General features: G+C 53.4%; 6 protein-coding genes, 1 long non-coding RNA gene and 1 other non-coding gene across 10 annotated transcripts; 2 read left to right on the top strand and 6 right to left on the bottom strand.

Annotated features, from left to right (window-relative positions):
* Positions 1 to 9,363: 9,363 nt before the first annotated feature.
* Positions 9,364 to 11,162, top strand: MISP3 (MISP family member 3). The gene is made up of 3 exons (XM_055543108.1): positions 9,364 to 9,946; positions 10,480 to 10,553; positions 10,793 to 11,162. The coding sequence occupies exons 1-3, from the start codon at positions 9,379 to 9,381 to the stop codon at positions 10,802 to 10,804; spliced, it is 654 nt and encodes a 217-aa protein (XP_055399083.1). The 5' UTR covers positions 9,364 to 9,378; the 3' UTR covers positions 10,805 to 11,162.
* Positions 11,163 to 14,187: 3,025 nt separating this feature from the next.
* On the bottom strand, positions 14,188 to 18,622 carry C1H19orf67 (chromosome 1 C19orf67 homolog). Of its 3 annotated transcripts, none has more exons than XM_055543089.1 (6): positions 18,285 to 18,419; positions 17,473 to 17,617; positions 17,253 to 17,353; positions 16,981 to 17,166; positions 16,492 to 16,626; positions 14,188 to 14,474 (listed from the first exon to the last, which is right to left on the bottom strand). In XM_055543089.1, the coding sequence occupies exons 1-6, from the start codon at positions 18,359 to 18,361 to the stop codon at positions 14,204 to 14,206; spliced, it is 915 nt and encodes a 304-aa protein (XP_055399064.1). In that variant the 5' UTR covers positions 18,362 to 18,419; the 3' UTR covers positions 14,188 to 14,203. The 3 variants fall into 3 exon arrangements, with proteins under 3 accessions (XP_055399064.1, XP_055399075.1, XP_055399057.1); XM_055543100.1 differs by having other exon boundaries at positions 17,473 to 17,614; positions 18,285 to 18,418; XM_055543082.1 differs by lacking the exon at positions 14,188 to 14,474 and adding an exon at positions 15,878 to 16,052 and having other exon boundaries at positions 18,285 to 18,622.
* Positions 18,623 to 19,847: 1,225 nt separating this feature from the next.
* On the bottom strand, positions 19,848 to 22,827 carry SAMD1 (sterile alpha motif domain containing 1). The gene is made up of 5 exons (XM_055566555.1): positions 21,823 to 22,827; positions 21,110 to 21,404; positions 20,918 to 21,014; positions 20,696 to 20,807; positions 19,848 to 20,594 (listed from the first exon to the last, which is right to left on the bottom strand). Exons 1-5 carry the CDS (start codon positions 22,765 to 22,767, stop codon positions 20,436 to 20,438), a joined length of 1,608 nt encoding a protein of 535 aa, XP_055422530.1. The 5' UTR covers positions 22,768 to 22,827; the 3' UTR covers positions 19,848 to 20,435.
* Positions 22,828 to 24,023: 1,196 nt separating this feature from the next.
* PRKACA (protein kinase cAMP-activated catalytic subunit alpha) lies at positions 24,024 to 42,359 on the bottom strand. Its single transcript, XM_055543055.1, has 10 exons — positions 42,092 to 42,359; positions 34,252 to 34,313; positions 33,675 to 33,803; positions 31,331 to 31,429; positions 30,247 to 30,329; positions 29,103 to 29,229; positions 28,915 to 29,010; positions 28,692 to 28,814; positions 26,497 to 26,661; positions 24,024 to 25,596 (listed from the first exon to the last, which is right to left on the bottom strand). Exons 1-10 carry the CDS (start codon positions 42,135 to 42,137, stop codon positions 25,471 to 25,473), a joined length of 1,056 nt encoding a protein of 351 aa, XP_055399030.1. The 5' UTR covers positions 42,138 to 42,359; the 3' UTR covers positions 24,024 to 25,470.
* Positions 36,792 to 38,214, bottom strand: SMIM46 (small integral membrane protein 46). Its single transcript, XM_055543067.1, has one exon. The coding sequence runs from the start codon at positions 36,948 to 36,950 to the stop codon at positions 36,798 to 36,800; it is 153 nt and encodes a 50-aa protein (XP_055399042.1). The 5' UTR covers positions 36,951 to 38,214; the 3' UTR covers positions 36,792 to 36,797.
* Positions 42,360 to 45,378: 3,019 nt separating the features above from the next.
* ASF1B (anti-silencing function 1B histone chaperone) lies at positions 45,379 to 57,843 on the bottom strand. The gene is made up of 4 exons (XM_055542992.1): positions 57,583 to 57,843; positions 50,608 to 50,723; positions 47,866 to 48,042; positions 45,379 to 46,603 (listed from the first exon to the last, which is right to left on the bottom strand). Exons 1-4 carry the CDS (start codon positions 57,689 to 57,691, stop codon positions 46,397 to 46,399), a joined length of 609 nt encoding a protein of 202 aa, XP_055398967.1. The 5' UTR covers positions 57,692 to 57,843; the 3' UTR covers positions 45,379 to 46,396.
* Positions 47,582 to 47,654, bottom strand: TRNAG-UCC (transfer RNA glycine (anticodon UCC)). The gene has a single exon. It is a non-coding gene; the product is annotated as a tRNA-Gly (tRNA).
* A 76-nt stretch (positions 57,844 to 57,919) lies between the features above and the next one.
* LOC129624766 (uncharacterized) lies at positions 57,920 to 59,223 on the top strand. Its single transcript, XR_008701162.1, has 2 exons — positions 57,920 to 58,444; positions 58,798 to 59,223. It is a non-coding gene; the product is annotated as an uncharacterized LOC129624766 (long non-coding RNA).
* Positions 59,224 to 62,621: the final 3,398 nt, after the last annotated feature.

Below are 62,621 nucleotides of genomic sequence, written 5' to 3'. Positions count from 1 at the left end.
GCGTCACTTACCGCGATGACCTCTAGTCGCTGCCGATAGAGGGAGCTCTCCGCCATGGGCCTGCAGGGAGAAGGCGGGGGTTGAGGGGGAGCGGGGGTTGAGGGGCGGCCGGCTTGGGCTGCGAAAGGAGCCTCCCGGGGGCCCAACCCTCAGCAGACCCATCTCTTGAACACCCATCTTTGAGCCAAGATCCCTGAACTGCTTGGAAATCAACCAAACCCAGTACTTTCCTCTATTTCTCCTTTGCACCTGGGAGGAGTCGGGGCAGAGGACAGGGGTCCTGTGACGGGGAGAGAGCCCAGGCCGTGACAGGCTGAGCTAAATCCCTTCGGAGGCTTGACATCACCCCTCTGAGCCTCAGTTTCCCCATCTGTAAAATGGACCAGTATAGCTTGACCCTTCCTCACCTTGCAGAGAGAGATTCCCTTGCAGGGAAGTATCTATCCATGCAGGAAAAACCTTAGGACATTGTGCCCCCAAAACAGTAGCATGGTTTATATTAATAATAATTTTAGGGAATTCCCTGACGGTCCAGTGGTTAGGACTGGGCTCTTACTGCTGAGGGCAGAGATTCAATCCCTGATCGGGAAACTAAGATCCCACAAGTCAAAAAGAAAAATAATGATAATTTAAATAATTCCCATGACTAATAATGTTTTAAATTAATTATAATAACCATTCCCAGAAGCTCGGATCGCACCAGGCCAGAACATGCTCTGTATTTTTTCCCAAACCCACACCCTCTCTGGACCTTGGCTGTTACCCAAAATCCCTTATGTACGGGTTGAGGGAGGGGGTGAGAGTCTGGGAGAGAAGTGTCCATCTCACTGTGGACACATTGCATTGCCATGGTAACTCCAGAGCTGCCTCTTCCACTTGCAAACCACCCTCCCAGGGGGCAAGGATCACCAGGTCACACTGCCTAGTGCTGGACTCCGAACTGGGGGGAGGGGGACTTGCCGTTTAAGGTTTAACCTGCAATTCTCCTATCGTTGTCCTCCTCAAAGCACCCTAGGATCCCCAATTCTCAGCCTCCGGGGCACCCCTAGTCCATTTGGGCTCCCCCTGGAAGCTGGAGACTGGTTGGTACTGCAGTGCACGTCGGGGACATTCATCGTCACAACAACTTACCATCACAGAGATGCACTGAGTGCCAGCTACATGGAGGTGCTTCCAATATCTAAAAGGATATATCTATCTGCCTGTTGGCCCTGATACGTAGCCCAGGGTGGGCACAGAGCAAGCCCTCAAACATTTATTAATTTGAGCACTATCCTATCGGATGAGATTAAACCTCATTGCCCAGACTCTGGTGGGGCCTCTCAGATCTTCTCTGGCTTCACCATGAAGGCATAATAGTGAGCTCGCATTTAGCACTTACTATATATAGCTCTCTAAGTGCTCTACGGGGCTTCCGCTAGGCTCCCGCAGCCATCTCCGCCTCCTCCTCCCTGCCCTGATCTTGAGACACTGTAGTCAACTTTTTGCTGAGTTGACATTCCAACTGAGAAGAAAATCAGCCAACCATTAGCCAGTGCACACCATGTGCTGGACACCGTTAAATGCTTTACTCCTAGTAACTCATTTGGGGCTTCCCTGATGGCTCAGATGGTAAAGAATCCACCTGCAGTGCGGGAGATCTGGGTTCGATACCTGGGTTGGGAAGATCCGCTGGAGAAGGCAACAGTTACCCACTCTAGGATTCTTGCCTGGAAAATTCCATGGAGAGAGGAGCCTGGCAGGCTATAGTCCATGAGGTCGCAAAGAGTCAGACATGACTGAACACCTTTTACTTTCAAAAAACTTTAGTAACATTTAACCCTCTCGACCATCCTAAAAGGTAAGTAGTACTACTGTCCCCATTTTACGGAAAAAGAAACTGAGGCTCTGAGAAGTGGCAGAAGACTTGTCTGAGGTCTTTGAGTCAGGATTGGAACTCAAGGCTCTTAGAGCCCAAATACTGGGAACACTGTGGAGAAATGGAAGTTCAGGCATCTTCATCTTGACAGCCAGGGGACCAGAGATCAACCTGGGGAGGTGGGTCTTAGTTCCAATTAGGGCAGGATGCTGAAGTTCATGCTTTACAGGGTGTCCCAAAGGAAGCTCAGACCCCCTGCTAATAGGTTTGCCCTAGGGGAGGCTAAAGTACCCCCTCTGTTCTCCCAGGCCCAAGATGTAATCACCCTGCCTCTTCCTTGCTGGGGGGGTGGGGGGAGATCAGATTCCCATTGCTAGGCAACCAGGTTTGTAGTTGGTGAATAATGCAACGGGGGAACCCAAAAGAGTGAGGGACCCAACTGGGGTCCCTGGAGGGAGCCCCTTTTCCAGAAGTCTCTACAAACCTCTGGAACCCCCTCCATCCTCTGACTTTCAAAGGCCTTCACATCTCAAATATTAAAACAATCTGCACACTTTGTTCAATGTTGCTTGTTTCTAAATCTTCAGCTTTTTGCCCTGCTAGGGACAGTTGGTGGTCATTTCATTAAGCAGGTAATCATTTCCCTGTTGAAATCCTCTTTTCCAGTTTGGGAACTGTTAACTTTTTTTCCTTTTGGATCTCAAGCATTTCTTCCCACCACAGACACCAAAGGATGAATTTAGAGGCAAAATATGAGAGTGAGAGACCCTGACATTCCCCATCCCCCATTCAAGTCATAGCCCCACCCCGCCTCTGGCTGGACTTTGGGCTTGAAGCCTGCCAGTGGAAAATCCCAAAAAAAACAAGGGGGTGAGAATTCACATCTCCCACCTGACTTTCTGGGGAGGGGGGCGTTGAAGAGGCTGCAGGGTTGGCTGCCAGCCGCCCTTCACTCTTCCTGGCCCCCTTAGGAGAGGCTAGCTGGAGCTCTAACCAGCGACAACCCCCACCCCGCCGTCCCCCCATAGGAAGGCCAGCGTCTTCCATGAGCCCCTCCCAGGCCCTGCCCACTGGCCCCCCTGACCCCAGACACTTACATGGGTGTGGCCAGAGACCACACATGGCTCTGCAGGGCCATCTCTGCCCAGAAGCCCACGTTCTGATTTCCAAATTCCAGACCTACCACTCCGGGTGCTTGCCGAAAGGTGCCCCGGAGGCTGTGACTTGGCTGTCGGGAGTTGGGGGTGGGGGGGCAGCAGGCGGGCACTGGGAGAGCTGGTCCAGCTGGTTTGGGCCAGGAGGCGGGAGACGCCTGGGCCGGGCTCAGGGGGGCTGGGGGCTGGCGGGCAGTTCTGGGGAGGTACTATCAGCTGTCCTGATCAATTATTTACCAGCCACTGGCCTCCTTGCTGCACTCGGCTGCCTCCCGGCAAACACACTTTCACATGCCTGGTCAAGCCTGTGGACTAGGGCTGGGACTCCCTAACCCCCTCAGACAAGGGCACCTTTACTTGGCACCCTAGACATTTCAAGTCCGGCTGCCCACCAAGGGTAACCTGCCTTCGAATACTGCTGCTTTTACATACTACTGCCCTCCCTTCTTGGACCCTGATCTCTGGGGTGAGGAGGAAGGGCTGATCCCACCAGAAGATTCTGGAGACCAGAGCCTGTGCCTCATGAGAACCAGAAGGCTTGAGCTCTGGACAACTCAGGGCAACTTCTGTTTCTGGACCTCAGTTTCCCCTTTCGGAAAATGAGATAATTCGGTCAAATAGCCTCCAGGACACGGGACGCCCCTTGGATGTGATAATTATTGGGGGTGTGTGGTGATGAGAAATGTCTAGAGAACTTCTTACCCAAGTCTTGAAAGTCCCTATTCAATCCTCCCACCATTCCTTTCTTAAAGGAGCAGAGCCCCTTTTCTCAGCTGATCATGTGTTTTATCCAACCATCCTCTTGGGGAAATCATCTTCTACTCTCCAGGCTGGTCTGCTGCAGCCCCCAGCACTCTTGTGGTCAAGCTGTACAGCATGCAGGGTCTTAGTTCACCCCACCCGACCTGGGATCGCACCCATGGCCCCTGCAGCCTTAACCACTGGACCGCCAGGGAAGTCTCCTAGGCCCCTTCCTTGCTTCAGAGGGTCTGCTCCCCATGGAACAAAGGGAATGTGCCCAACTAAATCCTTCCTCCCTGCTCTAGATCCTACTCAGGATGGCCAAAAAGTGGCCGAGGAGCGAGGAAAGAGCTTGGGTACATAGGACGGGGTCCCTAGGTACATGTACAGGGCCCCTCGTTGTGTAGGACAGACTTGGGGTGGGAAACAAACGGGGCCAGACTGAGGCCTGGGGTTTTCCTGTGCCAAGTACAAAGCTCCTAGGGATTCAAAGTATTTTCAGTTGAACCTGGTCTTCTATTGGGCTGGTCAAAATGTTCCTTTGTGACTTTATTTTTTTCATAACAACAACCCGAAGATGGTATGGCAAAACCCAAGTGAACTTTTTTGGCGAACCCAATAGATCCTCCTGAAAGCATATTTGGGGGACTTCCATGGTGGTTCAGTGGTTAAGAACCCCCCGCATTGCCATGACGGGGACATGAGTTTGATTCCTGGCCTGGAAACTAAGATTTCACATGCTGTGGGGCAACTAAAGCCACACGCCACAACGAAAGATCCCACGTGAGGCACGAAGATCTCTTGTGCCACAACTAAGACCCAAGTCAGCCAAAAAAAATTTTTTTAAATAAAAGCTTATTTGCTATAATAGACATTAGAGAACACATTTTTAAAAATTAGCTTTTAGTTGTAGTAAAATACACAAAACAAAATTTACCATTGGTAGCATTTAGTACATTCACAACGTTGTACAGCTGGCCCCTGTCTAGGTCCAGAACCTTTTCATTACCCCAAGAGGAAATTCTGTACCCATTAAACAGACACTCCTTCCCCAAGACCCTGGCAACCACTGATCTGCATCTGTCTCTATAGATTTACCTATTCTGGACATTTTTTTAAATCAGTGAAATCATACAATATGTGGCCTGTTCTGTCTGGCTTATTTCATTGAGCATAATTTTTTCAAAAGAGAAAGTGTTAATTGCTGAGTAGGGTCTGACTCTTTGTGACCCTATGTACTGTAGCCCACTAGGCTCCTCTGTACATGGGGTTTCCCAGGCAAGAATACTGGAGTGGGTTGCCATTCCCTTCTCCATAACGTTTTCAAGGTTCATCCATATGTTAGCCTGAATCAGTGCTTCATTCCTTTTTCATGGCTGAATAATATTCCACTGTATGAATGCATCACATTTTGCTTATCCATTCATTTGTTGATGGACATTTGGGTTGTTCCCAGAAGGAAATGGCAACCCACTCCAGTATTCTTGCCTGGAGAATCCCAGGGACAGAGGAGCCTAGTGGGCTGCTGTCTATGGGGTCACACAGAGTCAGACACGACTGAAGCAACTTAGCAGCAGCAGCAGCACCTTTTGGAGGAGAGTTTGTATTTTACTTCATTGCTTGTAGCTTGATTTTATAACTGTTAGCTATTTGCTACTACTACTACTAAGTCACTTCAGTCGTGTCCGACTCTGTGTGTCCGACCCTCAGCGACCCCATGGACTGCAGCCTACCAGGCTCCTCCGTCCATGGGATTTTCCAGGCAAGAGTACTGGAGTGGGGTGCCATTGCCTTCTCCGGTTAGCTATTTAGATCAACACTTATATAGGCTTCTCTTTATACTCTTGTCCTGGGTTCCACCTTGAGGCAAGATTGTTCTGTTTATAATTGTGTCTGTCTCCTAAACTCAACGGCAAATTCCAAGTCTATTTCTTTGTTCCCAATTTTGGGAACATTCTTTGGTAAGTGTTATGTGTTAGGCACTGTTCTAGGCGTGAGAGAGCTGGGTGAACATGACAGAAAATGCTGTTAATACCACTCACTCTCCAGCTGAGGTGGGGGGCGGGCAGAGATAGATAATATACAAATAAAGAAACAAAGGTAATTGATGATAACTAGAGTATTGTGAAAGTGTTAGTCGCTCAGTCGTGTCCAACTCTTTGTGATTCCATGGACTGTAGCACACCAGGCTCCTCTGTCCATGGCATTCTCCAGGCAAGAACACTGGAGTAGGTAGCCATTCCCTTTTCCCAGGGATCTTCCCAACTCATGGATCAAACCTGGTTCTCCTGCATTGTAGGCAGATTCTCTACCATCTGAGCCACAAGGGAAGCCCAACTGTAGTACTGGGTGAATTACAAAAAATAAAAAAGGCAGGGATAGAGTTACGGAGAAGAGCTGTGTTTGAGGTAGGCTGGGTGATCAGAGACCACTTCTCCGAAGCAGTGACATCTGAATCAAGTGACATCTGAATAGCAGAACCCAGCCATATGCTGAGTCATTCCAAGCAGACAGAAAGGCCAGTACAAAGGCCCTGGGGTGGGAATGCAATCGCAGAGTTTGAGGAAAGCATAAAGGTTCAAATGGAGGAGGGATCAAGGGAGAGGGTGTCAGGAGATGAGATCTGAGAAGTGGGAAGGGGTTTTGAGCCAGGGTAGGAAATTTGGATTTTTCTCCTAAGTTTGGTGGAGAGATATCGGAGGGCAATGAATGGCTGGGAACAGGGTGGAGAGAAGTGGACGACTTCATAATATGTGTTGGAGGCAGAGCAAACAGCAATCCAATATATGAATGAACTGGGGGTGGGTAGGGAAAAAAAAGAAATTGAGGCTGAGTTCTACATTTTGGGACATAAAAAACAGAATGAGTGAGTTGCTGTATGTAGTAAAGAGAAGTAGAGTTGCGGGGGAGACCGAGAATTCAGTTTTGAAAATGTTCAGTTTGACCTATATATTAGACTGGGGACTGTTGGATATGAGTTAAAACTCAGAGGAGAAATTAGAGCTAGAGATATAAATTTGGGAGACATCTGCATAGAGATGGTGTTTAAAGTGTGAAATTGGAGTTTGTCAAGGTCTGAGTGTTGGCAGGAAAGGGATTGTATACTTAAACTGAGTAATTGATCAGAACTCAATAGAAGGAAATAAACAAGGCATAGTGCACTCGCTGGGTTAGCATCAGCTGGGAGCTCTTACCACCCCATAGCCCTGGAGAGAGAGCTGTTTGGAGCTGCGGCCGGCAGTGGAGGGACACAGCCAACAAAGCTTGGAGGAAGAACATATGGGATAAACATCCTGATCTCTCATTCTCCTCTCTCCCATCAGCCAAACCCAATGGAAGCCAGAGGAGAAAGAACCCCATTGATGCAGGTGAACCAGAAGTCTGAAAAGAGGCACCTGGGAGGTCAGAGGATAAACCATAAGTGGGTACCATTCTCCAAGACTAAGGAGCTAGTGGTAAGGAACTCAGGGAAAAGCCAGTGACCAGGTCTGGTAAATAGAGGTCAAGGAGGTCCTTGGAGAGAGAAGGGTCAGTGGTGTGGTGGAACCAAGAGCACAGTATGCATGGCTAGAAGAGAGATGCACATACTCATGAGAAGTCGTTTTTGACTCTGTGACTCTTTGGACGCTATACCGCCAGGCTCCTCTGTCCATGGGTATTTTTCAGGCAAGAATACTGGAGTGGGTTGCTATTTGCTCCTCCAGGAGATCTTCCTGACCCAAGGGTTGAACCCATGTCTCCTGCATTGCAGGCGGATTCTTTACCACTGAGCCATCAGGGAAGAAGAGGAACAGGAGGTGATAAAGTGGAGAGTCCACTGTAGAGACAACTCATTCCAGAAGTAGAGTTTTCATCATCATCACCTCCCAAAGGGGTAAGTACTGCCATCCCCATTTTACAGATAAAGAAACTGAGTCTTGGAGAAGGCTGACACTTAGCTCAGGTTCTCAGTGGGATGGAACCCAGGTGGGCCCAATTCCAATTGGGCCAATAGAGTCAGAGGGAGGAGGGTAGCTGCTTGAGATTGGGATCCAGGAGAGAGTGGAGTGAGAGGGTGGATGGAAAAGGGAGTCACCAGGGTAGGCAGAGTTGGGGGATTATTGGCACTCCTGAGACTGTGTAGCCGCCCCCTCCTTTCTTCAGGTAAATCTTTTTCACTGGTCATCCCAAAATGGAGGGGGAGGGGTGGAGGCAGGTTTTGGCGAAAGCCAGTGAAAGAGAGTGGAAAATGATGTCCCTGGGAGTAGGTCGCCTGTTCCTGGCATCAATCCTGGCCAAGAACACCACAATCTGGCCCCAGCTGCAGGGAGCTACTTCCTCCACAAGCCTGGATACTTCTCTGGATCTCCCAAGTCGCCTGGGCCCAAGGTGACCGCCTTTCCAACTTCAGCCGCTCTTCTGGGTCCTGGGCGCGCTGTGTGTGCCTGCCTGCCTCGTCCCTCGGTCTGGGAGTGCGCTTGGCAGCGGCCGGCTCGCGAACTTTTCCGGGTGGGGTGAGGGGAAGCGCCCTATGGGCCTGGCGCTCGGCTCGGAAGTGTGAGCCGAGGCCCTGGGAGACAGACTGGGGCGGGCGGAGAGGCGGTTCCTGGCGCCCCCTCCAGCCCGAACTGTGCGCTGCAGGGGTGGAACTTGAAAGGACAGCCGGAGCTCGTTGGTGTGGCTGCCAGCGGGCTGACACAGGATTGGCGGGCCAGGCCAGGCCCCGGAAAGATGGTTTCGGAGGACACCCCACCAGAAGACAGTGGTTCAGAGGTTCAGCCAGGCGTGCAGCTGGGTGGGAACCAAGCCCCCTGGTAATGCTGGGGACGTGAGCCCGAAAAGGTGCCAAGGTGGCGCCCACTGAGTGAACACTGCATCTAGACTGGCGCCCCCAGGTAGCAGGCTAGGTCTAGGGAAGCTCTCTTCTAAAACATCCAATGCCCCGAGCTGACAGGCGCGTCAGTGGACCAAACCCAGTGCCCAGTTGAGGCGCCCCCCTCTCGGGGGCGGGGCTAGGGCGGGGCCCCGAGTCCGGCCGGCAGGTGCAGGGGGCGGGGCCCGGCCCTGCCCCCGAGGGCAGTTCTTGGAGGCCAGGGGCGGGTCAGAGAAGTGGCCCGTGCGGGCGACGCCTTGGAACCCGCGGACGGCAATTGCAACCACAGGTGCTGCGCAGGGCAGGGTGTCCCAGCTCTGGGCATCAAAATTCCAGCGCTGGGAGTTAAGGCTCTCGAGCTGCTCCCAACCCTGGACACCTAGGCCCCTGGGCGGCAGAACGGAGCCCTGGGGTGGTCCGAAGCGCGTGGGCCTGAACCCCCCGGCTTAGATAGCGAAATTCCCAAGCCCGCCGCAGAGCTGAATACCGACGTCCCCGTGCCCTCCCCAGACCAGGGCGGGAGACCCCCGAGCAAGAGAGGGAAGTCCTCGGACCATCAGCGAGGCAGGTCGCAGAGCGTCCTGGGCTGGACCGCAGCTGGGCGCTTTGAGAGTCCTGGGCAAGGAAGCGACGACCCTGAACCGTCTGAAGCGCCAGGCACGGGGCTCCTGGAGCAGTGTCTCTCTCAAGGTCCGGAAACCTTCTCTGAGTCGAACTCGGAAGCCCTCCAGTTGCGTTCGGAGACCCCACAACATCCCTTAGAGGAGCCACTCATGGAGACGCCCATCGAGCGCGAAATTCGCCGCAGCTGCGAACGCGAGGAAAGCTTGCGCCGGAGCCGGGGCCTGAGCCCAGGGCGCGCGGGCAGTGAACTCGTCGAACTGCGCGTGCGGCCGGTGCTCAGCCTGCCGGGCCCTAGCCCCGCGCTCCCGCGCGCTTTGGAGCGCGCTCGGGCGGGCGCTCAGATGCAGCGAGACATCGAGCGGGAGGCCTATCGGCAGGCGGCGCTGGCGCGCCGAGAGGTCCCGAAGCAGAGCGCCCGGCCGCCGCCGCAGCCGCTGGGCGAGCTCAAGCGCTTCTTCGAGGCTGCTGGCGGGTGCTCCTCCTCACCCGCGGCGGAGGGCAGCGCAGACGCGCAGCGGCTGCCCGAGCCCGGAGGCCGGCCGCATTCAGTCGTACAGGGCCGGTGTCCGGTGCTGGCTCGCGCCCCGCCGCCCATCGCACAGTCGCTGCTGGAGCAGGAGGTGCGCGAGGTGAATGAGCGCGAGCGGGAGCTGCAGCGCCAGCGGCTGAGCCTCTACGGCACCGCCGAGTTCAAGGAGCCCGCGCCCAGCCTAACGGGTAAGCCACCGGCGTCCCAGCGCTGGGGATTCCCAGGGCTCCAGACGCTTTCACCGACTCCCCAACTCCAATGGCCCTCTAATCCTCAGGGTCCCCCTTCCTGGCTCCCAAACTCCCCGGACACCCCTCTCGACTCTCCTCTCTCTGCCCACCCTTTCTGGACTGACCGTCCCTATGCTCCACCCCCACCCTCGTCGGAGTCCCAGACACACCCCACCTAGGCTTGTGGTGGGGGAAGGGAGGAGGATCTTAGATGTCTTTGTCGGGTTCCCAGGGACCCTCCCTGGGTTCTGGCACACCTGGATCTCCCCCTCTGAATTTTCTGGTTCCTACCTCCTCACTCTGAGTTTGTTCGCCTTCCCCATCCCTGGGGTTCCTCCCTCCTCCATCGGGACGGAGGCCTCCGTGGGGAGGAGGGGGGTGAACGCCTGTGTGTGTTTAAGGGGCGCGGCCGCTCTCCTTCGTCCTGGCTGCCTCCTGCTGGTAAGGCATGGGGGGAGGGCAATCCCAGCTGAGCGCCCCTTCTTCCGCAGTGAGCAGGGGCGACGGAAAGCTGGCGGTGATCTGGCCTCCTCGCAGAAAGCCTTCGGAGAACGGTCTGGAACAGGTGGGAACCCCTTTCCCCTCCTGCCCTTACCCCAGCCCTCTGCATGGGAGAAAACTGGGCTAGCGAAAGGGCTCCCGGGGAAGTCATCGGGCTAGGACCCAAAGTCCCGGGCGTGGCCTGCGGTGAGAAGGAGGCAGTGGTCGTGGGGCCCATACTGCCCCATCCGGCGCCTGGGTGTCCCCATTCGCGGTGCGCGCGCCGCTAAGATTTGCCTTTGGTCTGGCTCTTCCCCCTGGCAGGAGGAGCCTTGAGGTTCCGGCCCTTTGGGGTCCCCGGAGGAAAGTAACATGCCCGGCAGACCCTCAGGCCCGGGCGCCCAGGAGTGCCCTCCGGATCCGCGGAAGGCCTGGAGAAGGGCCACAGGTCTGTGCCGGGGAAGACGCAATAGATCAGCATCCTTGAACATGACTTTGTGAAACTGACCAGAATCTTCTATAAAACTGTTAGTCCCCATTGGGAAACACCGCCGCCACCACCCCGCCAGTAAAACTGCCCAGCTCTTCTCCGCCTAACTGCAAACGCCACTTAGCCTCTCCTTCTGGCCTTGTCTGTTAGAGGACAGGAGTCCTCGGCTGGGCCTACTCCCCAATAAAGCCCTTTCTTTCTGGACAGTGCAGGCTGTTTTCTTCTGGGTTCTCTTCTCCTGGGGTGGGGGAGGAGCGCGGCGAGACGAGGAAGGCCTGAGACACACGGAGGCGCCAGCCGGAATGCAGAATGTCCCCTTGTCGCCGGGTTCCGTGGCCTCTGGTCTCCCCCGGCCCTGCCGGGGTCCTAGTGCCCCCTAGCGATGCGGGCGCGAACTGCGGCTTTGGGACAAACGAACTCATGCCCTTTTATTTATTCGTCAACTTTTATTGGTGCCAAACGACGTGCCCCGCGCATGGTGCTGGCTAGACAGAAGTGATAAGAGGTTGTTCCCGTCCTGGGGATATAAACAATAGCTATCAAAAAAAAAAAAGTGGTGTTGGTAGTTCAAGCTCCTTAGCAGGGCATGTAAGGCCATTTATAATCTGCCTAGCAATTGTAAACCTCACACGCTTACAGACCCCAGCGTGTGTGTATTAGCTGCTCAGTCGTTTCCGACTCTTTGAGATCCCATGAACTGTAGCTCGTCAGGCTCCTCAGTCCATGGAATTCTCCAGGCAAGAATACTGAGTCAGTTGCCTCCCAACCCAGGGACGGAACCCAGGTCTCCAAAATTGCACGCAGATTCTTTACCGTCTTAGCCACCAGGGAAGCCCTTACAGACCCCAGATATTAAAAGAGAGAGAGGGTGTGCTGTAAAACAAAGACCTTGTTTCAACAGGAAGGAGGTAGGGGTTCCTCCATATCACCAGTGCTTTGAGTGAGTGAGCTCAAAGTGTGAGTGGTGTCAAGTCTCTGGTTTCCAAAAGCAACTGGAGGGAATTCCCTGGCAGTCCAGTGGTTAGGACTTCATGATTTCACTGCGGAAGGAAGGCCCTCATTCAATCCCAGGTTTGGGAACTAACATCCCACAACCCCTGTGGTGCAGCCAAAAAATCTAAAAAAAAAAAAACAAAAACAAAAAGCCCCAAAGTAACTGGAAATCATCTTTAAAAGAGAAATCTACTGAACTTTAAATAATTGTGATTATTTAGAAAACTTTAATTGGTGGGAGGTAGGAGCAGACACAGAGAAGGCAATGGCACCCCACTCCAGTACTCTTGCCTGGAAAATCCCATGGATGGAGGAGCCTGGTAGGCTGCAGTCCATGGGGTCGCTAGAGTAGGACACGACTGAGTGACTTCACTTTCACTTTTCACTTTCATGCATTGGAGAAGGCAATGGCAAGCCACTCTAGTGTTCTTGCCTGGAGAATCCCAGGGACGGGGGAGCCTGGTGGGCTGCCATCTATGGGGTCGCACAGAGTCGGACACGACTGAAGCGACTTAGCAGCAGCAACAGGAGCAGACAGAAAACAATACCTCTTGCAATAGGATGTGTGGCTCAGTTGGCAAGCCCTCCTTAACTTCCCTTGGTCCCAAGACAAGGGGTCCAAGGCCCCCCGATGGGGTTCAAGATAAGCTGTAAAGCTGCATCAGTGCAGTATATTCTGCAGTTTTAATGTATCAAATTCTTAGAGGTGTGCTGAAATCCAGAAAAGACTGTTTTAGAATCATTGTTTAAACTCCTGGATTTATGCCTGGGTCTAGCTCACACAGCATTGCACCCCAACAGTAGCTCAGCCCAAAGACCCACCCCCGACTGCATCATCAGCACACTGACCACACGCTTGACCGTGACTCTGGGAGGAATGGAGAGAAAGGCAAGAAGGAGCCAGCATTTATTGTTCAGTTGCTCAATCATCTCTGACTCTTTGCAACCCCATGGACTGCAGCACACCAGTCTTCCCTGTCCTTCACCATCTCCTTGAGCTTGCTCAAACTCATGTCCATTGAGTTGGTGATGACATCCAATCATCTTGTCCTCTCTTGTCCCCTTCTCCTGCCTTCAATCTTTCTCAGCATCGGGATCTTTTCTAATGAGCCAGCTCTTTGCATCAGGGGGCCTAAGGATTGGAGCATCAGTCCTTCCAATGAATATTCAGGATTGATTTCCTTTAGGATTGACTGGTTTGATCTCCTTGCAGTTTGAGGAACTCTCAAGCCTTCAACACCACAGTTCAGAGCCAGCACTGCCAAGGTGGAAAATGGAAACACCAAGAACCTGTTGTTAATCCCATGCAGAGGAGCTAAGAGCTAAGTATGTCGAGTTGACAGAACTTAAGTATAGACCTGGGTTCATGAACTTTTTTGCATATTAAAGTTACCTGAGGCATGCTTATGTCAAATAAATCAGATTCTGATAGAGGCTTTGGCATCAATAAAGCTCCTCAAGTGTTTCTAACATGGAGCCAAGTTTGAGAGACACCAGGTCAATGTAGGCTCGATATAGGTTGAAACAGGCTAAAAGTGTGGTGTCTGGATGAGCAACATCAGCATCACTTGGGATCTTGTAAGAAAAAAGTTCCATCCCAGACTTAGTGATCAAACCCTCCAGTGATTCTAAAGTTAGAGAATCATGGGTGTAGACAGTTCCTGAGCAACTACTGGTTGCTTAGTTGCTAAGTTGTGCCCGACTTTTACAACCCTATGGACTATACATCCCACCAGGCTCATCTGTCCATGGGATTTTCCCAGGCAAGACTACTGGAGTGGGTTGCCATTTCCTTCTCCAGGAGATCTTCCCCACTCAGAGATGGAAACCGGCCTCCCCCCGCCCCCATCTCCTGCATTGGCAGGCAGTTTCTTTATCACTGAGCCACCAGGGCTTCCCTCCTGACCAACAGGACCCAGGAAATCAAACCTGTTTCCTTCTCCCAGTACTGCCACCACCCACCAGTAATCTAATTTTAAGTGGCCTGTGGATTTGTCTTAAGGGAAGATAAATTAAAGCTGCATGTGGCTAGTCCAAATTGAGATGTGTTGTAAGTGCAGAATATACAGATTTCAAAAACCTAGTGCAAAAAAAGGGGGATACCTCAATTTCTTACATTGATATTGCAAAAATATTTTGGATATCTGGGGTTAAATAAAAAATATCACTAAAAGTCTGGCCTCTTTATTCTTTTAATATAGCTCTTAAAAATTTGCAATTACATAGGTGACTCGCATTTGTGGCTCAAATTTCTATTGGACTGGACTAAACAGTTTTCCAGTAGTCACGTATGGATGTGAGAGTTGGACTATAAAGAAAGCTGAGCGCCAAAGACTTGATGCTTTTGAACTGTGGTGTTGGAGAAGACTCTTGAGAGTCCCTTGGACTGCAAGGAGATCCAACCAGTCCATCCTAAAGGAGATCACTCCTGGGTGTTCATTGGAAGGACTGATGTTGAAGCTGAAACTCCAATACTTTGGCCACCTGATGCGAAGAGCTGACTCATTTGAAAAGACCCTGATCCTGGGAAAGATTGAGGGCAGGAGAAGGGGATGACAGAGGATGAGATGGTTGGATGGCATCACCGACTCAATGGACATGAGTTTGGGTAGGCTACATGAGTTGGTGATGGACAGGGAGGCCTGGCGTGCTGCAATTCATGGGGTCGCAAAGAGTAGGACATGACTGAGCGACTGAACTGAACTGAGTCTAAACAGTGGTGGTGGTGAACTCAGAGGGGCCTTGACTCAGTATTAGGGAACTTCAGAACCCGTTTGAGCTCATTCAAACTCCTGGGTTGCGGACTAAAAAATCTTTGGTGCAGTCAGAAATTGTCACCAGAAGCCTCTACTCCCACTCCAAAAAGACAAAGGTTTTGGTTAATCATGATTCATTTCACGTTTCTATTTTTATAATTTGTAAACTGGGATAATCATAACACATGGTAATACTATGTGTCAGGGACTATTAGGTAAGCAGGGCTCCAAGGCTCTTCTTCAACTCTGAAAATGCTAGAGGGAATCAAAAGGTGTCCGTTAGTTTAAGGGGAGAGGGGTGGGTAACTCGCAGCTGAGTGACAGCCGAATGAGAAATACACTCCTCCCCTGGCAAGTGACCAGCTGCTATCAGGTCCAGGTTCCACCACTTGGTCTCTGAAGCTCTAGGTAGGCGGGTTCACCTCTCAACCCGTTTTCCTTTTCAGTCCAAGGCTAGGGTGAAGCTTAGCGTTCCCAAGTTGGAGTGCCTCACCGCTCTCCCACCAGCCCGCGCCCCGAACACCTCAGGAGGGTACAGCGACCTGCCCAAGCCATGACCCAAAAGCTGGAAGAGAAAAAGATGTAACCTCGGCGCTTAGGAAGCTGATCGCTGGCCCTTCCCTGGGGCACGTCGGGAAATATAGTCTTTTTTGGTACAGGGAAATAATTTCCGGGTCAAAACATGAGAGTGGGCGTAGCCCTGCGTTCCTTCTCACAGTGGGCGTTGCATTTCCTCGCTACCCAAAACTTGCGGTTATCTGGGTTCCGGTTGTTGACAGGAGCCGCTACTTCCCTTTTTGCTTCGTACCAGCCCCCTACGCATGCTCTGAGCTCCCGTTGGCCAGTCGGCGGACCACAGTTTTGTTTCCAGAAGACTACATTACCCAGAAGGCCACAACGAGTGGGCGGGGCCTCCTCTCCCCGGGAGGGAGGGGAGCGGCGCACCGAGCGGACGCTGAGCCTGTGACCTCTTTCTTTTATTTAACACAAAACTGGTGTGTTCATAAGCAGGGCTCCGCGGCCGGGCCGGATCCAGTGCGGACGGGCCAGCTCGGCCTGGCCCCTTGGAAGGCAGGCCGAGCCGCACTAGGAGAACGAGTGAGCCCCTCCCCTACCCCCTCTTCTGGAGTTTGGAACTGTCAAGCTCCAGCTCCCACCCTCTCTCCAGGTTCAAGACTCCTGCGCGGCCCACGCCGCGGGCCCGGCGGCGCTCGGGGGCCGAGCCACGCCCGCCTGGCCCGTGAGGATCTGCACCAGTAGGTCGGTGGCCAGCATGTGCGACGGCTCCTCGAAGCCGATGGTCAGCAGCTGCTGGTAGTCCCCGGGCGGCTGCGGGCACAAAATCCTGGGGGCCGGGGACAGACAGGCCAGGACGTGAGCGTCCCCTGCCACTCGGGAGCCCCTCCCCTTGAGCGAAAGGCTGTGGCTGAAAGAGGCTTTGTTTCAGCTGGGGGTGGGAAAGTGGTTTCCTTGTTGATGAGAAACCTAGAGGGTAAGGCTCTGGGAGGCTAAGCAATTTTATCCCTGACCTGGCTGACTGCTCAACGAGCTGTGTGTCCTTCGGCAGGTAACTTAACCTCTCTGAACACCTGTTTCCTTTGTAAAATGGGGCTAGTAGTATAGACTTCAGTGGGTTGTTACATGAGTCTGCATAAACGCTTTTCAGGGCACAATAAAATTCATTATTATCAATGATAACAGTGTTGAGGAAGGCAGATGGTCTCTGGTTGGTTTCTGTCCCTCCCTCCAGATCCCACCCACCTTACCATTGCCCTGGCTCCTACCATGAATAAAGGTCATCCTCGGCTGGTCCTAGGGGCACCCATCGGCCGATGGACCACAGCTTCTGAATCTGGGGGCAGGAATTGGCGGGACTCTTGCCTGTGTCTTCCCATGTATCTCTATAGCATAGGAAGTAGCTGGGAGGGGAAGGGGCAGCAATTAAAAGTGAGCAGTGAGTAGTTTCTTAGTTGTTCTGTTTGAGGGCTTTAATTTTAGAGGTAAAGTGGAAACTCATCAAAAGTTGCCTTCAGGTTCTCAGGTAGGCATGTGACAATACTGAGGCCTTTTCTCCCTGTCAGCCTACTTTTTTAATATAAGTACTTCTATTTTGATGGGGGCATCTATGTATGTATGTATATTTAAGGTGAGGATGACCTTGCAAAGGTTCTTGAATTCCTGCTTGGCTTTCCACTTTGGTGGTGGTTCAGTGGCCCAAACTGGCATTCTCCCATAGCGAGGGGGAGGACTTGGATTCTGATAAGGGGACTCACTAATCCACGTGGGAATCTTGCTCCCGGCTGCTGGGCTCTGGGGTGGTTTCCAGGTTCCAGCGCATCTTCTTATAGAGGTATCGGGGGAAGCGGCTGGCGGTGTAGGCGGCAGGGGCACAGTATCTGAAGATGGATACCTCGTGGGAAGGACTGATGGAGAACCTCCCGCAGAAGAAACAAGAGATGCTGGCAGGAGATTCAAGAGTAGGGAATGAGGCTATGCCCTGGGCTCCTCCACCCCTGACCCCAAGCCAAATCTCTTATGCTTTTACCTTAGGGGGTCAGTCTCCTCCAAGTTCACGAACCCAAATGAGGCATACATTAGGACCAGCTGTTCCAGGCGAAGAGTGAGTTGTTGGGAGATCTCCAGCAGCTGTATGGAAGAGGGGGCATAACGAGATTAGTTGGCCTTCCAGGAGCATCCTCCCCATCCCCCAGGCCTGAGGGATGTGAAAGGGGCATCAGGGTCTGGGAAACCTGCTCCACACACACCCCCTTTCGGATCAGCTCCTGCAGGGCTCCATAGACGGGGGGCACGCTCCGAGCAGCTGCCTCCAGGTACAGGAAGTAGGGCTCACACATCTGCAAGAAGGTGGGCATGGCCTTTGCCAACTGTTCCTTCTGCACTCGGTCCCTGCTGAAGGGAGAAGCGGGCCTTTGCCTGAGTCCTTGGCTCCCCCACCAATTTCTCCTATTCTACTCACCCCTCCCACCTGTATCCCTGGCCTGGATTCCCACTACGAACAAACTCCTGCAGTCAGGCCTTTCTCAGAGGACCTTTCAGGACCACCATCAAAGACATGTGAAACACTTGTTAAAATGCAGACACCTGAGTCCCACATCTGACTTTGACCTACTCCTATTCCCTGGGTGAAGCTCAGAAATCTAGGAGTTAAACAACCTCCCAGGGGATTCCAATGGACATTGATCTGTGAGCATCACAGTCCCCCTTCCCTTGGTCTGGGAATCATATTATCCTCTGAGGTCTCAAACTGGTAGCCAGCAGGCCAAATCTGGCCCAGATAGGTTTTGTTTAGCCTGCCCAAGGTTCGAAACTTAAGCCAACAATTAAAAAATGGGAGAAAAGTTCTAGCAGTTTGGCAACCTCAAGAGCCCACATAGTAGTCCGCCCTCCCTAACCCCAAATTTCTACACAGTTCTCATAACTCTGAACTTCGGTTGCTAATCAGCTAGTGTCATTTACTTCGTCTAGCTCCCAATGCAAACCTAGTGTATTTCGCCCATTTTGTTAAACCCTCCTCTTTCTCATCCATGGTAGAATCTAGGATTCCGTCGAGCATCACCTGTAGAGCAAGTAGCTCTGGAAATCATCTGCCTTCTTAAGCAGGTAGCAGAGCTGTTCGGTGATGGGGCTGAACATGGTGTCCAACGGCAGGCGAGGAGGGGTGGGCCGGGGGCCTGGGGCCAGACGCTCCGGTGAAGGCGTAGAGGTGGAGGCCTCGGGCAGCTGTCCCTGAACACCATTCTCGGGCTCCGCCTCGGGTGGGTTCCCAGGTCCGCCAGGGGGAGGCGACCACGAGGGGTCTTCGCAGGGCTGTGCCCCAGATTCCAAGTCGTCCAGGGGCGGCGTTTCCCCAGAGCCCGCGGGGAGCGGCCCCACGAACCACTGTTCGGTTGCCATCGTGCGGCAAGAGGCGGGGATCACCGGAGCTCTTTAAGCCTCCGCTGCTCACATTGGCCGCGGGTTCGACCCCGCCCAAGGTACCTCAGACCTGCCTGGCCTGGGAGCGCGTCCCTCCTCCAGTTCAGCCCAGCCTCGACCTCCCTGCCGGCGCCGCGTGGAAGGAGTTCGCCTCATTTGAATTTCAACACGCCGGAGGGGCGCGCCGCTCCTGCCCGCGCTGCGCGGCAGCGGCGCCCCGCGCACACGCGCGCTCCCGGAACCTGACCGTGGGGTGCGCCTCCGGGGGAGGTGACCTGGGCTGCTGCTGGCGCGGCGGTATCCTGGGGGCGCGGCCTGGGGCCAGCGCATCTCACTCCCGGAGGTGGTTTCCTAGGGAGGAGGGATCTTCACCACGCGTCAAACCCCCGGGGTTGGAAGTATAGAAATCAAGGAAGGCCCCGCCCCGCTCGCTGACTCTGACCCCCAGGCCCTGGAATCTGTATTAACAAAACCTAATGGAATTGAGAAACAGCATTAAAATTTACTAGGCTCTTGTGATGTAGTAGTTGTCACTATTACTAACAATAAAAATCTTCACTTGGAAAAGATTTTCCCATCTCATGATCTCATCTGATGGCCCAGTCCCTCCTGTCCCTTTTATGAAAAAGACCTTGAGGATTGGAGACCCTACCATGGGCCCAGAACAGGCTTCTGCCCCGCAAGTTGTAGGCTGGATTCTTTGTTAACATGCAAAGGTTATCAGATACAGAGGTCTGAAGCCAAATACATTAATTATACTTAAAGACACTGGGTAAAGAATGACAGGTGTCCGACTCCACCCTGTGTGACACCGAGCCAGCATCTTTGCAGTGATGAGCCAGCTGCCAGGTCTATAAAGTGTGTGTGTGTGTGTGTGTGTGTGTTTAATGAGCTTTGTCTCATGGGGCTCTGGTGAGAACCCAGAGAATGCTGATAAAACCTAGAGTTAACTGCTAGTCACTTAACAAATATTCGAGCACCTACTGTGTGCCCAGGGACTATTCTGGGAAAGGAGAGATGGCAGAAGAAACAAATAATCCTGTTCTCCTGGAACAGTTACTGTCAAAATTACAGTCAGCTCTGAGGCAGCACCACTCACTACCAAGTCTCCCTCCTCATACACCTTTGTCCTAAACCCAAGACTCCCAGGGGGACGGGGTGGCTCTTCTCCCCAGACTACTTTCATGAAATGGACTCCATACCATTTTCTTCTTCTTTTTTTAAAATTTTATTTAAAAAACCTTCGGTGCAATATTAAAAAGCAATACGGCCAGCTGGAGCAACAATGAACAGAAAGAAAAGGGGAGGACGGATAGGGAAGATCCAGGGACCCCTTTCCCAGCTGCTACCAGGGGCTGGAGGCCAGGGCCAGACTGCGGAGGGGCCTGGGTGGTGGGGGAGAGAGGAAAGGCCACCCACCAAAATGAACAGGCAGAATAAAACACTGATTTAGGAAACATCTGGCTGAACTGAAGAGGATCTAGGGAAGATGGGAAGTCCCCATTTTCTTCCCCCAAAATGTCCTAGACTGGGTTGGCCGGGGCAGGGAGGGGTTGGCCTCCTGGGGTGAAAGGAATAGGCCTTGTACCACCCCATACTCCTTTGTCAGGGAGTACAGGATGTGCTGGGGGGCCAGAGGTGTGTATATTGGGGGAAAGGTGAGTAGGAATGCCCCCTCACTAGAATCTGTTACGAGGGCTGAGGGTGTTCCCGGTCCAGCTCCCAGACTCTTGGGGGTCTTGGGTGAGATGGAGACTGGAGTGGGTCGGGGCAGGGGTGTGAGGCTGGGCGCTCAGCCTAGAAAGCCGTCGGGATCGTCCTCCTCAAAGTGGCCTTGCTGCAGCACCTTGATGTGGTGCTCGTAGATTTTCAGGGCTGGGCCGAGGCGGATGGACAGGCCTGTCAGCACGTCTGTGCGTTGCATGAGCAGCAGAGACTTGCCATCGATTTCCTGGGTGGGACCGAGGAGAAAGGGAGAGAGAGAGCAGGGTCAGAATACACCCCCACTGAGACCCTGAAACCCTGGGGCTAAGTTGAGGGGGCGGAACCCACCTGTTCTTGGAAAGCTGTGGCCTGCTCTGGGAAGCCAGCCTCGGTGAAGTACTCTACCACATCTGTCACCGTCCACTCCACAGGATCAGCCGGCTTCTCCTTGCGCCCGGAACTGCGATGGAACAGAGGAAACCAGTGAGTATTGACGCTCCCGTGGTTCTGTTACACACACCTGGGCAGCACCCCCACCCCCCACCCCGCGTCTCAAACACTGCAACTTACGGACAGCCAAAGGGGGTCCCATCAGCCCCAGGTAGGGCTGGTTTTCCTGGGGGCAAAGGCACGGGGGATGGGGAGTCTGGCCCAGTGGCAGCAGAGGCTGGGAAATAAAAAACAGATGCCTGTGGTTTTGTCTTGGGGCTTGGTTCGTTCCCACCAGCCACCCTTCCCCCCCTCCCCCAGAGGGGTCCTTACCTGATCCCCCTTCCTTATTCATGGCGGCCATGGAGAACACCTGACGGGTGCCACTGCCTGGCGCTGGCCCGCGTCCTTCATCCTGGCCCTGGTGGGGTCCACAGGGCGTCCACTCCTTGACCCTCTCCTTGGCACTCTGAGGGCCCCGCTCGCCATTAAGCTGGTGGTGTTGGGGACCTGCAGGACGGTCTCCCTCGGGCACCTCGGAGCCCTCAGACACTTCATCTTCATCATCTTCTTCTTCGTCATCTTCATCCTCCTCTTCCTTCTCAAGCACTCGTTCTTCTCCACCCCTCTGGTGCAAGAGAAGGAGGTCCGTAAGGGCAGTAGCTGTTCTAGCCCTGGGCCCGACCCGGGGATCCAGGACCAAGCGGACTGCCTCACCACCACCTTTAATACCAACACGGACTAACTTTTACACATCCACTCCGTGCCAGGCTCTGTGTTAATAAAGCTCTCAGTAGCCAAATCTCACTAAACTCGCTCAACAACCCCAAGAGGTCGCTACTGTTATTAAGTCGCGTTTTACAGCGGAGGAAACTGAGGCTGGCGAAGATCAAGTCACTTGCCAAGGTCACCACCCGCCGAGCCCGCAGGGAAGAAGCGCAAAACCCCGGCCGCCCGCGGCCCGCTTCCTCCTGGGACTCTCGCCCCGCCACCAACTTCGCCAGCACCTGCCCATCGCACGGCGCCCCCCTCCGCGGCGCGCTCACCTTGCTCCGCGACGCGCGGGCGCTGGCGGCCGGGGGCGCCCGCCCGGGCCTGTCCCCGCGGGGCAGCGCGAGCGCTCCGAGACGAGTGCGCTCCAGGCGGCCCCGAGCCGCCGCCTCCTCCTCTAGCAAACCCTGCACGCGGCCGCGGGTCAGGCGGCCGCCGGCGCCGCCGCTACCCCCGAGGTAGCGCACGACTTCCCGCAGGCTCACGGGCCGAGCCGGGCCGCCGGCCCGCGCCGCGCCCCCCTCCGGCGGCTGCTGTGGCTGCGGCGGCGGCGGCGGCGGCTGCTGCTGTGGCTGTGGCGCCGGCGGCAGCGGCGGCTCCCGGGCGGCGACGGCGGGCGGGGGGGCGCGGCGCGGGCCGGCCGGGGGCGCCACTGCCGGAGGAGCGGCGGGCGCGGGCGGCGGCGCGGCCAGGGGCGCGGCCCGCTGCGCGCGGGGGCCCGGTTGCGCGGGGCCGGGCGAGGGGGGCGCTGTGGCGGCAGCAGCAGCGGCCGCGCGGGGCGCCCGGGCCGGGGCGGCGGCGGCGGCGACGGGCGCGGGCGGTGGCGGCGGGGCGGGCGTGGGCGGCGGCGCGGCGGCGGCAGCGGGGCCCCCGCGGGGGGCGCGCGGCGGGGCCGGCGGGGTGGCTCCGCGCCGGGGCGGCTGGACGCGCGCCGCGTTGCGGTACGAGATGCTCCCCTTGTAGCTGACCCGGAGCACGGCGCGTTGCTGGATCAGTTTCTCTAGCTCGGCGCGCGTGCGCTCCGGCTCCGGGCCGTGCCGCCGCCGCACCATCCGGCAGATGCGCTCCAGGTCCGGCCGCGCCTTGCGCGAGCGCAGCGAGTCGATGGTGTCCAGGATCCACTCTTGGTAGTGCGGGGAAGCGGCGGACGACGAGGCAGCGGCCGCCGTGGTGGCGGCCGCCGCCGTCTCCGGCGGGGGTAGGGCCGGGGGCCCCGCCATGCCTCCCGCCCGGCCCGGCTGCACCGTGCGCGCTGCCTCCCTCCCAGCGCGGCGCCCCCCTCCCCGGCACCCCTCCCTCCGCCGCTGCCCGCCTCCTCCGCCTCCCCCCCCGGGGGGCGCAGCGCCTCGGCGGAGCGGCGGCGGCGCTGCTGTTTCTTTGCAAAAAAAAAAAAAAAAAAAGAACGAGAGAGAGGGAGCGAGAGAGAGAGAAAAAACAGTGAGAGAGAAAGAAAAGAGAGAAAAAAATATGCACACACTCACTCACTCGCACGCACGCACACACAGACCCGCTTCTGCTGGGCGCGCGCGGGGCCGGGGATGCGAGGAGGGAGGAGGGGAGCGCGGCGCGGCCGGCCCCTCCCCGCCGCCGCCGCCGCCGCACGCGCGCCCTGCGCCCGGGACACTCCGGCCCCCCTTCCTTCCCTCCCTCCCTCCTCCCCGCCGCCCGCCTTCCTCCCTCCCACCCCCACGCGCCCGCTTTTAAGGTGGAGCCCGGGCCCCCCGCCCGCCCCCTTTACCCTGCGCTCTCGCTCACTCCGGCTCGCCCCGGCCCCCCCTTACAACTCCCGCGCGCTTTTTAAGGAGGCGCCGCGGAGTTGGCGCCGGGGCGGGGGCGGGGGAAAGCGGCGGGCGGGGGAGGGGGAGGGGAGCGCCGGGGGGAGGGGAGAGGGGGCGGGCGGGGCGCGCGGGCGGTGCTCGGCCGCCCTCCAGCCATTGGGCGCGGGACCCAGACGTCCCCGGCGCCCAGCCCCCCTCTCCACGCCTCCCCGGCGCGCTCCGCTCTCGGGACTGCACTTACCGGGAACTCGCCGCCCGCGGACCGGGCCACTGCACTCGCCCGGCGCCGCAGGGACCTTCGGACCACCGCCGCCTCCGCGCCCCTTGGGCGTGCTTGGCCCTGCGCGGGGAGGGGGGCGCGCACGGTCTCCACCACCCCATACCCCCCCTGCCAGGGCCGCCCCCGCCGCCGCTCGGCTTCCCGGCGCGCCGGCCCCAGCGTCTCCCTAGAGCTCCCGCCCTTTCGGCCTCTCGTTGGACGCAGAGGGGGTGCGCCTCAGAATGTGGGGACCCCTAATCTTGGGTCAGAGGGCAGTTTGGCGCCCCCTTCTCAGGCAGGGCGGAGGGGAGTGGCGGAATTCCAGCTAAACCCAGCTTTACAAGGACTCCAGGCCAGGTGCTGATCAGCTTGGACGCTGGGGTCCGAAATTCTCTTTCCAACCCCCTGGGGGTGCGTGGGTGGGTGACCGAAGTCAGGAACACTAGCGACACTTTTTTTTAAACAAAACTTTATTGATAATAGTTTTCAAATATGTTTACAACAGCACACTGTTCAAGAGGAAGTTGCGTCCTTCGCAGCACACAGGTTGAATCACCCCCGCGCCCACCCGGGGTCCCACCCCAGGCCTGAGAGCTCCTCCTAGGATGGGGAGAAATGATGAGAGGAACAAATGTGGGGATGAATGGGGTGACTCCCGACTTTTCTATTAAGAGAGAAAAAACCACAAATGGGTGGTGGCGGTGGTGGGGGGGAGAACCGGTGATTGACAGCTGACAGCTAAGCAAAGGAGGAGAGCCCAGGATGGGGGGTGGAGGGCGGAGGCTGCTGGGTGAATAAAATAAGCAGCCCCTCGCCAGCAACCCTGGCCTTGAACCCGGGGGTGGGGGCGCTCTACCTCCTTCTGCGGTGATTGCCTTCCCAATTGACAGGAAGCTGGACATTAAAATCTAGCTGAGAATAAAATCAAGGAGTTTGGGGACAGTGTTACTGGGAGGGACAACCCTGGGCTCGGGGCTTCCCCTCTTGTCTTTTCAGGGGACGACTCCTCTTTGGCAGGGAGAGGGGCAGCTGCTTTGTCTGGGTCCCGAAGCCCAAGAGTGAAGACAGGTCTGTTGGGGGCAGAACAGAGTAGGGGCTTCCTAAAGGGGCTGAGACCCTTCCAGGCTTGGCAGGGCATCCTGGGGGAAGGGATGGGGGGAGGAGGCAGGAGAGATTAGCAGCTTGGGGGAGAGGTTCAAACCCCAGCTCCTTCCTGTACAGTCAGTCTGCTTCCCAGTTTTTGTTAAAAAAAAAAAAAAAAAAAGATTTGAAGAGGAGGGGCATGGGAAAGGATGGGAGAGGAAGGAGGGAGGGCGGCATTGATGGAACTTAAATAAGATTGTAAATTGTATTTTTTAAAAAAATTATACCAAGTGGCCCACTGAACGTGTCACTAAAATCTCTCCTTCCCTGGCAGGATTATTTTGAAGGCAAGGTTGGCTTTTCATTCATTCGCCATTACAGAGTGGTGCCTGTCGGGTTTTTTGGGGGGGAGGGGGAGGGGTGGCTGTAGTTAAGTTTGGGCCCCTCTTGCCACACCCTGTCCCTGAAACCAGGGAGACCTGGTCTGACCTGAAGAAGGGAAGAACTGAGAAACTCATTTAAAACAGGCAGAAGTGGGCTGGGGTGGGGGGCTGTGGAAGGAAGGCAAAAGCAGTGGGTGGGGAGGCAGGAGGGCAAAGGGGGTGAGGGGGAGCAGCTGGTGTTTTGACCCAAATACCTGGACTTCCTGCTCCCCCTACCCTGGAGGGTGGGGCTGGGCGGGTTAAATTAGATGCAAGGAACTCTGGGGCCCTCTGGCTGTTCAATCCAACCCTCCCACCCCCCCACCAAAAAAAAAAAAAAAAAAGGGAAAGAAAGAAAACCCATGGGGCACAGGCACACCCCTAGAACTCAGAAAACTCCTTGCCACACTTCTCATTGATGGAGACTCGGATCTCTTCCTCCTCATAGTCGTCAAAATTACTTGTGTCCCCAGGGCCTTTAAACTTTGGTATGAAGGGAGCTTCCACCTGGAGAGGGGTCAAGAACCACTCAGACCTCAGCAGTCAACATAATCATCATTACAACAATAAATGTGAATGGGTTAACATTCATAACATAACTTACTTTGACCCAGGCCTGAGCTTAGCATTAGTGTGGACTCATCTTAAGAATCTTACAGAGACTTCCCTAGTGGTCCCGTGGCTACAACTCTGTGCTCCCAAGGCAAGGGGTCCAGGTTTGATCCCTAGTCGAGGAACTAGAGCCCACATTCTGCAACTAACAGTTCACATGCTGCAACTAGGCCCAGTGCAGATGAATAAATTAAAAAAAAAAAAATTTTATAGCCAACACTGCTGCTGCTGCTAAGTCACTTCAGTTGTGTCCGACTCTGTGTGACCCCATAGATGGAAGCCCACCAGGCTCCCTTGTCCCTGGGATTCTCCAGGCAAGAACACTGGAGTGGGCTGCCATTTCCTTCTCCAATGCATGAAAGCGAAAAGTGAAAGTGAAGTCACTCAGTCGTGTCCCTCAGCGACCCCATGAACTGCAGCCTTCCAGGTTCCTCCGTCCATGGGATTTTCCAGGCAGGAGTACTGGAGTGGGGTGCCATCGCCTTCTCCGATAGCCAACACATTGATGGGCAAATTATTGGAAAGTATTAATAATTTGCCCATAGCCAACACATTGATGGGCAAATTATTAATACTTTCCAGAGAGAATAGTCTCCTGCCCAAGGTCACAAAGTGGCCAAATGACTCTGCAACTCTGTTTCTAGACCCCCACTGCTCTAAGTTGCCACATCTAGATTCACCCAGAGCCTGAAGGCTATTTTTAGATTCCCCTTCCCTGTTCATCTCTCCATTGGTAATACTCCTCCCTTCTCCCCAACCCCCCAGAGCACCTGAGGAAGGAAGGGGGTGCCCTACCTTCCTCTGGTAGATGGCAATCCAGTCAGTTGTGGCAAACCACTTGTGGTTCTTGATATCATTGACCCCATTCTTGAGGTTCCCAAAGCGCTTGGTGAGGTCCACTTGTAGGAGGTTGCGCAGCAGATCCTTCAAGTCAGAGCTGAAGTGGGACGGAAACCGCACCTGAAGAGTGGATAACACAGAAAGACTGGGAAACCCCTCTGGAGCTTGGGGAGCCCAGCACACTGCCTTCCTCACCCAACAGTCTTATTGGGTGGAAGACCCCAAACTGGATTGTGTGTTGGAATCCCATTTAAAACAGCTTGTTGGGCCCACTGGAGTTTCTGATTCAGGAGATCTGGGTAGGGCCTGAGAGCTTATATTTCTAGCCAGTGCCTGGGCTATGCTGATGCTGCTGGAAAGGGGACCACTTTGAGAACTGCTGCAGCAAGGTAAGAGCTATGATGTTCCCATTTGATTTTTTATTTTTCTGGCCTCACCGTGAGGCTTGTGGGATCTTAGTTCCCTGACCAGGGACTGAACCTGGGTCCTTGGCAGTGAAAGCAGAGACTACCTACTGGACTGCTAGGGAATTCCCGAGGTTCCCATTTTACAGAAGAGGAAACTGAGGCTTGGCAGGGTTAAACAGCTTGCCCAAGGTCACACTGAGGAGCAGGACAGGTTGGTTCCATATGTGGGGTCTGATGGACTCCAAAACGTGCATCCTTAGCCACAGCTTCTTAAGGTAGCTCTGCTGGGGTTGGGGGACTTCAGAAATATTCATGTTTCAGAGAGAAATAATTGTTTTTCTATTTCTCTCTCTCTGCATAGCTAAGGCTCTTCCATTCTTTAAGGCTCAGTGTAACTCTTCCAGAAACTTCCCCCAAATGCTTTGAGGCTACAGCCTTGTATATAAGTAGTCAGTGGATTTACAGTTGCAAGAACTGACTTCCAGCACCGCTCTGCTTCTTACATGCTGTGTGACCTTGGCCACCGCCTTAACCTCTCTGGGCCTGTGCCTGCCTCTCTGGCATGGGACAGATATCCCAAGGCTGCATGAGGGAGATAATCCCGCTGTGGGTGCGTGGGAACTGCAAAATGCTACAAAGAAAGGAGTTAAGCTCATCTTCTCCTCTCCCCCTCAGAAACTTCTATGACTTTTTTTCTCCCCACTCTGGGCCATTTTCTTGGCAACCTCTATTCTGCCTTGTGGCAGACACCTCATCTTTCCCTTTTTTAACGACTCCACTTTGTAGTTGGTGACTCTCTTAAACCTCCCTGAGAGGCAAGTGGCTTGGTTCCCCAGTTCTGAGATGGATGAGACTCAGAGAAGCAAAGATATTGGCTTGAGGTTTCAAAGTTGATGGATGGCAGAGCTGGGACTTAGAACCAGGTCTGCCCACCGAGGCTGAGCTGGGAGCCACTTCCACCACTTTCTGAGCCAGGTGGAGGGATGGCTGGTCCTCCAGGGGAGGTGGGTGAACTGAAGGCAGACATGGGGTTCCCAGCCTCTTTCGGGACAACAGTGTTGTGTAACCCTGAACCAGACATGTCCAATCTCTGGGCCTCAGCTTCCTCCTCCCTCACAGTGCTGTGCGACCCAGGGGGTGCACGGGACAGTAGGCACTTAATGCACTCCAGGGCTCTAACAGTTCAGCCACCCCTTACCCACATCCTCCAACCTAGAAAGTCTGCATTTGGGAAAGGAGGTGGGGCTATATGTCCTGGGTGACTCCCTGTAGGGCTCTAGAGTACTGCTTGGGAACTGAACACACTTGCTTTTCTGATGTCAAACTTATGGAAACTCAGGCTAAGAGGGTCACACAGAGGTGAGATGAGCCTCATGTCAGGCAGGGCAGGAGTTTGAGCGAGTTTTGGAAACCCGTGGAGTTTCGGCACTGAAGGTCCAGAGATGAGTGAGGCTGTGTGAAATGGTGGCCTCAGTGTGGTGGGTGTGTCTGGTATCACCACCTGGCCCAACTTCATGAACTTCTAGATTGTTCTTTTGGTTTTTCTTTGGTTGCCCCTTGAGGTATGTGGGACTTAGTTCCCCAACCCAGGGATCAAACCCAAGCCCCCTGCAGTGGAAGCAAGCGCGGAGTCCTAACCGCTGGGCCATCAAGGAATTCCCGAGATTGTTCTGACAGTGATGAGCAGGGCTCCACAGTGGGCAGGATGGTCTTAGGGCTGAGCCCCCTACATCCGGGCCTCACCTTCCCAGAGACAATCTTCTCGTAGATCTGGATGGGCTGGTCGGCAAAGAAGGGCGGGTAGCCTGCGGCCATTTCGTAGATGAGGACCCCCAGGGCCCACCAGTCCACAGCTTTGTTGTAGCCCTGGAGGGAGAAGGGTGAGGTGCAGGTGTGAGGAGAAGGGTTAGGAGGGGCGTGGGCGGAACAGGCCTCCGGGTGGTGGGAGGGGTTGGGAGGTGCCTACTTTACTCAGGATGATCTCGGGGGCCAAGTACTCGGGGGTCCCACACAAGGTCCAGGTGCGGCCTTTCACACGCTTGGCGAAACCAAAGTCTGTCACCTGCGGGCACAGGACGGGCGGTTGGCTAGGAGGGCGGGAGGGTTCAGGCCGGGGCTGCCTGGGGCTGCCCCCTCGCCCGGCCCAATGGGCACCTGAATGTAGCCCTGCTGGTCGATGAGGAGGTTCTCTGGCTTCAGGTCCCGGTAGATGAGATCAAGCGAGTGCAGGTACTCAAAGGTCAGGACAATCTGGGCGGCGTAGAAGCGTGCGTGGGGCTCACTGATGGAGATAACAGAGGAGGGGATGGGTGAGTGGGAGTGGCCATACCCACAGCACCCGCCCACCCCAGAGCAGTCCAGCAGGTGGGCCTATGGAGCTGCCTCCAGCCTAGGTGATCATGATGCATCAGCAGATGGAGAAGGGGAATGACAACACACTCCAATCTTCTTGCCTGGGAAATCCCATGGACAGAGGAGCCTGGCAGGGCTACAGTCCATGGGGTTGCAAAGAGTCAGACACGACCGAAGCGACTAAACAACAAGGAGATGGATTTGTCAGTTTCTCTTGTGTGAGTACTCTAAGAAGCTGAATAATGAAAAGCCTTATTTTGTGATTAAAAAAAAAAAAAGCACCCACAGAGCAACCTTCTTCATCTACAGCCCCAGACTGGAGACAGCCCATGTGTCCATCAGCAGAGGAATGGAATCACAAGTTGCAACAGATTCATACAATGGGATCGGACCCAACTCCACCACCAGGACAAATGAGGAATATACCCAACAATGTGGCTGGGTCTCAAAATGATTATGTGAAGCAAGAGAAGAAAGGGACAAAAGAATATGAATGGTGTGAGTCCATTTATATCAAGTCCAGACCCAGACCAAACGCACTTATGGTGTTTGAAAGCCAGAAAGGACGTTGGCCTTTGTTGGGCCAGTGATTTGCCTAGAAAGGAATTCGAGGGAATTTTCCAGGATGATGGCTACACACATATGTGCAGCTGTCAAAACTCATGGGACTGGGTATTGAAAACCTGTGCGTTATTGTACATAAAATGTATTGCTAAATAAATAAGTAAAATAAAACGAGAGCATAAATTTAAAGGACATAAAATCACCCACTCACGGGGTGACACCTAGGTCACTGTGTTTGTTTTGTTTCATGGTAGTTGAGACATTGTAGATTCAGATTCCTCAGCTCAGGGGGAATGAGAACCCACCGGGACCCCGAGAGACCACTTTCAAGGATGATGCCCATGGACAGCCCCAAGGTGGCGGGGTGGGGCGTCGGGCTCACCTGAACCTCCCGATCCGTCGCAGGTGTGAGAACATCTCCCCACCGGGCACGTACTCCATGACCATGTATAAATTTGAGTTGTCCTGCGGGAAGCATCAAGTGATCAGGGCTCTGCTCCCCAAGCCCCGGGCCCCATCTGCAGGCCTAGTGCCCTGGCCCGGCAGGTGTTCAGAAAGTGACAACAACCATCTCGGCTCCCAAGTGGAGCGCGTCCCACGTGCCAGGCGCTGTGCTCACCAATTACCTGTCTCATTTCCTTCTGCCTGAGAGAAACTAGGGGCAGCCGTCATCCTGCTCACAGGGGCCCAAAGTGAGGGCCGGTTAGGGGTACATGAGGGGTACAGCCGGTGTCAGGGCTGCAGTCAGAACTCCATGGTGGCTCATGTCTGTGACTGTCCTGACCAAGGCTCTTGGGGCCACAGTTTTATCATCTGTCAACTGGGACCAGGATGGGCTACAGAATTTGTGGGGCCCCCCAAATAAAAGTGTGAGGCCCCTTGTTAAAAAACATGATTATCAATTTCAAGAAGGTGGCAGCAGAGGCTTAAACTAAGTGCAGGGCCCTTGTGACTGCAGGGGTCACAGACCCTGAGTGGCCTTTCCCAGCTCTCGCAGTCAAGGCTTAGGATGATGCCCAAAACAGCTCACACAGGGCGCTCATGCTGTGCTTTGAACTGTTATGGCAGCCCCAGGTGGGGACTGCCACGATACCCATTATACAGATGAAGAAAACAAGGCTCAGGGGAGTAAAGTCCCTGGCCAGGGTCACACGGCCAGGAAGAACAGGGCTGGCACTGGAACCCAGGCTGAGTGGCATGGCTTGTGGCCATGTGTCAGGTTCTTGCTATAAACGGAGTGATGATTTTGAGGGACGTTATCCAGACTGAGGGACTAGCCCCAGGTTATCAAGCTAGACGCTGGCAGGCCCAGTTGAACTTGGGGCTATCAGAGCCCCAAGCTGATTTGCACACCCCCACCCCATCAGTGGACAGCCACTGGTGGTGATCAGCCCGGCCCCGGCTCTGGGAACCCAGAGGCTGCACTGCCTGGCAGCGGCCCCAGTCTGCCACCACTGGAACCCCACCTTGAAGGAGAACTCGAGTTTGACAAGGAACGGAAAGTTGACCGCCTGCAGGATGCGCTTCTCATTCAGGGTGTGCTCAATCTGTTTCAGCTTCACCACCTGCAGGAGTGGGAGGGGAGAGTGGAGAAGACGGGGTGTGAGCGAGTCCTTTCCCTCCTGACCACCCAAAAAAAAAGGAGAGGTGCCAGGGCTGGGCCAGGTCCTTCATCTAGAATTGTATGAGTGGGGACTTCCCTGGTGCTCAAGTGGTGAAGAATCTGCCGCCAATGCAGGGGACACGGGTTTGATCCCTGGTCTGGGACAATGCCACATGCCATGGGGCAGCTAAACCCATGCATCACAACAAGTAAGCCTGTGAGTCCCAACTACTGAAGCTCGCATGCCCTAGAGCCCATGCTCCGCAACAAGAGAAGCCATGGCAATGAGAAGCCCGTACACCACATAGCAACTAGCGAGAACTCCCACTCGCCGCAACTGGAGAAAGCCTGTGTGCACTGCACAACAAAGACCCAGTGCAGTCATAAATAAATAAATAAGCTTTGACCTAAAAAACACACACACACACACTGTTTTAGTGCCTGGGGACTGTCAAGCCCTGGGCCAGGTGCCTGTCCCCACATGGCATGCAGTCATGCAATTCAGGGCAAGAACACATGAGTCACCAGGCCACAGGGGTCAGAGCCGTGGTGGGGGAAGCTGGGGGCCTGTGGATGCCCAGATAAGGCACCCGGTGAAGTCTGAGGAGTCAGAGAAGGCTTCGTGGAGGAAGGGGCAGCTGAGCTGAAACAGAACATACAAGCAAAAGGGGCACCCAAGGGGTGGGGGGTTTAGAAATACCTTCCTTGCAACTAGAGCGCACCCCTCCCCACAATCCACCTGAACCCAGGGCTAATTCCTCCTCCGCCCTCAGCCATCCCCAGCAGCCGCCTCACACACTGACAGGAGTCCTGAGGAGGATGCACTGGGAACATGCATGTCTGGAAGTCCAGATGCAGAGAAGGGAAGTGTGGTGTCCAAGGTCACATGCAGCTAGTCAACCTCAGACCAGCTTGTCACACGCACGCAATCTGGCCCCTCGGTCAGCTCTGAGCCCCACTGCAATGGGGCTTCTTCTGCTTTGTTCACGACATCCTCTGGGTCTATACCTGCACTGTCCAGGACAGTCCACACTAGCCACGTATGACTGCTGAGTACTTGAAACCTGGCTAGTTGACTGACAGATGGAGTTTAAAATGGAAAGTATCTTGGGGCTTCCCTGGTGGCTCAGTGGTAAAGAATATGCCTGCCAAGGTAGGAGATGTAGGTTTGATCCCTGATCCGGGAAGATCTCACCCGCCTCAGAGCAACTAAGCTCACGTGCCACAACTACTGAGCCTATGCTCCACAACAAGAGAAGGCCCCGCAATGAGAAGCCTGTGCACCACAACTGGAGAGTAGCCCCCGCTTGCGACAACCAGAGAAAAGCCTGAGCAGCCAGAGACCCAGCAGAGCCCCAAAAAAGATGTTTTAAACAACAAAAGTCAAAGTATTTAAAACGAAAATTTAAAAACTGATACTCAGTGCAGTTACTGGGCAACTTTCAAGCCTGTTTGGAACAACTTGGGTTATGTGAACCTGCTTTTTCAACTTGTCTTTTTCTTTTCTTTCCAGTGAAAATGAACATCCAAACGAAGATGTGTTCTAAGTGTAAAGTACACTCTGGATTTCTAAGACTTAGTATGGAAAAAAAGAATGTAAAGTGTCTCGTTAATGATATTTCTACACTGGATACATATGTTGAAATGATAATATTGGAGATATACTGACTTAATTACAACACACTGTTAAAATGAATTCCACTTGTATTTTTTTTAAAGCTCTTAAAATGAGGGTTCTAGGGAATTCCCTAGTGGTCCAGTGGTTAAGACTCCATGCTCTTATGGCTGAGGGTCTGGGTTCGATCCCTGGTCAGGGAACTAAAATCCCACAAGCCACTTGGGCAAATAAAAAAAAATAAAATGAGGAGTCTAGAAAATGTAAAACCATATGTGATATATTTCCTGGACAGTGCTGCTGTAGAGCATTTTGCCTGGCAAAAATATTTACAGAAAGGAGGTCTGCGTAGACATCACTCCCCTCATGCTGGAAAATGCTTGGCTTTCTCAAGACAGGCTAGGTGTCTGATGCCGCATCCATGCTGGGATTGGCACTGGTGGCTCCCCGGGAGGGGAAACTTTCTGAAGGCAGCATGGTACCCTTCCTGCCCCCAGGTCTGGCACGTTATGGAGGTGCTCCAGGCGATGACCACTGCCCGGGCAGAGCCCTGGTAGCCGGGACCCGGGCCGTGTCGCAGGGCCAGACTCACCTTCTGTTTGTCGAGGATCTTCATGGCGTAGTGGTTCCCGGTCTCCATGTGCTTCACCAGCATCACCCGCCCGAAGGAGCCCGTACCCAGGGTCTTGATTCGTTCAAACTGATCCAAGTGGGCTGTGTTCTGCAGGCAGAGGGCTCTGGAGGGTCAGGGACCACCCCAACCCCTGCAGCTTGCGCGGCCCAAGTTTGGAGCATCCCCTCTGCCACCAGCAGAGGGGGCCGTGGGCACCGGGTGGAGCAAAGCCGGTAAGGACGGGGGCGGAAAAACAAGATGGCAGAGGGCGCATTCCTCAAGGCTGGTGGCAGGGTCCAGATCCAGCCCTGGCCAGGGGCCCAGGAGCTGCTGGCAGCTGCCTGGGGGGGCAGGGGCCGCCCGTTGGAAGGGGGTGGTGGGGTGGAGGAGCCTGGCAATGTGTGATCAGGTGCCCCCATGAGCATCAATGGGGTTAATGAGGGCAGGTGAGGCGCCTCTACAGGGCCCCAAAATCCTAGCCATGTCACCTGGATGTGGTTGGGGGTGAGGGGGCCGTCAGTCACCCCTCCCGGGACTCTGTACCCAGGGGGCTTACCTGAGCAGGATTTTCCCATTTTTTAAGAAAATCTTCTTTGGCTTTGGCTAAGAACTCTTTCACTGAAAGAGAGGAAGACAGTGAGGTGAAGACCCCATGTTGCTGGCATGGGCCCAGGCTATTCCTGGGGAGATGCTGATTTGTGCAAAGTGGGGTGCAGTCGCCTTAACCTAGAGCCTGACCTTCTCCCTGTGCCTTTGGGTGTCCTGGCTGAGTCTGAGGGTAATCCTGGGTGGGTGGGGCGGCCTGATCTGGGCTGGGGTGTGGGGCCTCTTTATTACAGAGAGCTGGGGTCCAGTCTCAACTCTGTCTACAATGGGGGACAGGGCGACTTGGGGGGTCACTCTTGGTGGGGGGACAGAGAACAGTGCCCGGGCCAGCCCACCCCCACTCGCCCCAGTTCTGACCGACATTCCAGGGCCAGGGACGACGCCAGCCGAGGTATTTATAGCCTCTGGATTTGGCGGCTCCTCTGGTCCCTTCTCTGGGGAGGCCGGCCGGGGTGGAGGCCTCTGGGGCTCGGGTAGCAGGCGCCCTTGGGGGGTTCAGCTGTTGCCTTGGCCCCCAGCTGGCTCCATTCCCGCCTTTGCCAATGGAGGGCCCCTGGCTCCTGAGCCGCTTCAGAGAAAGCCTCGCCTGATGCCTGCCCCCTACAGGCCCCTCAGCAGCCCCAGGTGAACACCACCATCCAGCTAGCATTGAAGATTTCCCTGTGGACCCTGGGCTTGCTACTTTGTGTCCACTCTCTCCTTTGGTTCACTTGCGCCCCCCTCCCCTCCCCCCCAGCCCCCGCCACATTCCTTTTATCTGTTCTCCCCATTCACCACCCCCCTGAACTGAAGCCTGAAAACAGGCATTCCCACCAGTATGGAGCAGCACCCCGGCAAAGTAGGTAGGGGCCAGGACTCTGGGATAAGATCAAGTTCAGCTCCTGGCCTGGTCCCTAAGGAGCTGTGTGACTGACCTCTGGGCCTCAGTTTTCCTTATCCGTAAACTGGGGATAATAATAGTAATGACCCAGTAGGGTAGTTGTAGGGACTCAAGGAGTTAATCTTGGCAAAGGGGGTTTGGATGGTGGCTGGCACAGGGTGTAAGTGCTATGTAAATGTCAGCTATTAATTTTGCTGTGAAGTATTTTTTTAAGTTTTTGGGGCCTCATGGCATGGCAGGCAGAACTTCCCTGATGAAGGATGGGAACCTGCGCCCCCTACCTGCAGTGGAAGCGTGGAGTCTTCAGGGAGGTTCAAGTGTATTTTAAAATAGAGGTATACAATACAGGTAGAGCACTGAATGCTCAGATCTTGAATGCGCGGCCTGACGGACTCTAGCGGTATGGACCTGTCCTTGCAACGGCCCACCTGGGGCCAGCCGTGCTGCTGTTCGGGACCCTCTCTGTGTGTCAGCTCTGTGGCACACTCAGTGCTTTCCACGCTTAACTCCTACACTGACGGCTCAGAGCTGCTATTACTCTCATTGGACAGATGAGAAGACTGGCCTCCGACCACTTTCCAGACAGTCCCTCACACCCACGAGATTAAGTGCTTTGTTTCTGACGGGTCCCAGGGCACCAGGGTGGCCCACGGACAGAGCTATCCTCAACCCTGATGTCCCTGGGACGGTTGCCACCCAGAGAGGGTCCTGCACACTTGTACTTTGGCTTTGCCTGTTATTTGCCTATCTCACCCGTAGGCAGTGCCAGGAATGCCCACAGCCTTGTGGGTAGCCACACCCCTCCCCCCATCAATCCTAAGACTCTCCCTCAGTGTTCCAAGAGAAGAGCCTTCTGTGGGGGGCCACAAGAGTGGCAGATGGAGGACAGATAGTTGGCTAGGAAAGCCCTATGAAGAATGACCAGGCAGAGAGGGGGCAGTCAGGAATGGTCGAGGGTCCTCGCTTGGTATGCCTGGCTGAGCCACCAACTTGTCTGAGAACTCTCCGAGCCTGGGGGCTGTACCGCTTGCAAGGGTTTCACTAGCACAATCTTTCTTGACATACGACACCTTCCTTGGAAACCTCCAAACGTACACACTGAATGCTGGATGAAGGTGGGCAGGGGGGCAGGGGGGTGAAGTACCCTCTTGGGACTCTACCGTCACCCACCCAAGAAGGCAGAGAGGAGTGCATTTGAGAGGAATCCAGGAGAAAATTAGGTCCTGCTTCTTCTTTTCCTCTCAGTTATCCCTGAGAAATGCCACATCCTGTTTTTTCCCAACGTGGTGGGTCGGCATCTCTGTCTGTTGGTACCCCACTAAGAGGCTCCACAAGGACGCCTTGATCCTGACACAGCCTTGCTCCGACCTTTCCAAAGTGCGGGAGGGACCAGGCTATGTGCGCTCTCATCAGCTTGCCAGATTTGGGTGTGAGGGACAGGGTGTGGCAGTGGCAGGAAGAGAGGGCAGATAAAGAGGAATAATGATGGGGGGAAAACCCAGCCAGGAGTCCCCATACTCACCTCTGCTTTCTGCCTCTTCCAGCAGAGGGTACAAGGGCGGGGAGTGGAGTGGGATGGGGTGATCGGGGGCCCGTCTGCCCGTGACCAGGGAGGCTCAAGGTGCTGGTTGCGGCTTAGGTGCCCAGAGGGTATGGTGCAGGTAGCCCAGGAGGCGGACAATCAGATGGCCCCAGAGAAGCAGCTGCAGGCACAGCTGGAAGGTGGTCTCTGAGTCCCCATCCCAGCCTCTGCCTGACCCCGGATCCATCCCAGGCCGCCCTGACTCTCCCAGGAACGTTCCCTTTGCAGGGAAACCAGGAATACAGCAGAGTCTCTGAGCTGACTTCCTTGGGAGGGCCTGGGGGTGGGGGTAGACAGGGGAGGAGGAGCTGGTTGCTAGGGAAGCGTTTAAAGCTACCTGCTCCCAGCTGGCCAAGGTTGGTAAAGGCCCTCCTTGGCAGCAGGTGGTGGGAGAGTCTCCTGAGGGTGTCCCTCCTGGCTGGCCTGCCTGCCCTGGGGGCGGGGTGCTAAAGCTAACTTCCTGTTCCAGGGACTTCACTGCTCCCTGCTGCCAGGCCCTGCCTTTCTCAGTGGGTGCTAGACTGCCCAGAGGATGGCATCCAATGTGCCCAGGGCAGTGCCCACTGGGGAGCGGAAGGAGTTAAGGCTCAGGCCCAGGCAGCAGCCGGGGCCTCCCTGGGGGTCAAGGAGGCCCCAAACTCCATTAATTAGCTGAAAGAGCAGCTGGAGAGAAAGGCGGAGGTGGGGGGGGGGGCAGTTAGAAACACCCTATCTCCTCCCGCAAGTGCTCTTTGAAGCTGGAGCCCTCAAATTTGGCTACTTTGAGAGAGAAATGGGTAACACTAACTCAGCCCTGCTCCTGTGCAGGGGCGGAGAGGGGCATGGCATCCCGGGATGTCCTTGGCCTCTGTCAAACCTTGCCCTGTGCTTGGCTCTGCTCTCAGCCCAGAAAGTCCAAACCGGAAACGAAACGCTAAACCCAGGGGTGGGGGAGGGGGAGGCAGCTTTGACTATCTTCCTCCTTCTTTCCAGATCCCCAAAAGAAGTGCAGGGTCAGTGGCAGCTACTTATTCCCGGGAGTGCCCGTCAACTTCGGCCCCTGCTGACAACAGGAAGTGCCAGAGAAGGGAAACCCAGCTAGCTGCTGTCTTTGGAGACTGTAGGCCTGGCCTGCTCCTGTTTTCCACAGGAGGGGTACCAGCTTCCACCCTGGTCTGGATTCCATTTGGGCTCACAGGGAAAACAGCCCTCAAAACGCTAGGGCCCCAGCAGGAGGCAGGATCCCAGCCTCAGATCTCCTCCCCCCGCCCCCCAAAAAATCTCAGGACCCCCTGTTCCCTGAAACCTGCTCGTCCTGAAAAGTCTGCGGCAGGAAAGCCAAGCCGTAGGCTAGGCCACCCCCTTGTCTGAGTTGGACCTCAACACTGGACTGGACCACTGCCTAGTACCACCTGGACTCCATCACTGAGCTGGACCAACCCCTACTCTGAGCTGAACCCCATCACTGAGCTGGTCTAACCCATTGCCTGGGTCTGGGTCAGATCCCCACTCTGGGTGGATCATCCACCCCACCCCCCACCCCCTTGTCTGAACTAAACCACCCATCTCCACTCAGGGTTGTTAGGAAGGGTTTCCAGGGCCAGTCAGGGGTCCACAGCCTTTTCCTGTCCACTTGCGCCCTAAACTCTACTGTAATCCCTCCTTGACTTGAGGGTCAGGGAGTGCCTGGGAAGTTGCTATAGCAACAGGGCTCAGCCTCACCATCGTTGGGGTTGGAAGCCATCACTCAGTCTTCCTCTCAAAGCACCGGGACTACGGTGGCTGGGAAGGCTCATGAGACCTGCTGCACCAGCTTAGCTGCTTATCACCAGAGCCCTGCCTATAGGGGGAGCCAGGGAGTAGTGGGGTGGTGGCAGGAAGAGAAACCCAACCTGGGGGCCAGCGGGTGCAGGGGAGGGGCAGAGAGGACCCTCAAGCTTCTTTAAGCCCAGGTGGACTTAAAGGAAAAACTGTCTTGGCAGGACCCTCTTGGGCACCTGTACAACTGCCAACACACAGACGGTGTCTGGCCCTCTCAGGCTTCTGTAGTATGTTACGAGGGCCACAAGTCTTCCCATCTATGGACCTCTTGGGGGCAATTCTCACTCTCAGCACGTGAATCTTCTGGTCTCTGGGAGCTGGGGTAGGGGTTAGGGGAGGTCTGGAGGGCTTCCTCTTACCAGTCCTGTACTTTCTTCCATGGACTAGCTCTTAGGGGTACCTTTTGGGGCAGGGCAGCCAAGGCTGGAGCCCCAGTTGGCACCCGTCCCCAGGGCCTCTTGGGGTTACTGCCCTCTTTCAATTCCTCTAGCTTGTTCAGAGCCCTGAGCTTGATCTTGTTTTTCCTCTGCCCTCTTAGCATCTTACCCAGGCTACCGCCAGTGGCTCTGGCATCTTTGGGTACAGATTTCCCCCTTCCTTGGTGGCGCAGACGATAAAGAATCTGCCTGCAATGCAGGAGACCCGGGTTTGATCCCTGGGTCGGGAAGATCCCCTGGAGAAGGGAATGGCTACCCACTTCGGTATTCTTGCCTGGAGAATCCCATGGACAGAGGAACCTGGCGGGCTACAGTCCATGGGGTGGCAAAGAGTCTGACATGAGTGACTAACACTTTCCCCCACCCCATTCCCGGGCTGGTTCTGAATCCCTGCTCTCTTGAGAGGAGGCCAAGGCTGTCCTGCCCCAGCATGGAGACAGCAGCACAGGGGGCTGCAGGATGCCAAATGGTGCCTACTAAGGTTTGGCACGTTCCTTACTCTAGTTGGGCTGATGTCTGGCAGATAAAATTCAGGTGCCCCCTGAAGGCTGGCCTCGCTACTATCCCCACTCCCCCCCCCTCATCCTAGTTGTGGGAGAGGGCAAATTTTGTCTAACTCCAACCTCTCAGAATCGGAGCTTTGAAGCAAAGAGGGGCTTCTTTCCTCATCCTCTTTTCTTCTCCAAGAGCCCCTGCAAATCTCTGGAAGGAAGTACAGCTTAGGGTGTTTCCCAAAGTGTGACCAGGTCCCACTGGCTGGGGACGAACTGATGTTAAGGATATTTTGCCTTTCTAGTTACATTGTATTTTAAGGTGTACCAGAGAGAATATAACTGGTATAGCAATCCCATGATTTCATTTATATTATTTCTCAGGACGGATCGAAACTTACATCTGAACAAAAGTGAGTCAAAATTTTTATTTCAGTTAACAAAATAGAAGTGAATATAGTGAAAAATCAGGGGGGCAGCTTGGAAATGTTTGAGCTGGGAAATTCTGGGGTCCAGGAATTTGGCTGGTAGATGGAAATGGATGTGAATCCTGCTTCTGTGGCATCATCTATGTCAAACTCAGAGAGCTCTTTTGTAAAATTCAGGTAACAGCCTGTTATGAAAAATCACTCGAGCAGATAGATCTATGGAGACCATTTAGCCTGGCACATCCTAGCTGCCCAGTAAATAGTGGCTCTATTTTATCCTGATAGTCCCTTCCTGGGTGTCCAGACTGTACTCTGAATTACCGGTTCCTTCCGGAGCTTCTGATCTTTTTCTTGGGAATCCTTATCCCTGTGTGGCTTTGCCACCCCACCTCTCTCCACTGCATGTGTTTGATATGCCTTGAAAGTTTTCCAGGACTATGTCATCTCCCCAGCTTTCAACTGAGTCACTGAAATATACAACTGTCTGCCTCTACCTTCCACCTCCGGGCCGGCCTCACCTGCTGGGGGCCCGGCCCCTCCCCCTCTGTCTAGTCCCCTCCAAGCTCATGCCCAGACCATTTTTGGTCACTACCCACCTGCTCCTCTGTCATCAAGCGCTCAGCTACAGGCACTTGCCTCCCTGTCCCCCGCCCATCGGTGACATGTCAGGCTTCTCCATGGCTGCTCAGCAGCTATAAGTTCTGCTATTTGAATCTGGGTGGAAATAAAGTTCCCTGGCTTCCATGCTTGGGTCTTTCTGGGAGGGAGCATTCAGGGAACTCAGACACTGGGATCTGAGACAAGTAACTGGGAAAGGCATATTTGGATGTGGCCATTCCTTTTCAACTCTATTTCTGGGTAACTGGAAGGGGATCCTAGTTGAGGCCCAACTTTAGGGCTGGAGTGATGACAATTTGAGAGCCGGATGACTTGAGGAAGGAACTCAAGACCATTTCTGAAGGCATTTCCAGATACAGAATCTCTTCCCCTGGCTGGCTGGAAAAGGCCAATATGATTTGGGGGCTGAGGGTGGAAACAGGCCCCCCTCTGGGTGAACCCTGGGGATGATCACAATCTGTCTCTTGGCAAAGCAAGTCATTAGATGTCACCCACTACTCTTCCTAACTGTCATCCCTTGAGTCCTCTTTCTCACCATCCCAGCTCTAGCTGAATGAGCCCTGGTAAACTCACTCTTAATCCCCCACTTTTCATCCCAAGCAGGTAAAGAAGCCTGAGGGACTGGGTGAATGATCAAGCCTCAGTTGTGACACAACCATTTATTGAGGGGCCCTCCAAAGAGCCTAGAGCTCACTGCACAGCAGTAGATGGGAAGGGGCTCTCTGCTGAAACCCCTCACCCCCAAAGCCAAGGAAGAGGACGCATGGAATTCCAGCATGATTGGCTCAAACCTGGCTTTGCAAGCACAGAAGCAGTTCTCTAGGTTCAGAAACAGTGTGCGACCCCAGCCGGGGACAGACGCTTGCTTGGAGAAGGAAGCACAAGCAGAGAAGCAGTGACTGAGAGGATGAGAGAGGGGCAGAGGGACCCAGAAAGATCCTGTCCCCCATGCCAAGTGACACAGAAGGGAAAAACAATGCTGGAGGTGGCTCTGGGAAATGCTCAAGGGTGGGTTTGAAGGGGGGCTGTGATAAGGTGAAGAGGGGAAGGGCAGGAGAAAGATGGCGGGGGCTGGAGGGGGGAGGGGTGTGGTCACCAAGTGGCCAAGGTCCCTGTGGGGTGGAGGCAGACCCCAGAGCACTCCCAGGCCGGCAGAAGCCTGGGTCGGGGTTCGGCAGTGGGTCTCATCTGTGGAAGAGGTGAGTGAGGAAGTGGGGGGATTTGAATCTGCGGAGAGGGACCAGGAAAGTCGGGAGTTGGGTGGTGATAGGGCCCCATGTGGGGGCCCAGCGGTCATACGTGCCATGGGTTGGCAGTGACAGCTGAGGGGGGAGCACAGTCTTTGCAGTGGAGGGGAGGTCTTTGGCAACGGGGTTCCTACGAGGTTTTCTGCGGGCCCTGGGCCCCAACCTTGGACAGGCACGGGGAAGGGGCGCCTGGGGGTAAGCAGAGAGAAATGGGGGGGGGGGCGTGGGGGGAGGGGCCAAGCAGTGATGGACAGGGAGGAGGCTGGCAGCGCGAGACCGGGATCGGGGTCACGGCCCGGGCACTCACCGCTTTCTTGCTCGCTGCCCTTCTTGGCGGCGGCGGCGTTGCCCATCGCGGCGGCGGCGGCGGCCGGGGCCGGTCCCGGAGCTGCGGCGCGGCGGGTGCTGGAGGCGGCCCGCGGCCCCGGAGCACGCTGGACGGCGGCGGCGGCGGCCCCTCGGGTTGGCTGCGCTGGTTGAGGCGCCGCGACCCCCGCCCAGCCCCTGCTTCCCGCGTCTCTCCGCGCCCGCCCGCCCGGGAACCTCAGCCCAAGTCCGCTGCTGCTGTCCGTGACGCCCCCGCAGCTCGCAGCTCATTGGCCTAGGCCGCCCTGACTGACGGCGCTACGCTGCCATTCATTGGCTCTTCGCGATCCTCCCGCGCTGCCATAGGCTCTCGGCCTCATGACGCGCTCCTAGGACGCCTGGCCACTCGAGCGCTTGCGAGACCCTAACTGGGCGGGCCAACACGTCTGATTGGCGGAGGCTTCCGACAGAGCCCAGGGTCCGCCCAGCGAGGCTGCCAATTGGTGGAGGCGCGCTGTCCGGCAAGCCCCGGCAGAACGTTCAGTGTCAATCCCTGGGTGAGAGGGCGGGGCGGAGGCGCAGTCTGCTGCCCCGGCGCGCCGGCGGCCGCTGGCCGGCGGCCGCGCAGCGCTCTGAGGCCCAGGAGGCGGTCCAGGCAGGCGTTCGCCCGGCCCCGTGCGCGCCGCAGTCCCCCGCCCCCGTTCAGTGCGGCAGCGGCTGCGGGCCAGCCAAGGTTGGCGCCTCGGCCCCCACCAACCCCAACCCCGGCGCAGCCGCTGTCCACCTGCCAAGCGGGGGAGGGGCGCGGCAGGCGCCGTGGGTCATAGGTCGCCGGGCCGCCGGCCGTCGTCATTCATAAGGCCTGGCTCAGGATAGCAGCACCAGGGTCGGGTCCAGGATGGGACCCTGCTGGAGGAGCTTCAGGAGGATGCTGGGCTCTGGGAGTGGGGCACTCAGTAGACACCTCTTTGCTGGGTGCCTACCCTGGCCTCATGCCAGTAAGAGCTGGAACTTGTTAAATACATTACTTTGCACCATACTCCTTTCAAGTAGGTACTATTATCATCACTCCCATTTTACAGATGAGCAATCTGGGGCACAGCCAGGTTGAGGATTCCCTCTGGGCAATGCAAAAGGAACCTCATCTCCTGGAACAGAGTAGCGAGATGCCCCTTCCTTCAGCGTGCGTGCGTGCATGATTAGTCGTGTCCAACTTTGTGACCCCATGGAATGTAGCCCACCAGGCTCCTCTGTTCATGGGATTATCCAGGTAAGAATACTGGAGTGGGTTGCCATTTCTTCTGCTAGGGGAATCTTCTCAACCCAGGGATTGAACCTGCGTCTTTTGTGTGTCCTCCAAAGGCAGGCAGATCCTTTACTACCTGGAAAGCCCCTCTTCCTTCAGATCAGATCAGATCAGATCAGTCGCTCAGTCGTGTCCGACTCTCTGCGACCCCATGAATCGCAGCACACCAGGCCTCCCTGTCCATCACCAACTCCTGGAGTTCACTGAGACTCACGTTCATCGAGTCAGTGATGCCATCCAGCCATCTCATCCTCTGTCGTCCCCTTCTCCTCCTGCCCCCAATCCCTCCCAGCATCAGTCTTTTCCAATGAGTCAACTCTTCGCATGAGGTGGCCAAAGTACTGGAGTTTCAGCTTTAGCATCATTCCTTCCAAAGAAATCCCAGGGCTGATCTCCTTCAGAATGGACTGGTTGGATCTCCTTGCAGTCCAAGGGACTCTCAAGAGTCTTCTCCAACAGCACAGTTCAAAAGCATCAATTCTTCAGCTCTCAGCCTTCTTCACAGTCCAACTCTCACATCCATACATGACCACAGGAAAAACCATAGCCTTGACTAGACGAACCTTTGTTGGCAAAGTAATGTCTCTGCTTTTGAATATGCTATCTAGGTTGGTCATAATACAGACAGTGTGAGGACGGTGTTTCCCACCGTCACGTTTGTGACATTCGGGTTTGGCTCAGTCTATGCTGGGCTGGGGGTGGGGCGCTGCCTTGTACATTGTAGTGTTCAGCAGTATCCGCACCCCCATGCCAGTAGAGCCTCATTTTCCTCTGCTAGTGGAAACACCATTTAGCTGCTGTGACAGCTAAAACCATCTCTGCCATCCTGAGTCGCTTCAGTCGTGTCCAACTCTGTGCAACCCCATCGACTGGAGCCCTTCAGGCTCTTCTGTCCATGGGATCCTCCAGGCAAGAATATTGGAGTGGGTTGCCATCTCCTTCTCCACGGGATCTTCCAAAGGGAGAGACTGAACCCTCATCTCTTAAGTCTCCTGCATCGGCAGGCGGGTTCTTTTACCACTAGTGCCACCTGCCACCAAAATCATCTCTAGACATTGTTAAATGTGCCCTGGTTGGGGGCAAAACTGCTGCCCAGCTGAAACCACTGAGGTAGAGGAAAGGCCAAACAGGAGGTGATGCCAGGGGCAGGGGACTGGATGAGCTAGCCACCCCCTCAGCTTGAGGCTGACTGGTCTAAGGTCTACAAGCCAAATGGCTGCTCTGAGCCTGGACTGGTATGACCTGTACACTCCACCCAGCAGCCATCTAGACCCATGTTCCTAAGTCCACCATAGTTTCAGGGAGAGAAGTCTGGGTTTTCCTGTGAATTATGGGGAAATGGCTCACTACTTCACCTGGGGATGTGGAGTTACAAAATTTAAGTAAAATTTAATACAAGTATTGATATGTGGGTCCTCAGAGAGCAACGATAATTTCTTCTGGTGGGTCAAGGTCATGACAAGTCTGAAAAATCACTGGTTATGCTCTATCTCGGAGAAGGCAATGGCACCCCACTCCAGTACTCTTGCCTGGAAAATCCCATGGGCAGAGGAGCCTGGTAGGTTGCAGTCCATGGGGTCGTCAAGAGTCGGACACGACTGAGCAACTCCACTTTCACTTTTCACGTTCACGCATTGGAGAAGGAAATGGCAACCCACTCCAGAGTTCTTGCCTGGAGAATCCCAGGGACGGGGGAGCCTGGTTGGCTGCCGTCTTTGGGGTTGCACAGAGTCGGACACGACTGAAGCAACTTAGCATGCTCTATCTACAGAACAGCTGAGTTGCTTAAGTTTTGACAAAAGAATCTTCCTGGACCTCAGTCTGGAATACAACTATGACAAGACAATAAAAAGAAGCGAGTAAGGGAGAAAGGGGCAGTCAACCTACTGTTGAGGCAAGAGGCCCCCCCCCCCCGGCGCCCCGCCTCCATCATGGGGAGAGACAAAACCGCCTCAGCCTAGTGGAGACAAAAGCAGAAAGAGTCTAGATGAAGTGCTTTTTATTTTCAGACCAACCAAACATTTAATATAAAAACCCTTTAATACACAAACTGCAATCACAACAGCATCCACGTAGCAGCGAGGGAACAGGGGTGAGGGTGAGGAGTATGGCAGGGGAAGGAAGGTTTTCAGGGTCTCTACTGTTTCCCTGGTCTGCACTGTGGCCTGAGAACATGAGGTCGTGGCAGAGTGCAGATCAAGGCAGCCAGAAGCAGAGGGGTCCTGACACCAATATTGAGACAGACTGAGAACAGCAGACCCCTCCAACATGCCACTGTCTCCAAGGGGCAGCCTCCAGGGAAAGCCCGATTCAGATGGGAGGCAAGAGGAAGGTGGCTGTGACCCAAAGGAGAGTCAACCATCTTACCTCAGCATCGTGCTGGTCACCTTTTTGGGAACAGAGTTTTCCAGAGGGCTGTTGAATTGAAAAGTCTTAAAAAAATCATCCTTGCAAAAGGACAGAAATTGTGTCCGAGTCTATCTTCTACCAAGACTCCTGGCCTGGGACTCCAGGCAGCTGGGTGGCTCTGCTCAGATGGTTGCGAAGGGAAATGAATGGCAGAGCCTTTGGCCCAACAGGGTCAGAGCCTTGCCAGGCACTGACCAAGAAAGCCTCAAGGCAGGCCAGGAAGGTCTGTTGCAAAAGTTGTGGGTCAGTGGCACTCCTGGGATGACGGTGGCACAATGGCCCGCAGGTGGAGTATATAGTATGTGTAGAAGAGAGAAAGGACACAAGACAGAAAGAATTAAGAACTGAAGTACCAGGTTCTTTCAGGCCTGGGCAGTAGAGGGGAGATGACCCTCTGGGCCAGGGCTAGGAAAGACCAGAAGCCCCTTCCTTCCTGGGGGCCGAGTTTGGCCTGGATATAGCTGATGGCCCCAAAGTCCTCCACGTGGCCTTCCCGACATTCTCCGGGAGGCCTGGCTGCCCCTTCCAGATGTGCCAGGAGAGACTGGCCGTGGTCCCAGCTGGGCCCAAATAGGGCCTGGAGTCCCACAGTTAAATGCAGTCCATGGAGTTCTCAGGGAGGAGGCCCGGGATGCAGCTGGGGAGACCCAAGCCCTTGATGGGGGTGCAGCCGAGGGAGAGACCGCAGCCCAGGGTGGAGTCCTGGTTCTCTATGGCCTCCAGCCTGTCCATGTTGTTGTCCCAGTTGATGTGGAAGCGGGTTACCCGGGGGTTTGAGGCCAAGATGTTCCGCTGGAGCTGGGGCAGGAAAAGCAACACCAACCCTCGTTAGCATGCCCTCGTGTTCCTCCCACAGAACAGTGCACTCTCAAACCCCCTCCCGAAGCCCAGGAAGAGCCGACTTTGCTTATTCCATTACCATCAACATGTGTACAACTTCAGGGAAGGCCTGTGTGCCATGACTTAGGGCTGGGGCCTATCTAATCTTAATTTTATCATTATTATTTTTTTCTTAATATATATATATTATTGAAGTATAGTTGACTTACAATGTTTCAGGTGCACAGCAAGATGATTGTTACACACATATTAGTTTTCAGATTATTTTCTATTATAGGTTATTGTAAGATATTGATTCTAATTCCCTGTGTTATATATTCAGTAAACTTTTGTTTGTAGCATATCTATTTTTTTTTTATTTTATTTTTAAACTTTACATAACTGTATGCATATCTATTTTTTTTTAATTGGAAATCTAGTATCCTATTCATACTAAGTCAAACAGGTGGAATCAAAATGTCATAAATTTTTTAGTTAGGCAAAAATTCATAAGTTTTCTAAAATATACACATTACATATATTATATGGAGAAGGCAATGGCACCCCACTCCAGTACTCTTGCCTGGAAAATCCCATGGGCGGAGGAGCCCAGTAGGCTGCAGTCCGTAGGGTGGCAAAGAGTTGGACACGACTGAGTGATCTGACTTTCACTTTTCACTTTCATGCACTGGGGAAGGAAATGGCAACCCACTCCAGTGTTCTTGCCTGGAGAATCCCAGGGACAGGGGAGCCTGTTGGGCTGCCGTCTATGGGGTCGCACAGAGTCAGACATGACTGAAGTGACTTAGCAGCAGTAACAGCATATATTATATACAAAAAAAGCTTTTGTGTGTGTATATATACACAAAAGCTTTTCTACTACATTTGATAATGGCTTGAGAAAGAATACATTATTGTTTTTATTTTGGCCATACTGCATGGCATGCAGGATCTTAGCTCCCCAACTAGGGATCAAACCCATGGCCCCTGCATTGGAAGTGCAGAGTCTTAACCACTGGACCATCAGGGAAGTCCTGGGGCCTATCTAATCTTGATTCTGTGAGGCAAAGTTCTGAGAAACAAAGACCTTTCTCTCTCTTATTCCAGCCCGGTGCTGTGAGAGCTGAGCACCACTTGAAAACCTTAATAAATGACTTTGGCTCTTAATTCCGGGGACTCAGCTACCCCCAGGGGCAAAGGAGCCAGCCTGTCTGAAGCAGAAGTGTGGAGAAGAGCCCCACCTGAGAGAAGTCTGGTTTCAGGGGCGGGTTCTCGCGCAGCTCGGGGCTGAGGTACTCATTGTTGACATAGTAGCCGACTCGGATGAACTCCTGTCCATGGTAGGTGCAAGTGATGAGGACCACGGTCACTCCCACGGCATCGGTCTCCGGGATGAGGGATGGGTTGGGGGCATCCGCCTGGGGAAACACATGCTGGGCTTGAGTACTGACAGTCTCATCTTACCCGGTAATATGATTCTCAGGCAATGTGTATTTACAGATTCAAAAGGGTGGTCCCTGCTCTGAGGAGTTTTCAGTTGAGGGAGGAAGACAGAATCCATCATACCCATGCCCGCAAAGCGCCGAATGGGGCAGATGCCACCAAGGAGACGTACATGGCACCGAGGAGGAACGTAATAAGCAAGAGGGTGGTTGTTGTTTAGGTGCTTAGTTGTGTCCGACTCTTCTGCGCCCCCCTGGACTGTTAGCCCACCTGGCTCCTCTGTCCATGGGATTTCCCAGGCAAGAATGCTGGAGTGGGATGCTGTTTCCTTCTCCAGGGGATCTTCCCAACCCAGGGATCAAACTCGCATCTCCTGTATTGGTAAAGGGATTCTTTACCACTGAGACACCTGAGAAGCAAGGTGGAGCGGGATCAAATGAGGCTGAAGAGGTGAGTTAAAGGCTTGGGAAAGGCTGAAGATGTTTAGCCGGAGACAGGTGTGGCATTGCTCATCCCATCTGAAAATTCGACTCCGGAGGTCAGTGCAGCTGCAATAGGAGAAGAGCTAAGTGGGAGTCGGGAGACCAGGCAGGGGCTACAGAAGTCATCCTGGAGACAGGGCAGTGGCTTAGAACAGGCCTTAGAGAAGGACAGAAGTGGACAGATTTCGGGGGTGTTGCTAAGGACAGGACCACTATACAACTGGTGCAAAAGGAGACTAACACATCAAACCATGGGGCCTCGGGTTCAAAAATTAGTTACGTTTCAGCCAGTGATGGCAGAACATTATAGCAAGTGTGGGGTCCTGTGTGGCTGTATGGGTTGCATGCCCCTGTTGTGGGGTAGAGTAGATGGGACTGGCCAGTGGATGGGGTAGAGGTGGGCAAGGAGTTCAGTGATTGGACGAGGTTGCTGAGATTGGGGCAGGAATAGCCAGGATTAGGTAAGCGAATGGATTTGAGCCCTGGCTTTTAAACTTTACTGTGTCTAAGAATGGAGAAGGCAATGGCACCCCACTCCAGTACTCTTGCCTGGAAAATCCCATGGGCAGAGGAGCCCAGTAGGCTGCAGTCCATGGGGTCTCGAAGAGTCGGACACAACTGAGCGACTTCACTTTCACTTTTCACTTTCATGCATTGGAGAAGGAAATGGCAACCCACTCCAGTGTTCTTGCCTGGAGAATCCCAGGGACGGGGGAGCCTGGTGGGCTGCCGTCTATGGGGTCGCACAGAGTTGGACACGACTGAAGTGACTTAGCAGCAGCAGTGTCTAAGAATCACAAGAAATCTCCATTTCTGACAACCCCTGTGATGCTGGATTGTTGTTTAGTTTCTAAGTTGTATCTGACTCTTTTGTGACCCCACGGACTGTAGCCCACCAGGCTGCTCTGTCCATTGGATTTCCCAGGCAGGATTACTGAGTGGGCTGCTGTTTCCTGCTCCAGGGGATCTTTCCCACCAGAGATTTTTCCCAGGGATCAAACCTGCGTCTCCTGCACTGCAGGTGGGTTCTTTACCCCTGAGCCACCGGGAAAGCCCGTGACGCTGGAGTGGAGCCACTTACAAGCTACACTGGATCCTCATTATTCACACATTGCATGTATTTGAAAATTCGACTATTTGCTCAAATTTATTTGCAACCCCCAAATCAACATTTGGGGGCTTTCACAGTCATTGAAGGACATGGACAGACAGAGCACAGGTGGGATCTGAGTAGCTCAGTGTGCATGTTCCTACTTGAGGCAGAACGAGGCAATCTCAGACTAAACGTGTCTTTTTTTTGCCATCTCTAGACCACAGTTTCTGCGCTTTTGTTGGTAATTTTGCTGTTTAAAAGGGCCCTAAACGTGGTGCTGAGTGAGGGCTGCCGTGTTCCTAAAAGCAAGAAGGGATGTACCTTATAGAGAAAACACATACGTTAGGTAAGGTCTGCTCAGGCATGAGTTATAGTCCTGTGGGCACTGTGAATAAATTGAAAATAAGGTGTCTCTAAACAGAAAAACACATAAAACAAGATTATGCATTGACCGGTTGACAAAAATGTTGACTTGCAGAAACTTAACACTGTATTTCCTCTAGGGCAGGGATTCCCAGCCTCCCGGATCTGATGCCTGATGGTATCTGAGGTGGAGCTGATAATAGAAATAAAGGGCGCAATAAATGTAACGTGCTTGAATCATCCTGAAACCATCCCCCCACCCCTCTGGGTCCGTGGAAAAGTCGTCTTCCCGGAAATCAGTGCCTGGTGCCAAAAAGGTTGGCGACAGCTGCTCCAGGGCAGTGGTTTGGGATTCATTAATTCAGTGTCCACAGCAACTTTCAGAACTCCCGTAACAAGAATCAGCTGTAAACTGGTGGCTCATGGTAACAGCTATGACGTAATAGAGATGGGAGATGTCTGAACTACCTTTGAGAGGTCAGACAGTGCTTGAGAGTGGAGCCAGGATCTGAACCTGAACTCGGACCAATGAACCATCTGTGTGCTTTTGGGTCAGAGAGGATGTTTGTAGGTGTCAGGGACCAAGGCCAAGTCTTTCTTACCTGGAAGACGAACATGTGTCTCCCTGCTGGGACAGGGCCAACCAGTACCGAGTCTAGGATTTGATCAAACTCCTCGCTCTCAGCTGAGCCAACGTAAATGATCTTCCACTCCAGGTCTGCAAGGATACGGGTGTTAGGAACAGAAATAATTTAACAGCAAGAAAGCTGGGAAAGGGCCTTCTCGTGGTAGTTTTGCATCGGTCCTTAATACATTGGTAGATTTTAATTCTCAAGGACATCTGACATCCACTGCAGGTAACCTGCCAAGGTCTGAATCCCCTTTCTGTCCTGTGACCTTGAGAAATTCTTTAACCTCGCCATGCCTCAATTTCTGCATCTGTAAAATGGGGAAAACCTGGGAGGGTTGCTGTGAATAATAAAATCTATTAAAATTTTTTTTAATTTTAATAAAGAACACCTGACATCCACTGGGCACCCAGGGCCAGGCACTGTGTCGCTGGTCACCAGAGCAGGCGTGAAGCTCTATTTCCAGTGGGGAAAGTTCTCCTGTGGGCCTAACTTGGCCAGGTGACCTTGACTCTGCACCTCCAGGGCAACTCAGGCCTCTCGGAGCTGAGGGTGAACTGTATGGCAGAGGCTGAATTAAGGGCCACGTGACGGAGGCTCGGAGACATGCTGAGGAGGGAAGAGCAGGGAGCTGGGACAGGAGGCAGCATCCTCTTTCACACACAGGGACTGGTGCCACCGAACTGAGTAGATCCCTCGACAACTAGGGCAGGGCGGCGGGTTGCAATCTGGTCGGAGAGCCAGCCGGCAGGAGGGGGAGATGAGGTCGCTAGGGGAGCTGGCCAGTCCCTGGGTCCTCCAGATCCAACACCAAGTCACACCTGCTCTCGGACCTTCGGGTGACAGCGACTCAGTCCACAAACGTGGCACCCTAAGGCCATCCTGAACCCCAACTCCCTGGCATCCTCTCCAGTTGGGAGACCCCCATTCCTGGCTCTCTTCTGGCCAGATAAAAGGAAAAGTGCTCCATGAGACCCCGCCTATCAAACACAGGAAATTCCCAGTGACTGAGAGCTCTGGCAGGAGGGCCAAGTATATCAGGGGCAAGGTCACGCTAGTACAGGGAAATCTGGCCGGAGACCTGAAACTTATTTTAGGTTCTTTGAAATTACACAACCTATGGGCTGCAGCAGCTGGGGGAGAAGTTTCCCAAGCTGTGATTTTCACAGGAAGCACACTGTCTTGTACATTGCCCTGCTCCTTGGTCTAGTGTCCCACAAGAGCACCCAACTTTGGTGCCTTTTTAAGAAAATATTTATTTATTTGGCTGTACCGGGTCTTAGTTGTGGCCTGTGAACTCTTTGTTGTGGCATGTGGGATCTAGTTCCCTGACCAGGGATCGAACCTGGGCCCCCTGCATTGGGAGCTCGGAGTCTTAGCCACTGGACCACCAGGGAAGTCCTTCTAAAATCACCTGGCCCTTCAGGCAGTATAGACATCACATGCCTCTAAGAGGGCTCATCCTAGGAAATGAATTGGAGTACATTTTGCCAAAGGAACATATGTCTTCCTGAGACAGTTCCTGACTGAAACGATACTGTTTCTGCTTTTAAAATGTACACAGGTGAATTAGAAACACCTGTTGTTTGAATTGACCTTTTACTCTGAGGCAGAGGGCAGTGAATGAGGGTAGGGCTGAGAATGGATAAGGTCACCCCCACATCTATAAACGGTGCTACTGGTAAAGAATCTGTCTGCCAGTGCAGGAGACCCAAGAGACTTGGGTCAGGAATATCCCCTGGAGAAGGAAATGACACCCCACCCCAGGATTCTTGCCTGAAAATTCCATGGACAGAGAAGCCTGGAGGGCTACAGTCTGTGGGGCTGCAAAGAGTCGGACATGACTGAGCAATTGAGCACATGTCTACAAGGGCCTGAGAAGTCTCCCCCTGACTGTCTGAAGTGTTTGTGAGGAGCGGGGGGAATGGCCTCTCATAATCCTTAGACCCCTGTTCCTTATTAATCTTAGCATGTCCTAAATCTAATTAAAACCTGTGGCAGTTTCTTTTTTTAACTTTTATTTTATTTTTGGCTTTGCCACACAGTACATGGGATCTTAGTTCCCCAACCAAGGATTGAACCCTGAGCCCCCCGCATTGGAAGCTTGGCATCTTAGCCACTGGACCACCAGGGAAGTCCCAGAGCACCCAACTTCGGAAGCACAGCAATGCCGGGCCACCACTATGGAGGTCTGAAACCTGAGCTCCACGCCCTTCCTCGATACACTGGTTTCCTGTCCCTTCACAGCTGACACCCGGCCTTCTACTTAGGGACCCTAGCAGGTCTACAGGATGTGGGTGGCCATTGGACTGAACTGGGCTTCAGTCAAACCCCATTCTCTTATTTGCAGGAAGGAGTTAAGCTTACTGATTTATTTTTGATACAAGTAGTGACACAACCGGAAATAACATGTTTTTGGATGAACAGAAAACAAGCTAGCCTTGTTCTCACCTTTCTGACACAGTTCTCTCATTTGGTATCTTTCCTTCTGGCTGCCTTCCCCATCATCAGTGGAGTCACATACGTGTTGCATATGTGCTCAGTGGCTAAGCTGTGTCCGACTCTTGTGACCCCATGGACTGTGGCCCTCCAGGCTCCTCTGTCCGTGGAATTCTCCAGGCAAGAATATTGGAGTGGGTTGTCATTTCCTCTTCCAGGAGATCTTCCCAACCAAGGATCAAACCCAAGTCTCCTGCATTGGCAGGCAGATTCTTTACCACTGAGCCACCTGGGAAGCCTAACTAATGTGCTGAAGGTGGATACAAAAGGGAGATTTTAATACAATAGGACCTGGTGGATACGACACCACTCAGCTTTCAACATTGTTGGCAATGGAGTTCCCTGGTTGCCTAGTGGTTAGGATTCCCGTCTTCCACTGCTGTGGCCTGTTTGTCAGAGAACTGAGATCCCAAATTTGGCATGGAATGGCCAAAACCCAAAAACACCTGTCGGCAAAACCTAAACAAGCCTGTGTGGGTGCAGACTGGAAGAGAGAAACGCAGGTGGTCAGGTGAATGGGTTGAAGTGGTTCCCAGTAGCCAGGTCAGAAAGAAACCAGAGAATTAACCAAGGACGACAATACTCACTCAGGAATTAAGGAGCTGAGGGACTTCCCTGGTGGTCCAGTGGCTAAGACTCCGAGCTCCCAATGCAGCAGGCCCAGGTTCAATCCCTGGTTGGGGAATTAGATCCCACATGCTGCTAATAAGAGTTTGCATGTCACAACTGAAGAGATTCCGCATGCTGTGACTAAGACCCGGGGCAGTCAAATAAATAAATAAATATTAAAAAATAATAAGAGTTAAAGAGTTTATAAAATCATCTATGGAAGACAGAAGATGATAGAAACAAGGACCTACAAATTGGAATTGCCTCTTAAGCAGAGGCATCCTGAAGTGACTTCACTTTTTTGAATGAGATGTGGGACATCAGTCACAAACAGCACAAATCCATCCCTACTGAATATGAGCTAAGGTCGCACACGTGTAACGTATGCCTAGCCTAAGTAATTCCAAGGGTAAATGGATTCCATTGTTTTGTCTTTATGCCTTAACTTTATCATCTAACCACTGCACAAAATGCTCCTCCACTATGTATGAAAACAAAATCCAGACCAACGATATGATGAAAAACATAAAAAAATTATGGTAGTTTAACTTGCTGGAGAATCTGTTTCCTGCCCCCCAAAAAACACAACAGGATACCCTGGTGGCACAGTAGATAAGAATCCACCTGCAGTGCAGGAGACATGGGTTCCATCCCCGGTCCAGGATTATCCCAACAGGTCTCAGAGTAACTAACTCCATGCGCCGCAACTACTGAGCCCATGTGCCACAGCTACTGAAGTCTGCTCATCCCAGGGCCCAGGCTCCACAACAAGAGAAGCCTCCTGCAATGAGACACCCAAGCACCACAACGAAGAGCAGCTCCTGAGAAAGCCCAAGTGCAGCAATGAAGACCCATCGTAGCCAAACACACACACACACACACACACACACACAAACCGCCAATCAAAAAAAACCAAAACAACCCCAACCCCAACAACTTATCTAGTAGGCCTTTTTCTGTTTATCACTTTCCCTTTGTTCATAATACAGTTGAACCTTGGCCTGACCATAGCGTGTTAGGTGTGGGTCAGAAAATCTGGCTCTAAGGCTTGTTCAGGCAGTACCTCATGAATCTCTCCACTAAACTGGGGGAAAACACACCCAATATATTGAATATAGACCCAGGCCTTGGATGCATCTATTTCCACATGCTGCTGAGGAGGAGAGAGAGAGAGAGAGTAGAAGAGATTCAGAGCCCTTGAGAAATGGCTTAGACTGGGGGCTGGGTGTTCAGATCTTCAGTTGCCAGGTAATAAGGCTGACTGAGACTTTCTCCAGAATCTAAGAGACTTCTAAAGCCAGGCCTACTCCGTTTGTTTGGGAGGCAGGAGACAAATCCTCTCTGCTCTGTGGGAAGAGGCAGAAAGCAAGTTGACAGGTCAGAGTGAAGCACAGCCCTACAGGTACAACCAGAGAGTCTAGACTTCCAGTCCAGAGTTGGCTTTCCAACTAGAATTCTTCTGAGCAAAAGCTTTATTGTCTAGGTATAATCAATAATAGGACCCTGTTGCCCTCTTCTGTCCTGTTTATGTCCCACTTCTAAAATAGTGGGTGCATTCTTTTCCAGTATATAGCAAAGATAAAGAACCCTGGACTCAGAACTCAGAGACAAGACCTAGCGTTAATAATTTTACACACCAGCTGTGTGACCTTGGAAAAATCATTTTGTTTCCATTAAAAAAATAATGACCTTGGGGAAAGAAAAAACTGTCTTTAGGGATTTCCCTGGTGGTCCAGTGGTTAAGAATCCACCTGCCAAAGCAGGGACATGGGTTTGATCCCAGGTCTGGGAAGATCTTACATGCTGTGGAGCAACTACTCCCGAGCACTACAGCTCCTGAAGCCTGCTCACCTAGCGCCTGTGCCCCTCAACAAGAGAAGCCACCGCAGCAAGAAGTCCAATGCACCACAACTAAGAGTAGTCACTGCTCACCCCAACTAGAGAAAGCCTGAGCAAAGCACCGAAGATCCAGCTCAGCCAAAAATAAATAAATCTTAAATAAAATAGAACACAAATAAAAAACAATGACGAGCAGGTTGACTTTAGGCTCTCCTGATTCTATGAACAGATTAGTAAAGTAACAGGGCAGTGGCTTTGCAGGAATGAAAGTACTAGATAATGACCATGCAACCATTTTTAAATGCCAGGAGCTCAAACAGGCTGATTGAAACCCGATCTCCTGCCATCTGGGAACTATGAATCCCTTGAACTATTAGCTCCTTACATCTCCTGGCTTTAAAATTAAGTCTTATTCCACAAGGTCATTCTACACTTTATTTATTTATTTACACCCTGCCTTGTTCCAGAAAGGATTTAACTGGGCATATTCTATAGTTAGTCATAAGTAGAATGACTCCTTGATTTAAAAAGGAGAGAAAGCAGGGAGTGATCCAATGGCCCCACCCAAGCACACGGACATCAAAACTCTTCAATCCCATGCTAGTTGGAGAAGCCCATTTGCAGGCAAACGACCCACCGACCACTGAAAAGTGCTAGTTTAGCACACCCTGGCCTTCCAGATCTCTACCTCCTTAGAGGCTGCCTCTTCTCTTTTAACCACCAAGTGGAGAAGAGGTCTAATGGAAGTACTTGCTCCTGAAAGTGGTGCCAAGACTCACTGAACGACCTTAGCTTTTCTGGTTTTTATAGACCTTTAACTTGAAAGGTCTTTTACTCTCTGTCTCCTGCCTTCTCATCTGTGAGATGAGAGCCATGTCTGCCTTTTGTCACAGGGATGAATAAGCACATCTGTGAAAGCACATTGGAAAAGATGCACAAAAGGCTGTGACCTCCCAGACTGAAGCCAAACATCACCATGGCTCGGCCTGGCACACCCAACCCACACCGTGCAAGTCGAGGTCAGGCCATCAAAAGTGTTGCAAGCTTTGCTGCAGTGGGTCAGCAGGAATCCAGCAGGCCAATGGTAGGAACCAGCTAACGTGTGCCTGGCCATGCCACTCCTCAGATCTGAGTGTGTTCATTGAAGCCCACAGTCAGGGAGGAGGAAGGAAGAGGAGCTGGGGAGACCAGATCATCCTCAAACACTGGAGCAGGAAGCCAGGTCATGCCTCTCTTGAGGAAGTAGAGGGTTGGGGCCAGACTAAGGAGGGAAGCCAGGTTCTAGGGTATGTGCTTTGAGATAGAAAACAAGCAGAAGGGGGGGTGGGGGTGGGGTTAAGTATCAGCAGGTAGGGGATATTATGGGGAGACAAATGGGGAGATAAAGATGTGTGAGGTCTTGCCAGAGGGGGAGGATCTTCACAGGGACAATGGGGGAGGAGGCTGCGGTTTTTATATGGGACATGGGAGGGGGCTAGAGCTTAGATCTCTAGCTCTAAGAGATCTTAGATCTCTTAAGCTTTCACAGGAAAAGAGTGAGGTAGAAGTGTCTCACCACAGGGGAGAGGGCATTGGTAGGGGAGAGGGGATTGGTGGGGGAGGCTGGGTGGCTGGAATGGTAGTCTGCCCATACAGAAATAGAAGATGGGGGGTTTCTTGCTACAAGGAAGATGGGGAGGCTGAGGGTCTCTGCAAGTTAAAGAACTGAGGCTGAGGTCTCTACACAGAAAACAGGTGCTCAGGAGGAACGGCCCAGGAGAAAGATGGGGATGAAGTGGTCTCCATTAAGGAAAAAGAGGAGTAACCATGGGGGTGGGGTGGGATGGGGGTAGTCTCCAAGGGGCGGGGTTGGGGCTGGTGGGCGGGCTTGGGTTCAAGGGAGATCGCGGTTGGGGGAGGGGGAGAGGGAGTGTTTTTGGCAGGGTTGGCCTCGGGGTTGTCTGCAAAGGGAGGTCGGGGTTAGCTCAGGGGAGTGGGGTCTCCACAAGGGCCCAATCTCACCGTCTGCCAGGGCCTCATTGCACTCAAAGCTGATCTCGAACCGGAAAGGGCTGTGGAAAGGGCTCGGATTCTCCAGCACCGCCACGTTCAATACTGACACTTTAGCCATCGCCTCGTAGGGTCGCGGCTGAGGCCAGAGCTGGGGCCGAGCCCGCGGCTGGGTCCCGTCGGGTCAGCGGAGAAGCTCTGCCCAAATCCGCTCCCGCCTCCTCCGACCGCGATCTGAAGTGCGTATCTAGTCCGCGCGCCTCCTTCAAATAGCCGGCTCTCACCCTACGGCCAATCACCGTCAACGCTCCACGACTGCGCGAGCGCTTCCTCAGCCAATCCTGGAGCGCCGGTCGGCGCGCGCCGAGACACCCGGGACCAATCCGTGGAGCTCCATCTTAGGGGATGAGCGAGGGAGGCGGGACCGTCTCTAGGCTTCTTTGGTGTCCGCAGGGAACCAATCCCCAGAGCCTCCGACTCGGATGTCCAGGGAGGGGTGGGCGGGGTCAGAGCGCCGGGCTCTTCTTGGCCAATCCCGAGGGTCCCCGCACCAGCGTGGTCCGCGATTAGCCTCGCCTTTCCGGGAGAGACTTCCAGCTGGGGGCCGCGCAGTCAACCGCCGAGTGGTGGCGCACAGCGCTCGCTTAAGCGGGAAGGAAGGGAGGTGCTGGACTTGCCATGATTGGCAGGCAGAAATGGGGCGGAGATAAGGCAGGTTTTCTGAGAGATGATTGGCTGACTTGGCTGCGGGGGCGGGAGAAGAGAAGACTCGGCCGGGGATTCGTGGAAGTAGAGCGGAAGTCGGCAGCTGACGCGGTTGAGCCCAGTGTCAAGAGAATGGAGCAGCGTTTGCGGCATCGGCGTCTGTCAGCAGGTGAGCGTTGCCGGAAGTTTCTCTAAGGGGCTCCTGGCCCCGCAGGCCCAGCAGCCTTGGGAGTCCGTTGTGAACGTTGTGAACGTTTAACTCACCCTTGAGCGGAGACGGTGCCGCGGTAACGCGGCGCTCTGGGGCCCGGGACCCGGTAGTCGGGCCTGGTTCGAATCAGGTTCTTACTTGAGAGCCTCTGGGGAGGTTTCAGGTGGACGGCGCTGAATGGGATTTCGAATCCGGCCTCTGCCACGCACCACCCGAGGCCTCATTTCCCTGCTCGTTGAACGGGGTCATGAAGATTTACTGGCCTGATTTATGACTACATAATACATCTAGAAATTTCTTTCCACTCCCAGGCGTAGGCGGGACCACCGTCGCCCCCTGTCTGGAAGACTCGAGGGGCCTCCGCACTCCCTCAGTCCGGCGGCAACAAATCTTATCTTACACTTTTCTATAGAAACCACGTTAAATATATATATATATTAAATTTAATGTACTATAGCCACAATATTTCAACATGTGGTCGGTATTAAAAAAAACACGAACCTGAGGTATGTTTTGTTACCTAGTACTAACGGTTTGAAAACCTGTGTGTTTTACACGTTACACCACATCTGTGCTCCGGACGCTAGGTTTTCACCGGAAATAGTTAAGGTTTCACAAAAATTTACAGTTGAAATGGAGATTCACATGCCCAAATGTTTCCCAACATAACGTTAAAATTTCCCATGAACTCAATCTCATGACGGTGATAAATTAAAATATTAATTGATGAAAGTTAAGCGACGTGGAATGTTCTGTTTCACAGTGGCACTAGCCACATTCAGGTGCTTGTCATCCCCTGTGCGTTCCGATATTGGATAGCCAATACCAACTTCAGCCAATCTAACCTTTTTTTTTTTTTCCATAAAATCTGACGTGACAGCCCCAACCTCTTTTCTGGTGCCTCCTTGTTATTTCAAGTCTTTCTCAGATGTCTTCTTCGGAAAATCCAAGAGCCCCCTGAACAACATTCAAATTCGTAGAACATAAGCCTGAACGGTATATTTCAAGCCACTGGCCTTTCTTATCGGAGAAGGCAATGGCACCCCACTCCAGTACTCTTGCCTGGAAAATCCCATGGACGGGGGGAGCCTGGTAGGCTGCAGTCCATGGGGTCGCTAAGAGTTGGACACAACTGAGCGTCTTCACTTTCGCTTTTCACTTTCATGCATTGGAGAAGGAAATGGCAACCCACTCCAGTGTTCTTGCCTGGAGAATCCCAGGGACGGGGGAGCCTGGTGGGCTGCCGTTTATGGGGTCGCACAGAGTCGGACACGACTGAATCGACGCAGCAGCAGCAGCAGCAGCCTTTCTTAAACATCCTCCTCTTTGGCCTCGTGATGCTCAGAATATTGTCTCTCTCTCTTTTTTTTTCTTTTGTATCTCCATCTCAAATAAAGTAGGATTGAAAGGATTTTTCCCCTCATTGAAACGATTTGGCTGCAATAAAATTCCCATTATGATTGGCTCTGGGTTCTTGGCAGTCATTGGGCATCCTTAGGAATTTTTGTGACTTGAGAAGGTCAAATTTTCAAATTGTTTCCAAATGTAATTCAATTGTTTATGCATATGAACTTTGATGAAGTTGTTATATTTTGTTTTCTAGATATTAAACATTTTATTCATTACAACTTTGTAGTTTTCTTTCTGCATTGTGGAACTTTTTTCCCTTTATTCTCAGCCCCAGCCTTTTCATAGCCCCTGAAAAGTTCATCAGTCAGAAGTATTATGTCTCTGTCTATAATGCCTTCTCCCTACAGCTGGCTGAATAATCTTCAATTGTAAACCAGATCATGTCATTACTCTGGTTAAAACCTTCAAAGGCTTATCATACTTAGGATGAAACTTAAGATCTTCACTGTGGCTTAGGAGGCCCTGCACAGTGGCCTCAACTGACTTCATCTGCCAGTCTCCCTCTTGTCACCACTCCCAAGCCCTGCTGGCTTTATTTCCTGTCTTTCAACACACCCAACTTTATTCCTGCTGCATGGCTTTGCACTTGCTGTTCCCTCTGCCTGGAATGTGCTTCCTTTAGATAATTGCTGGGCTGTCTCATTCTCATTTATGGTTCACCTCAGATGTCTCTCCAGAAGAAGTCTTCTTGGACCACCCTAGTTAAAGTAGACCTTCATTAATCACAAAAGCCTGCTTATTAGGAGCACTTATCAGAATCTGTAGATATGTGTTTTTTTTTTTGGCTCCGCTGCATGGCTTGCGGGATCTCAGTTCCCTGACTGGGGATTGAACCTGGGTCACAGCAGTGAAAGCCCCAAATGCTAACTGCTAGACCACCAGGGAACTCTTGTCCCTCAGTAGACTGAAAACTGGTTGAGGACAGTGATCCCTCCTGTCTCATACAGACCTCTCAGTGTATTTCCAGAGCTTAGCACAGGACCTCACATGTAGAAAGTTTTCAGTAGATTGTTTTTAAAAAATAATAAATCCATATAAAGGGCTTACATGGTACCTGGAATGTGAAAACTACTTCATAAATAAGAAACATTAGCAGTTCATAGTCATCATTTAACTTACGTAGTATTTCAGGTGTACTCACTCAAAAAAGAAGAAGAAATGCTATAACAAAGTACATTTTTACTCCTTACCCAGCTTAAGAAGTAAAACATTAGTGATGCATTTGAAAGGTCTTATATATCCCTGCCTCAGACCTATTCCTCCTCTTTTTACAGATGTAACTACAATCTTGGATTTAGTGTTTATCTTTCTGTACATGCTTGTACATCTTTAATAGGTGTCTTCAAACTATATATAGTATTGTATGTCACAACTTTATGGAAATGATACTGCTGCAAAGTCTGGAGAAAACCAGGCACAAGCTTCCACAAGTCCTTTCCTGGTGAAGTCACAAAGGACTCCCTGAGTTCCTACAGCAGAGTTGTGACAGACAACACGTGTGAAATATCTACCAGGAAAGCTCAGTACCCAGGGTAGTTGGGGCAGGAGGGGGCTGATCAAGTTTCAAACTTCCAGACTCCAGAAGGAAAGCAGGTGTTGGACCCAAACCACATTGTTCGTACAGTTTAGGCCCCACCAGCCACTTGTATCATTTAGGGAATGGTGGGAACTCTATTCACTTCAGTCACCTCAATCGTGTCCGACTCTTTGCGACCCTGTGGACTGTATAGCCTGCCAGGCTCCTCTGTCCACGGGATTCCCAGGCAAGAATATTAGAGTGGGTTGCCATGCCCGCCTCCAAGGGATCTTCCTGACCCAGGGATCAAACCTGCGTCTCCTGCATTGGCAGGCAGGGTTCTTCACCACTAGCACCACCTGGGAAGCCCTGCAGAAGTGATACCTGTGCACAAAAGAGTTAACTGTATCAGGCCTGAGACCACTGTCCTTAGAAAGCCCTATTTGCAAGGTTGGCCCTAGCTGGTGTATAGGAACTTGGATTTCAGGAGAGTTCCCACCATTCCCTAAATGATACAAGTGGCTGGTGGGGCCTAAACTGTACAAACAATGTGATTTGGGTCCAACACCTGCTTTCCTTCTGGAGTCTGGAAGTTTGAAACTTGATCAGCCCCCTCCTGCCCCAGGTACCCTGGGTACTGAGCTTTCCTGGTAGACATTTCACACGTGTTGTCACAACTCTGCTGTAGGAACTCAGGGAGTCCCATGTGACTTCACCAGGAAAGAACTTATGGAAGCTTGTGCCTGGTTTTCTCCAGACCTTGCCCCATGCACCTTTTCTCTTGGCTGATTTTGCTTTGTGTCCTTTCACAGTAAGAAATCATACCCTGGGAAATTCCTGGCAGTCCAGTTGTTAGGACTCCGTGGTTCCATGGCAGAGGGCATGGTTTCAGTTCCTGGTGAGGGAACAAAGATCCCACATGCTGCATGGTGCAGCCAAAAGCAAAAACCCAAACAGAATCATACCTTGAGTAGACTAGATGCTAAATTCTATGAATCCTCCTCATGAATCATAGAAGCTAGTGTTCTTGCCTGGAGAATCCCAGGGATGGGGGAGCCTGGTGGGCTGCCGTCTCTGGGATCGCACAGAGTCGGACACGACTGAAGCAACTTAGCAGCAGCAGCAGTAGGGGTTATCTTGGACCCCCAACGCAGTGTCATACCAGATATACCCCATCAGGGCTGGCATTAAGGGGAGACATACCCTCCA

This window comes from Bubalus kerabau, chromosome 1, assembly GCF_029407905.1.
Source record: "Bubalus kerabau isolate K-KA32 ecotype Philippines breed swamp buffalo chromosome 1, PCC_UOA_SB_1v2, whole genome shotgun sequence".
In the NCBI taxonomy this organism is placed as follows: Eukaryota; Metazoa; Chordata; class Mammalia; order Artiodactyla; family Bovidae; genus Bubalus; species Bubalus kerabau.
Note: the sequence above shows the minus strand (reverse complement) of the source record. Positions and strands in the feature narration are given on the sequence as shown.

Bases quoted from the DNA above. Each gene is read 5' to 3' on its own strand.
- MISP3 (XM_055543108.1), top strand. From the start codon at position 9,379: ATGGAGACGCCCATCGAGCGCGAAATTCGCCGCAGCTGCGAACGCGAG. The intron at 9,947-10,479 runs GTAAGCCACCGG...CTTCTTCCGCAG, and splicing joins GCCCGCGCCCAGCCTAACGG to TGAGCAGGGGCGACGGAAAG.
- C1H19orf67 (XM_055543082.1), bottom strand. From the start codon at position 18,622: ATGGCAACCGAACAGTGGTTCGTGGGGCCGCTCCCCGCGGGCTCTGGG. The intron at 17,167-17,252 runs GTAAAAGCATAA...ATCTCCTGCCAG, and splicing joins GAGGAGACTGACCCCCTAAG to CATCTCTTGTTTCTTCTGCG. The intron at 16,627-16,980 runs GTGAGTCCCCTT...TTCCCCTCCCAG, and splicing joins CAAGATTCCCACGTGGATTA to CTACTTCCTATGCTATAGAG.
- SAMD1 (XM_055566555.1), bottom strand. From the start codon at position 22,767: ATGGCGGGGCCCCCGGCCCTACCCCCGCCGGAGACGGCGGCGGCCGCC. The intron at 21,405-21,822 runs GTGAGCGCGCCG...CTCTTGCACCAG, and splicing joins CCCGCGCGTCGCGGAGCAAG to AGGGGTGGAGAAGAACGAGT. The intron at 20,808-20,917 runs GTAAGTTGCAGT...GTTCCATCGCAG, and splicing joins GGGACCCCCTTTGGCTGTCC to TTCCGGGCGCAAGGAGAAGC.
- SMIM46 (XM_055543067.1), bottom strand. From the start codon at position 36,950: ATGGATCCGGGGTCAGGCAGAGGCTGGGATGGGGACTCAGAGACCACC.
- PRKACA (XM_055543055.1), bottom strand. From the start codon at position 42,137: ATGGGCAACGCCGCCGCCGCCAAGAAGGGCAGCGAGCAAGAAAGCG. The intron at 34,314-42,091 runs GTGAGTGCCCGG...CCTCTCTTTCAG, and splicing joins GGGCAGCGAGCAAGAAAGCG to TGAAAGAGTTCTTAGCCAAA. The intron at 29,011-29,102 runs GTGCCCATTGGG...CTGTGCCCGCAG, and splicing joins ACCAGCAGGGCTACATTCAG to GTGACAGACTTTGGTTTCGC.
- ASF1B (XM_055542992.1), bottom strand. From the start codon at position 57,691: ATGGCTAAAGTGTCAGTATTGAACGTGGCGGTGCTGGAGAATCCGAGC. The intron at 48,043-50,607 runs GTAAGAAAGACT...GTGTTTCCCCAG, and splicing joins GACACATGTTCGTCTTCCAG to GCGGATGCCCCCAACCCATC. The intron at 46,604-47,865 runs GTGGGGCTCTTC...TTCCTGCCCCAG, and splicing joins TGAAACCAGACTTCTCTCAG to CTCCAGCGGAACATCTTGGC.